The following is a 64,552-nucleotide window of genomic DNA, read 5'->3' as shown; positions in this document are numbered from 1 at the left end:
GGATCTATGTACATGGACAGCGAGATCTCTCTGCTCATCCACACTACCAAGAATCTTACCATTAGTCCAGTACTCTGTCTTCCTGTTATTCCTTCCAAAATGAATCACCTCACACTTTTCTGCATTAAACTCCATTTGCCACCTCTCAGCCAGCGCTGCAGCTTATCTATGTCTCTCTGTAACTTCTAACATCCTTCCGCACTGTCCACAACTCCACTGACTTTAGTGTCATCTGCAAATTTACTCACCAATCCTTCTACGCCCTCCTCCAGGTCATTTATAAAAATGACAAACAGCAGTGGCCCCAAAACAGATCCTTGTGGTACACTACTAGTAACTGGACTCCAGTCTGAACATTTCCCATCAACCTTGTCTTCCAGCTAGCCAATTTCTGATCCAAACTGCTAAATCACCCTGAATCCCATGCCTCCGTATTTTCTGCAGTAGCCTACCGTGGGGAACCTTATCAAACGCTTTACTGAAATCCATATACACCACATCAACTGCTTTACCCTCATCCACCTGTTTGATCACCTTCTCAAAGAACTCAATAAGGTTTGTGAGGCACAACCTACCCTTCACAAAATCGTGTTGACTATCTCTAATCAAATTATTCCTTTCCAGATGATTATACATCCTATCTCTTATAAACCTTTCCAAGACTTCACCCACAACAGAAGTAAGGCTCACTGGTCAATAGTTACCAGGGTTGTCTCTACACCCCTTCTTGAACAAGAGGACAACATTTGCTATAGGCCGGCATAATCCCTCACTCTACTGCTGGGAACACACAAAGCAAGTGTGGAGTACAAGGAAAGTAGAAAGAAACTTAAGCAAGGAGTCTGGAGGGCTAAAAGGGGTCACAAAAAGTCATTGGCCAGCAGGATTAAGGAAAATCCCAAGTCTTCTTAATTTTAATAATCTTCATTGTCACAAGTAGGCTTATATTAACACTGCAATGAAGTTACTGTGAAAAGCCTCTAGCCGCCACATTCCAATGCCTGAGGGAGAATTCAGAATGTCCAAATTACATAACATCATGCCTTTAGGGACTTGTGGGAGGAAACCGGAGCATCCGGAGGAAACCCACGCAGACACAGAGAGAAATTGCAGACTCTCCAGAGTGTCCCAAGCCCGGAATCGAACCTGGGACCCTGGCGCTGTGAAGCCATAGTGCTAACCACTATGCTACCGTGCTGCCCATATATAAAGAGCAAGGGGTTAGCCAGGGAGAAGGTTGACCCACTCCAGGACAGGGGAGGGAATCTGTGTGGAGCCAGAGGAAATGGACAAGGTATTAAATGAGTACTTTGCATCAGTGCTCACCAAAGAGAAGAACTTGGTGGATGATGAGTCTGGGGAAGGGTGTGTAAATAGTTTGCGTCATGCTAAGATTAAAAAGGAGGTACTGAGGGTCTTGAAAAATATGATGGTCGACACATCCCCAGGGCCTAATGGGCTATATCCCAGAATACTGTGAGGCAAGGGAGGAAATTGCCGGGGCCTTGAGATAAATCTTTGTATCCTTACTAGCTACAGGGGAGGTCCAGAGGATTGGAGAATAGCCAATGTTGTTCCTTTGTTTAAGATGGGTAGCAAAGATAATCCATGTAATTACAGGCCGGTGAGCCTTACATCAGTGGTAGGGAAATTATTGGAGGGGATTCTTTGAGACACAATTTACTCCCACTTGGAAATAAGTGGACATATTAGTGAGAGGCAACATGGTTTTGTGAAGCGGAAGTCGTGTCTCACGAACTTAGCGAGTTTTCGAGGAAGTGACAAAGATGATTGATGAGGGTAGGGCAGTGGATGTTGTCTACATGGACCTCAGTAAGGGCTTTGACAAGGTAGGTCCCTCATGGCAGACTGGTACAGAAGATGAAGTTGCACAGGATCAGAGTTGAGCTGACAAGATGGATACAGAAATGGCCGGTACAGCAATTGAACCCGTGCTGCTGGCCTTGTTCTACATTACAAACCAGCTGTCTAGCCCACTGAGCTAAACCTGCCCTAATCTTTTATTGTCACAAGTATGATGTTATTGTGAAAAGCCCCTCGTCGCCAAAGTCCGGCGCCTTTTCGGGTAAGTCGGTACTGGAATTGAACCCACGCTGCTGCTGGCCTTGTTCTGCATTACAAACCTGCTGTCTAGTCCACTGAGCTAGACCAGCTCATAAACCCTGGTGTCCTGGCAAATATTTATCTCTCAATCAACATTGCCAAAATCCGATCATCTGCTCATTGCCACATTGCTGTGTGTGGCAACTTGCTTTGTTGAAATTGGCTGCTGCATTTCCGACAGCAGTGATCACACTTCAGAAGCTCTTTGGGACATGTTGTGGTAATGAAAGGCACTACAGGACTGAAAGTTTTAAATTGAAGATTAATGCTTTCTGATCCTAAATTTATTTCAGCGATCCCCAACTTCCCATTTAATAAATTTGCTTTGGTTTGGACAAGAATTGTTTTTTTTAAATTTAGAGTACCCAATTCATTTTTTCCAATTAAGGGGCAATTTAGCGTGGCCAATCCACCTACGCTGCACAACTTTGGGTTGTGGGGGTGAAACCCACGCAAACACAGGGTGAATGTGCAAACTCCACATGGACAGTGACCCAGAGCCGGGATCGAACCTGGGACCTCAGCACCGTGAGGCAGTGCTAACCACTGTGCCGCCTTTGGAGAAGAATTTTAACCAATTAAAGAAAAGGCAGAATTCTCTGGATAGTCAATTAAAAGTTTATTACAAGAAAAAGTTTACTGAACAACTTGAAGACAGTAACGTTCGCAACTTCAAGGCGGTGATCAGTCTGTAGAAGCGTAACCCTCCCTGGGTTCATCTTTGACAGTAATTTCCTTGGAACTCGGCCTCAAGTCTTCAGTACTTGGCCAGCAAGGAAGACCTTCGGAACATCGACCTTTATCCCCAAAGTGACCATTACCTCATGTCAGAGTTGGGCCTGTTGTAACATGACCATTGGTCAATTGGGCACTAGTTTAATTTACTTGAATCTCCAATTCCTGACCCCACCTTAGACAGGAATACAATTGAACTGTTTCATACAGTTCCTTTATCTGATTCTGTACAATTCCTTTTTCATACAGTTTCAAATGTTGAGGCTAATCAGGGCTGGAAGGAGACACCAATAGTTGTGGGGGTGAAACCCACGCAGACATGGGGAGAATGACAGAGACCCAGGGCCGGGATTCGAACCCGGGTCCTCAGCGCCGTAGTCCCAGTGCTAACCACTGCGTCGCTGTGCTGCCTGCCCTGGGTGTAATTGAGAACAGAAACAATAACAGCAGAATCCAATCCCTGTAATCAGTTGTGAACTTGTTGGTGTCTCAGAAAGTGCAATGAATTACAAAATCCCTTTGCACATTGAGGGCAGGCGAATGGCCTCTCCCCAGGATGAACTCCCTGGTGTGACTGCAGACGGCATACCCGAGTGAATCGCACAAATCGTCATAAACGGGTGTGAGATAATTGGGATTATGGAGACACGGCTGCAGGGTGACCAGGGATAGGAACTGAATATATTCAGTATTTAGGAAGGACAGACAAAAAGGAAGAGCAGTGGAGTGGCAGTGCTGGTTCAAGAGGAAATTAATCATGGCGCTGAGGTCCCAGGTTCGATCCCAGCTCTGGGTCACTGTCCGTGTGGAGTTTGCACATCCTCCCCATGTTTGCGTGGGCTTCGCCCCCACAACCCAAAGATGTGCAGGGTAGGTGGATTGGCCACGCTAAACTGCCTCTTAATTCAGAAAAAAATGAATTGGGTACTCTAAATTAAAACAAAAAATGAATTAGGAGAAGGGAATGTGCAACAAAACCTGGGTATCCTCGTACACCAGTAACTGAAGGTAAGCAGGCAGCTACAGCAGGTGGTAAAGGAGGCAAATGGTATGCTAGCCTTCATTGCGAGCGGATTAGAGTACAGAAGCGGGGATAGATAGTTTTTAAGAATAAAGGGATTAAGGGTTATGGTGTTCGGGCCGGAAAGTGGAGCTGAGTCCACAAAAGACCAGCCATGATCTCATTGAATGGCGGAGCAGGCTCGAGGGGCCAGATGGCCTACTCCTGCTCCTAGTTCTTATGTTCTTATATCTTGCTGTCATTATACAGGGCCTTGGCGAGGCCATACCTGGAATATTGTGTGCAGTTTTGATTTCTGTATCTGAGGAAGGATGTTCTTGCTCTAGAGGGAGTGCAGCAAAGGTTTTCCAAGCCGATTCCTGGGATGGTGGGACTGACATATGAGAGCTGAATCAGTTAGGTTTATTATATTCATTGGAGTTCAGAAGAATGAGGGGGGAGATCTCATAGAAACCTATAAAATTCTAATAGGACTTGACAGGGTAGATGTGGGAAAGACTTTCCCGATGGTGGGAATGTACGGAACCAGAGGTCGCAGTCTGAGGATACGGTGTTGATCATTTAGACAGAGATAAGGAGTAATTTCTTCAACCAGAGAGTGGTGAGCCTGTGGAATTTCTTACCACAGGAAATAGTTGAGGCCAATACATTCTATGTTTTCAAGAAGCAGTTAGATATAGCATTTAGGGTGTAGGGGATCAAAGGATATGGAGGAGAAAGCGGGATTAGGCTATTGAGTTAGATGATAAGCCATGATCATAATGACTGGCAGAGCAGGTGCTAAGGGCAAAATGGTCTCTTCCTGCTCCTACTTTCTATGTTTCTATGTAATCCCTTCTCACACTAAGAGCAGGTGAATGGCCTCTCCCCAGTGTGAACTCGCTGGTGTGTCTGCAGTCTGGATAACCGAGTGAATCCTTTCCCACAGAGGGAGCAGGTGAATGGCTTCTCCCCAGTGTGAACTCGCTGATGTTTCCGCAGGGTGGATGCATCAATGAATCCCTTCCCACACTGAGAGCAGGTGAATGGCCTCTCCCCAGTGTGAACTCGCTGGTGTGTCTGCAGGCTGGATAACCAAATGAATCCCTTGCCACACTGAGAGCAGGTGAATGGTCTCTCCCCAGTGTGAATCCGCTGATGTTTCCGCAGGGCGGATGAATCACTGAACCCCTTCCCACACTGACAGCAGGTGAATGGTCTCTCCCCGGTGTGAATTCGCTGATGTGTCTGCAGATTGAATAACCCTGTGAATCCCTTCCCACATTGAGGGCAGGTGAACGGCCTCTCCCCAGTGTGAACTCGCTGATGTGACTGCAGATTGGATAACCCTGTGAATCCCTTCCCACACTGAGGGCAGGTGAATGGCCTCTCCCCAGTATGAGCTTGCTGGTGTCTCTGCAGACTGGATAACCAAGTGAATCCCTTCTCACACTGAGAGCAGGTGAATGGTGTCTCTCCAGTGTGAATTCGCTCGTGCTTCCGTAGGGTGGATAACTGAGTGAATCCCTTCTCACACTCAGAGCAGATGAATGGCCTCTCCCCAGTGTGATTGCGTTGATGAATCTCCAGCTCAGATGGGAATCTGTATTCTTTCCCACAGTCCCCACATTTCCACGGTTTCTCCATGTTTTGGGTCTCCTCGTGTCTCTCCAGATTGGAAAATCAGTGGAAGCCTTGTCTCCACACAGAACTTTGTGCACGGTCTCTCCTCACTGTGAATGGTGTGATGTTGTTTCACGCTGTGTATCTGGTTGAAGCTCTTTCCACAATCAGTTCACTGGAACACTCTCACTCGGGTGTGTGTTGTGTGCGTCTGGGTGCTTTTCCAGTCACACTCACGTTAAAAATCTTTTGAAGCCGACAGATTGGATGAACATTTCTCCTTCTCGCCGATGATATTCAGAGCCCGATGATATTCAGGTCAGAAGGAATCGAGTGAGTTTGTCACATCGAGATGTGATGTTTGAGATTTCTGTCTATAATTCCTCCTCTTCCAATAACCTTTAAAAATGATTTACAAAAGTCATCAGTGAGCACAGGATAGAAATTCAGAACAGACAATTCTCGTTCCTATGGAACTTGATTTTCTCTCTCGTTCTCCAAAAGCTGTAAATCTCCATCCCACACACTGTCCCTCCATTCTGACTCTGCTGTATCTAATATTCACCCTCCCAATTCTCCGGAAGGTGCTGACTCATGTTGACTGACAGATCCAAGCTCAGCTCACTGCTTCCTCACCAGAACGCAGAGATTAGAATGGGAGCAAGAGTAGGCCATTCGGCCCACCGAATCTGCTCAACCATTCAATGCGATCCTTGGCCGATCTACTTCAGCACCATTTTCCCACACGATCCCCATATCCCTCGATATCTTCAGTATCTAGAAACCCGTCAATATTTGTCTTGAACATACCAGATGACTGAGGCTCCACATTCCTGTGGGGTAGAGAATTTCAAAGCTTCACCACATCCTTGAGTGAAGAGATCTCTCATCTCAGCTTTCTCTCTATTTTCCTCCCTGTTCCCCATAACCCTTAACTCCATTGTCAATAGAATATCTGTCAAACTTGTGCTTCAATATATTCAATGACCCCCAGATACAACTGGTCCCTGTGGAAGAGAAATCCAAAGACTAACAACCCTCTGAAGGAAGAGATGACTGGAAATCTATAACGTAGCTACAGTCTGATATTACAACACGAGATATAATTAAACATTTACTTTATTACAGAACCGTAAATAATATATCTAATTTGTACCATGTAACAACACTAGACATATCTCTGTCCATTATTCATTTAATTGCCCTGAAATGTCAGTCATCTCCTGGGGAATCCACCCCTTTCATTGTGAACGTTAGGAAAGAGACAATCCTTTTTTGAAATAAATTGAGTAACCAATTATTGTTTTTCCAATTATGGTGCAATTTTGCATGGCCAATCTACCTACCCTGCACATCTTTGGGTTGTGGGGGTGAGACCCACGCAGACATGGGGCGAATGTGCGAACTCCACAAGGACAGTGACCCGAGGCCTAGATCAAAGCCGGGTCCTCGGTGCTGTGAGGCAGCAGTGCTAACCACTGTGCCACCAGAAACCATTCTTTTAGTCAGACAAATAAATGTACCAACCTGTTAAGGAGATGGGTGGGAGGAGTTGGATACACTTTGTGGAGCCGTGAACCTTCATGTATTTTTTTCCCCAATTAAGTGTCAATCTAACCTCGGCTAACCACTGAGCCACCGTGCCTGCCCCTAATGATGACTTTTATAAACTCCTTTTACAGGGTATTACAAGGGGAGGATTTACAGATGGAAACTCAAATCGAACTTCACTTCAAGATTTAACAGAGTTGGGTAGCACGGTGACCTAGTGGTTCGCACAGCTACCTCACGGGGCAGGTCCCCGGTTCGATCCCGGCTCTGGGTCACTGTCCGTGTGGAGTTTGCACATTCTCCCCGTGTCTGCGTGAGTTTCGCCCCCACAACCCAAAAATGTGCAGAGTCGGTGGAATGGCCCTTAATTGGAAAAAATAAATTGGGCACTCTAAATTTTAAAAAATTGTTTTTGTAAAGGTTTAACAGAGTCACTCCATTCATCAGGACCTGAATATCATTGGCCTGTGAATGTGGAAGAAGAAATGTTTGTCTGCTCTGTCTGAAGGAAAAGGTTTTCAAGATTAGCGTGACTGAAAAAAAACCGATACACACTCGACTCGAGTGAGTGTTCCAGTGAACTGACTGTGGAAAGAGCTTTAACCAGTTACACAGTCTGAAAAAACATCACACCATTCACAGTGGGGAGAGATCATACACATGCTCTCTGTGGGGACAGACATAAACTGATTGTCAAATTTGAAGAGGGACCAGGACACCAGCAGCATCCTGAAACCATGGAAATGTGGGGACTGTGGGAAGGCATTCAGATCCCCATGAGAGCTGGAGATTCATCACCGTAGTCACACCGGCGACAGAGCACTCACCTGTTCTGAGTGTGGGAAGGGATTCACTCAGTTATCCGAGTGAGGATTTTCCAGGATTTGGGAGCCGAGCTAGTGAGGAAGCGAGCGGCCTTTAATAAAGGTTCAGCTGCTCCATGTAAGAAAGGAGTTTGATTCGGGGTGGTATACCCGGCAAAGCTGCGGGTTACAAATTAGTCCAAAGACTTCCATTTCGAGACACCAGAGGAGGCGAACATGGTAAAGCATGGACTGGGGTCCAATTATCTCTGTTGGACAAGATCTATGTTTCCTGTGGGGTGGGATGGGTGTTGTATCCTCTGTATAGTTTTGACATTTTCTGATAAAATCTGTTTTTCTGTTTGGGGTGAAGGGAGATTTTCTTTATGAAGCACAATGTAGACATATAGGGGGTGGGGAGGGAGATGGGTTAGCTATCTGAGGACTAAAGAACTGTTTTTGTTTTACTCTGAGAGTGTATGGGTGCATATATGGCGCCCACCTTGGGGGTTCTTGGCCTGCACATTTTGAAGATTTACTGGATAGTCCCTCATGGCTGATTGTGTGATTGGGGGGGGGGGGAACCCCTGATTCAGCTGGTCATCTCGAACGTAAGGGGATTGAGTGGACCAGTGAAGAGGTGGAGGGCTTTCGCTCACCTAAAGAATCAAAATGTTGGTGTGGTGTTCTTGCAGGAGACTCACTTGCGGGTTAGAGATCAGACCAGACTGTGGAGGGGTGAGCCAAGTGTTTCACTCGGGCTTTGACAAAGGGTTCGAGGTGCTGCAATTCTTTTTTAAAATAAATTTAGAATACCCAATTCATTTTTTCAAATTAAGGGGCAATTTAGCATGGCCAATTCACCTACCCTGCACATCTTTGGGTTGTGGGGGTGAAACTCATGCAAACACGGGGAGAATGTGCAAACCCCACACAGGCAGTGACCCAGGGCCGGGATCGAACCTGGGACCTCGGCGCCGTGATGCAGCAGTGCTACCCAGGGCACCACTGTGCTTCCCGTCAGGTGCTGCAATTCTAATCGATAAACAGGTCCCTCTTTTGGTCACTAACATCATTGTGGACACTAATGGGAGATATGTGGTGGTCACTATGTCGTTGGGTGCTGGTGAATGGCAAGCCCCTAACTGGGACGGTGTGTCATTTGAAAAAAAATTGTTGGGATCCATCCCAGACCTGGATACACAACAATTGATTCTTGGAGCAAACATCAATTGCATACTGGATCCTAAAATGGACTGGTCCAAGCCCATTCAACTGCTACAAAAACAGGAAAAAGGAATGAAACCGGACAGATCACAGGGCAGTGACCCGGGCACCGGAAATGACAACGGTGAACCCAGCAAAAGATAAAGAAAAGCTGTTCATTAGCAGATTGTAAAAGGATTATGGGGCACAGATTTAAGATTGGGTACAAGATCTACATGGGAGATGTTACACAGTGAGTGATAATGATCTGAATTCAATGCTTACACACAAAGGTCGATAATCTCCAGGTCCTGATAAATCGTATGTTGCTGTCAGAATTTGAAGTGAGGATTGGTTGTAAGTTTCTGGTCTGCGAATCCCTTTCTAAGTCTCTGTGAAAGAAGTTTACAAAGGCATCACTGTCAGTCCAGAAATACAATTCAGGAAAGATAAATATTTCTCCCGGTTTGTATTTGCTGTGTGTAAATCCTCCCCGACTAGCCCCCTTTAAAGGAGTTTCCAAAATTAATCACTGTCAGTCCAGGACAGAAATTCACAACATTCTCCACTCCTGTTCCCTGGTCCAGGATGACCGCTGATGCGCCCCCTCTGCACACAGTCCCTCTTGTCATCAGCAGTCCCTTGATTTGAGGGTGTTGTCTACTCAGGGTTGGGAGTTTCTGCCCTGGGTCTCCATGTGGCTGAACAGAGCCGCAGAGCTTTGGACACATGGGACAGGATGTCCAATGAATCTTGTATTTACAGTGCAGAAGGAGGCCATTCGGCCCATCGAGTCTGCACCGGTCCTTGGAAAGAGCACCCCATTTCAAGCCACACTTCCAATCGATCCCCTCAACCCAGTAACCCCAACCAAACCCTTTTGACACGAAGGTCAATTTAGCATGGCCACTCCACCTAACCTGCACACTTTGGACTGTGGGAGGAAACCGGAGCACCCGGAGGAAACCCACGCAGACAGCGAAATCTGGAGCAGGATTGGCTTCCTTTTCTTTCCATCGCTGCCACCGCTTTGCCCCATCAATAAGACATTGAGACTCAAGGACTCATCCAGTTTAATGGACAAGTTGTCTCCATTCTGAACAATGGGGAACAAGCTCCTCCCACTCATTGAAACATCGCCCCTACAAAGATGACAAACGCGCATGCGCCCTGATGCACATCCAATAAAGATGACGGCCATTAACCCGAGCCGAACATGAGGAGCTGCAGCTCCGCTCGGTACAAACTGGGTACCGGAAACTCTTTTCCTTTTTTAAAAAAAAACTTTTTATTGGCATTTCTCATATTTATAAACAACCGTGAACTCTCTTCCGAAGTTTGCGGCTTACAACAGCTTTACACGACGTTTCAGCCCACCCCCACGATCTCTCGCTCCCTCCATATTGTTAATCGCCTCTCACGATTTCGGATCTGAAGACACAGCCCTCCTGCATCTCCATTACCCACACAGCGCATGCTTCAATCACAGCGGGCCCCACCCCTCATTCATTCCGATTGGTTGGAGGACTAGCCGCTCTCGGTCGGTCCTCCAATCCTGCCCCTCCACCTCCTATTGGTCTGGAGCTGCCGTCAATCACCCAGGCATTATGACGGTTACAGATGGTGAGAGCGGCCACAGGCTCAGACTGTGCGCTGATTGTCCAATAATAACAGTGAGAGTCTCAGTAGGACAATTAGACAATAATAGTGGAGATGGGGCCCAGAGGATAAACAGCAAAGGATTCACTCACTTTGAGTGTAACAAACACTGTCTGTTCCAATAATAAGAGTCAGGCTGCAGTGTGTGAGTGAACACATCATTGGATCCAATGTAGAATCATAGAATCCCCCCAGTGCAGAAGGAGGCCATTCGGCCCATCGAGTCCATAGCAACCCTCTGAAAGAGCACCCTACCTTGGCAAATTCCCCACCCTTTCCCCGTAACACCTCCCAGGGACAATTTAGCACAGCCAATCCACCTAATCTGCACATTCTTGGACTGTGGGAGGAAACCAGAGCACCCGGAAAGGAAATCTACGCAGACGCAGGAAAACTCCGCAGAGACAGTGACCCAAGGTCGGAATTAATCATAGAATCTACAGTGCAGAAGGAGACCATTCGGCCCATTAAGTCTGTACCTGCGTTACCTGATCTGGCCAACTCACTGAAATGTGGTTAATTCTGAATTGCCCAGCAAGCCACTCAGTTTAAGGACAATTAGGAATGGGCAACCAAGCTGGTTTGCCCGTGACACTCACATCCCATAAAAAAGAGAAAATAAAAGGGCTGTTGCCTGTGCCGGTTTCAAAGCAATCAGTACTGGCCCTTCACTCCTGGTTTACATCATTGATTTGAAAGTAAATGTAGGAACATGAATAAGAAGTTTACATGTGACACAAAAATGATTAAACATTGGTGATAGTGAGGAAGAAAGCTGGAGGGAAAACAAGGCAAAGGATTACATGATAAATGGCAGGACAGGACTAGTTAGGCCAGAGCTAGATTCCTGTACAGGAAGATTGCACTAGAGAAAGTACAGAGGGGATTTACGAACATCAGCCAGAAATTGACAATGTTTGCTCTGAGGAAAGTTTGGATAAACTGGGGCTGTTTTCTTTGCAACAGAAAGGACTGAGGGGAGACCAAAATGAAATTGTGAAAAGCAGCCTGGCTAGCTCAGTCGGCAGAGCATGGGAGTCTTAATCCCAGGACCGTGGGTTCAAGACCCACGTTGGGCGCTTCAGCTTCTGTAATCTGAGAACATAGAGCTGGACTGTTTTATGGGCGGCACGGTAGCACAGTGGTTAGCACTGCTGCTTCACAGCACCAGGGTCCCAGGGTTCAATTCCCACTTGGGACACTGTCTGCGTAGAGTCAACAGGTTCTCCCAGTGTCTGTATGGGTTTCCTCCCACATGTCCCGAAAGACATGCTTGTTAGGTGAATTGGACATTCCGAATTCTCCCTCTGCGTACCCGAATAGGTGCCTGAATGTGATTACGGGGATTTTCACAGTAACTTCATTGCAGTGTTAATGTAAGCCTACTTGTGACAATAGTAAAGATTATTCTAAATGTATAAAATTCTGGCGTTTCATGGTGGCACAGTGGTTGTGCGCCTGCGTGTTGGGGACACGGATTCGATCCTGGCCCTGGGTCACAGTCTGTAAGGAGTTTGCACATTCTCCCGTTTTCTGTGTGGGTTTCACCCCCACAACCCAAATATGTGCACGTTAGATGGCTTGGCAAAATTAAATTGCCCCTTAATTGGAGAAAAATATAAATTTATATATTTTTTAAATTCAGAGGGATTTAAATAGATTGGAAAGGAGGGTCCTATTCCCTTTGGTTGAGGGATACATATAAAAGGGGGCAGAGATTTAGGGAAGGACTAGGAGGTTTAGAGGGTGGTGAGGATCTGTGACATGCTGCCTGAAATGATGGCAGAAACCCTCATAACATTTAAAAAGTATTCAGATAGACATTCGAATTGATGTAACTTAAAAAGCTACAGACCACAATCTGGAAATTGGGATTCGGCTGAATACCTACTTTGTAGCCACGATGAGCTGAATGAAATGCAACAGAAACAACAAACTTTAACAAAATCCCGGATAGTAACTCTCACTACGAACAAGGTCAGCAGTTTGCCCAGTTTAACTGCCAAGTATGCTAATGCGGTAATTTTGAAATGTATCTGCATACATAAGAGTACAACAGCAAATTATTTAACTTCCCCAATGTGATCGGTGTAATTAGTCTCAAATTTAACCCGGAATGGTCATTTACATTTTCCCAGTCACTCTGATATCTGAAATCTTTGCCCTCAGACAGAACAGACAAACCATTTTACCGCCCAATGATTTTCAGGTCCTGATAAATCGAGTAACTCAGTCAGAGGATGATGTGATGTTTGGTTTGACGTTCCCATCACTAAATCCTCGTATTTCGAAAGGAGTTTCCAAAGGAATTTCACAAGATTCTCTCTTCCGGCTTCCGGTTCAACGACGGCCGCACATGCGCCCTGCTGCACCTGAGAAAGATGGCGGCCGCGCAGGTGTCCTGCTGCATATCGCCTCCTAAACAGATGACAGCCGTTAACAGAGGCCAATCAGGGAGAAAGACACCGAGGCGGCCGCCCCATTCGGTGCAAACACCGAACTGTATCAAAGGTGCCGGAACCAATTTATCACCCTGAGAAACGTAATGGAATAATGGCGGCTAAGACTACCCGGAATGCCAGGCGCGGATGAATACGCCCTATCTCCATCACAGGAGGCGCAGGCGTCCGATTGTCCCGCCCCCGGAAGTCGCCTCTCTGTACGGAGCATGCGCGGTGCTGCTCCTGGCTGAGCGTAGCCGCAGTGAGAGTGAATGCGGCTCCCAGAGGCTGAATGAGAGCCTCCGCGAGCGGGGACAATGGGGAGAACCCAAACCCCCCAATAAGACCCATTGATTTTAGTGTCAGTCTGCAGACAGGAGCTGGAGAACTGAACCCAGGCAGAGGAGGACATAGAACATTACAGCGCAGTACAGGTCCTACGGCCCTCGATGTTGCGCCGACCTGTGAAACCACTCTAAAGCCCATCTATACTATTTGGCTATCTTCCATATGTCGATCCAATGACCATTTGAATGCCCTTAGTGTTCGCGAGTCCAGTACTGTTGCAGGCAGGGCATTCCACACCCTTACTACTCTCTGAGTAAAGAACATCTGTCTTATATCTATCTCCCCTCAATTTAAAGCTATGTCCCCTCGTGCTAGACATCACCATCCGAGGAAAAAGGCTCTCACTGTCCACCCTATCCAATCATCTGATCATCTTGTATGCCTCAATTAAGTCACCTCTTGACCTTCTCTCTAACGAAAACAGCCTCAAGTCCCTCAGCCTTTCCTCATAAGATCTTCCCTCCATACCAGGCAACATTCTGGTAAATCTCCTCTGCACCCTTTCCAATGCTTCCACATCCTTCCTATAATGCAGCGACCAGAATTGCCCGCAAGACTCCAAATGCGGCCGCACCAGAGTTTTGTACAGCTGCAACATGACCTCATGGCTCCGAAACTCAATCCCTCTCCCAATAAACGCTAACACACCGTATGCCTTCTTACCAACCCTCTCAACCTAGGTGGCAACTTTCAGGGATCTATGTACATGGACACCGCGATCTCTCTGCTCATCCACACTGCCAAGAATCTTACCATTAACCCAGTACTCTGTCTTCCTGTTATTCCTTCCAAAATGAATCACCTCACACTTTTCTGCATTAAACTCCATTTCCCACCTCTCAGCCCAGCGCTGCAGCTTATCTATGTCCCTCTGTAACTTGTAACATCCTTCCGCACTGTCCACAACTCCACCGACTTTAGTGTCATCTGCAAATTTACTCACCCATCCTTCTACGCCCTCCTCCAGGTCATTTATAAAAATGACAAACAGCAGTGGCCCCAAAGCAGATCCTTGTGGTACACCACTAGTAACTGGACTCCAGTCTGAACATTTCCCATCAACCACCACTCTTTGACTTCTTCCAGCTAGCCAATTTCTGATCCAAACTGCTAAATCACCCTGAATCCCATGCCTCCGTATTTTCTGCAGTAGCCTACCGTGGGGAACCTTATCAAATGCTTTACTGAAATCCATATACACCACATCAAATGCTTTACCCTCATCCACCTGTTTGGTCACCTTCTCAAAGAACTCAATAAGGTTTGTGAGGCACGACCTACTCTTCACCAAACCGTGTTGACTATCTCTAATCAATTTATTCCTTTCCAGATGATTATACATCCTATCTCTTATAAACCTTTCCAAGATTTTGCCCACAACAGAAGTAAGGCTCACTGGTCTATAATTACCGGGTTTGTCTCTACTCCCCTTCTTGAACAAAGGGACAACATTTGCTATCCTCCAGTCTTCTGGCACTATTCCTGTAGACAAAGATGACTTAAAGATCAAAGCCAAAGGCTCAGCAATCTCCTCCCTAGCTTCCCAGAGAATCCTAGGATAAATCCCATCCGGCCCAGGGGACTTATCTATTTTCACACTTTCCAGAATTGCTAACACCTCCTCCTTATGAACCTCAAGCCCTTCTAGTCGAGTAGCCTGAATCTCAGTATTCTCCTCGACAACATTGTCTTTTTCCTGTGAGAATACCGATGAAAAAATTTAATTTAGCACCTCTCCTATCTCCTCGGACTCCAAGCACAACTTCCCACGACTGGCCTTGACTGGCCCTACTCTTACCCTAGTCATTCGTTTATTCCTGACATATCTATAAAAGGTTTTAGGGTTATCCTTGATCCTACCTGCCAAAGACTTCTCATGTCCCCTCCTGGCTCTTCTTAGCTCTCTCTTTAGGTCCTTTCTAGCTAACTTGTAACTCTCGAGCGCCCTAACTGAACCTTCATGTCTCATCTTTACATAAGCCTCCTTCTTCCTCTTGACAAGTGTTTTGACTGAGTTAGTAAACCATGGTTCCCTTGCTCGACCACTTCCTCCCTGCCTGACAGGTACATACTTATCAAGGACACGCAGTAGCTGTTCCTTGAACAAGCTCCACATTTCCATTGTGCCCATCCCCTGAGAGTTTTCCTCTCCATCCGATGCATCCTAAGTCATGCCTCATTGCATCATAATTGCCTTTCCCCCAGATATAACTCTTGCCCTGCAGTATATACCTATCCCTTTCCATCACTAAAGTAAACGTAATCGAATTGTGGTCACTATCACCAAAGTGCTCATCTACCTCCAAATCTAACACCTGTCCTGGTTCATTACCCAGTACCAAATCCAATATGGCCTCACCTCTCGTTGGCCTATCTACATACTGTGTCAGGAAACCCTCCTGCACACATTGGACAAAAACGGACCCATCTAATGTACTCGAACTATAGCGTTTCCAGTCAATATTTGGAAAGTTAAAGTCCCCCATAACAACTACCCTGTTGCTTTCGCTCCTATCGAGAATCATCTTTGCAATCCTTTCCTCTACATCTCTGGAACTTTTCGGAGGCCTAGAGAAAACCCCTAACAGGGTAACCTCTCCTTTCCTGTTTCTAACCTCAGCCCATACTACCTCAGTAGACGAGTCCTCATCAAACGTCCTTTCTGCCACCGTAATACTGTCCTTGACTAACAGTGCCACCCCTCCACCTCTGTTACCACCTTCCCTGAGCTTACTGAAATATCTAAACCCCGGCACCTGCAACAACCATTCCTGTCCCTGCTCTATCCATGTCTCCGAAATGGCCACAACATCGAAGTCCCAGGTACCAACCCATGCTGCAAGTTCACCCACCTTATGCCGGATACTCCTGGCATTGAAGAAGACACACTTTAAACCACCTTCCTGCCTGCCGGTACACTCCTGCAACTTTGAAACCTTACTCATGACCTCACTACTCTCAACCTCCTGTATACTGGAGCTACAATTCAGGTTCCCAAGCCCCTGCTGAACTAGTTGAAACCCTCCCGAAGGGCATTAGCAAATCCCCCCCCCCCAGGATATTGGTACCCCTCTGGTCCAGGTGTAGACCATCCCATTTGTAGAGGTCCTACCGACCCCAGAATGAGCCCCAATTATCCAGAAATCTGAAACCCTCCATCCTGCACCATCCCTGTAGCCACGTGTTCAACTCCTCTCTCCCCCTATTCCTCGTCTCGCTATCAAGTGGCACGGGTAACAACCCAGAGATAATAACTCTGTTTGTCCTAGATCTAAGTTTCCACCCTAGCTCCCTGAATTCCTGCCTTACATCCCCATCCCTTTTCCTACCTATGTCGTTGGTACCTATGTGGACCACGAATTGGGGCTGCTCCCCCTCCCCCTTAAGGATCCCGAAAACACGATCCGAGACATCACGCACCCTGGCACCTGGGAGGCAACACACCAACCGCGAGTCTCTCTCGTTCCCACTGAATCCCCTATCTATCCCCCTAACTATGGAGTCTCCAATGACTAATGCTCTACTCCTCTCCCCCCTTCCCTTCTGAGCAACAGAGACAGACTCTGTGCCAGAGACCTGTACCCCATGGCTTACCCCTGGTAAGTCCCCCCCCCCACCAACAGTATCCAAAGCGGTATACTTGTTACTAAGGGGAACGACCACAGGGGTTCCCTGTACTGACTGCTTCCTCCCAGCCCCTTTCACCATCACCCATCTATCTTTATTCTTCGGAGTAACTACATCCCTGAAGCTTCTATCGATGATGACCTCTGCCTCCAGAATGATCCGAAGTTCATCAAGCTCGATCTCCATATCTCTAACGCGGTTCCTGAGGAGCTGGAGATGGGTGCACTTCCCACAGATGAAATCAGCACGGACACTGTCGGCGTCCCTCACCTCAAACATTCTGCAGGAGGAACATTGTACTACCTTCACTGTCATCCCCTCCAGAAAAAAAAAAGAAAAAGAATGAAAGAGCTTACTTCTTATTCACTCCCCTTCTCAGCAGGCACTCACTCAGCAACCTCTGCGCCCCGCACGATAACACCTGAGGGAAAATAAAAGAAAAACTACTTACCAGTCACCAGCCAATCCTTTACCTGCAGGATGTGACGTCACGGTTCAACTGCTTTCTACTTCTACCTCGACTAGAGGTAGAAGTCTTGATCTTTACAGCGGTTGCTTTTTTTTTTGTTAGAAAAGAGGGTAGGGAGGGAAACACTGAAGAAGTCTTTCAGGTTTAAGTGTCACTTGACAACAACTCCTCCACAGATCACCTTCAAGTTAGGGTGAGGGAGGCAGAAAACTGGGAGTGGAGGAAATAAATGGTGCAGATGGTGAGATGGGTTTGGATTTCAGCCCAGGGAGGAGGGAGAGTGTGTGGGACGGGGATTTACAGCTTTGGGGGAACAAGAGAGGGAAAAATGTTCCAGATAAACTAGAATTGTCTGTTCAGAATTTCTACCCTGGATTGACAGTGATGACTTTTGTAAACTCCTTTTACAGGATATTCGAAGTGGAGGATTGGCCGACAGAAAATTCAAACCAAACATCACATCGAAATCTGACAGTCACTCAATTCATTAAGAGCTCAATATCTTCAGTCTTTGAATTTGGAAGGAGAAGTGTGACTGCAAAAGCACCGAGACCCACCCCCAATGAGAGTTTTCCAGTCCGCTGACTGTGGAGAGAGTTTTAACCAGTTACACAGCCTCAAAAAAAGTATTACATCATTCACTGCAGGGAGAAATTAAACACTTGTTTGTGTGTGGACAAAACTTCAACCGGGAGAGACAGAAAGACCCCTCACCATGGAGAAACTGTGGAAATGTGCGGACTGTGGGAAGGGATTCAGTTACCCATCACAACTGGAAGTTCATCGTCGCAGTCACACTGGGGAGAGACCGTTCATCTGCTCCATTTGTGGGAAGGGATTCACCCATTCATACAAACGTCTGACACACCAGCGAGTTAACACTGAGGAAAGGTCATTCACCTGCCCTGTTTGTGGGAAGGGATTCACCAACTTGTTCATACTGATAAGAGACCATTTATATGTCCTGACTGTGAGAAGAGTTTTAAATGTAAAAACGATCTGCTGACACATCAACGTATTGATACTGGGGAGAGACCGTTCTCCTGCTCCCTGTGTGGGAAAGGATTCATTCAGTCATCCCACCTGCAGACACATCAACTTGTTCACTCTGATAACAAATGTTTTAACTGTCCTGACTGTGAGAAGAGCTTTAAAAGCAAAAAGAATTTACTAACACACCAATCTGCTCACACTGGGGAGAGACCATTCACCTGCTCTGTGTATGGGAAAGAATTCAGCTGTCCACATGCCCTACTGAACCACAAGAGAATTCACACTGGGGAGAGACCATTCACTTGCTCTGACTGTGGGAAAGGATTCATTAATTCATCCAACCTTCTGATACACCAGCAACTTCATACAGGGGATAGACCGTTCACCTGCTCTGAATGTGGGAAGGGATTCACACGTTCATACAACCTTCTGACACATCAGCAGGTTCACAGTGAGGAGAGGCCGTTCACTTGCTCAGTGTGTGGGAAGGGATTCACTCGTTCATCCAACCTATTGAATCACCAGAGAGTTCATACTGGGGAAAGCCCATTCACCTGCTCTGTGTGTGGAAAGGGGTTTACTCACTCATCCCACCTGCTAACACACCAGCGAGTTCACAAGCGACTACAAGGTTTAGATTATACCCTGATTGATGCTGTTAATCATGTCCAGGACTGAATAATGTTCACTCTGACTGTCTTAATCTGCTGATGATGTTTATTATTCTGAATAAATGTGTTTGAAACGTTGTTACAGACTTTTGTCTTTCCCACCTGAGTGCTGAACATCACCTGTCTGGAGCTCAGAAAGGACAATCTGGGGGAGGATCACATGGCAGGAACAAAACTTCAGCCTCGACACAGTCTTTCAGGGTCACACTGAGAGGGACAAATGACACTTTGGTCTTTCTCATCTCTCTTCACTGTCAGCAAAATACCCGTGTGGGTTAACCCTGAGGCGTGTAAGAAATGTGTCCCAATCACTCTCTTCCATATCTCAGGGCTCCTAGACACAGTCCAGAAGCACCTTTACAACTGTGTTTAGAGTCAGGAAGAACAATGGTGAATGCTGGAAACGTGCTGTCAAATCTGAGATTGGTGTAAAACTGGGATGTTCCTGATTGAATGTAAAGCAGCTGGTTTATGTTTCCAGACTGAAAATGTGTTTGTGTGACAGTCACAATGAATTGAATAGAAACCTACTTCAAATAGATTGGTTGAAGTCTGCATTAAAATAGCAGCTGGAGCAGCTCACGGGACCCTGGTAACTGCTGGGACAATTAGACAACAGTTTGATTCCCAGATAAAGAAGGAGCTGCGGCTTGTGTCCAAGGATTCCCAGTTTTCATAGAATCATAGAATTTACAGTGCAGAAGGAGGGCATTCAGCCCATCGAGTCTGCATCGACTCTTGGAAAGAGCACCCGACTTAAGCCCACACCTCTACCCCATCCCCGTAACCCAGCAACCCCAGTGCACCTTTTTGGACACTGAGGGCAATTTAAGGTTAGGCCAATCAACCTAACCTGCACATCTTTGGACTTGTATGCTTCCCACATTCTGCCCTTTTAAATGAGTCTCACTCCTACCAGCCTTTAACAATCATAAACATACCAGAGAAAAGGGCAAAGCTGTTTCTGCCCCTTTAACTGGGAGCTGAACAGTGTCAGAGCCCCGACTGTCCCTTTAAGAATGAGTGATGTGTTCAGCTGAAGATTCCTGTTGGCTGTTTTCTGAGTGGTCTCCTTATTCTGATCATTCTCAGTGATCCTCGTGTCATCTCTGTTCTTTCTCAGATTCTCACTTAACCTCTCTCCGCGCTCACACTCACTCATTTCACATACCTCCCACCTCTCTCTATCTTTCTCCATGACACTCACTCCTTTAACCTTTCTATTTCAGAGAGCACCTAAACTTACTTAATTTCTCTCTCTGAAGAAGCACCGAACACACTGAACCTCTCCTCCAACATCTCATTTATGGAGACTCAATCCTTTCTCTCTCTATCTCCCACTTTCTCTCTCTCTGATTGGCCCTGACTAACTTTAAAACTCCTATTTTCTAATAACCCTCTTTGAGGAAAATTTAATTTTGTATAATGTCCCCTCATTTCTCCCAGTAATAATCCTCAGTCCATTTTCCTGTTCAGTGAATATGTTAAAAATCTAAATAACCTCCTATTTTAATGTTTAACATCAGAATGGAGGTGAATGTAATGCTGAGACTGGCAGCAATATGTGTGGGTGTTCTTGATACGGTCAGTGAGTTCACCCTCAAAGGCAGGAAGACTGTTCACGGTGATAACATGAAACTGACGCCTGCTGTTTCATTCTCAGGAAACACAACTTCCTGTTTCTCTGCTGCTGGTTCCAAACCGCACACCTCGCTTCTGAGCAGAAAATAAATCCAGGGACCACAATCTGGTGAGAACATCTGTCAGTGCAGCCTACATCTGTCCACAGAGTCAGGGCAGAGTCACACAGATCACGTTGTGGTGTCATTTACAAATGAGCCGGTTATTTCTGTTCAGAGTCTCCATTCCCGGACAGAAGCGGCTGTGACTGTGAATCAGTCACTGAGTTTCCTCTGCTCTCTGTAGCTGGGAACTGATAACCTGCTCCCTTATATTTTATATCATTCTTTCCGTGTTACTTGTTTCCTCTATTTCTCAGCTTTAATCTCTCGCCACCTCATCGTTCTGTTTTTTAAAATCTCAGTTCTTCTCTCAGTCTTTCTTTCTCCTTTCCTCTATATTTCTCTCCTATTCCTTTGTAATTGAGGTGTTCAAAATCATGAAGTGTTTGTGATAGGTTGAAGGAGGAAAAAGAGGGAGAGAACCAGTAAATGTTGGAAAATCTCAGCAGTTCTGGCAGCATCGGTACTGACAGAAACAGAGTTAACGTTTCAAGTCCTTGTGACTCAGAGCAGGAGAAACAGGGATTGTCCCTCTGAGATCAGGGAAAGTGAAGGAGAGATTTAATAGAGGTGTTTAAAATGAGGAAGGATTTGTGATAGTATCGATGGGGAGAAACTGTTTCCCAAGAGGGTTTGTAACCAGAGGACACAGAGATTTAAGATATTTGACAACAGAACCCAAGGGGGTGATGAGGAGAATTGTTTTTACACAGTGATGTGATGTGATCTGGAATTGACACTGACAGGCTGCTGGAAGCAGATTTACAGTAACTTTCAAAGGGAGTACACTTGTAGAGTGTAAATTGGCAGTGTTATCGTGAATCAGATGAATTCGACAGTTCACTCATAGAATCTCTACAGTGCAAAAGGAGGCCATTCGGCCCATTGAGTTTGCACTATACCGAGGCCCAATCCCCCATCCTATCCCTGTAACCACACCTAACCCACACATTTTTGGACACTGAGGGGAAGTTGATCATGGCCAATCTACCTAAGCTGCAAATCTTTGAATGTTGGTAGGAAACCCATGCAGACACTGGGAGAAAGTGCAAACTCCACACAGACAGTCACCCAAGGCCAGAATTGAACCAGGGTCCATGGTGCTGTGAGGTAGCAATGATGCCCTTTGCGACAGTCTGAATTTTCCTCTCCTGATGTTTTAACATTTGATCTTTTCAATCACAATGTGTCTCAAAGAGAAGATTGAAACTTTGGTTTTAGCTGTCAGATATATTTCCTGTGTGACTGAGTAAATCGAGAACCACTGGAATGATTTCAGTTCCTCGACAGATGCACCTCAGATACCAGGAATCTCTGGAGTTCCCCATGTCCTCATTGCTCTCACCTTGGGTAGAACAGCTCTGAATCAGGTGGAGTCAGTCACATTTGCCTCTGTCATGATGTTTCCATTCCTATTTTATCACACGTCTCCCAGTGACACTGACTATAACACAGAAACATCAAATTATCATTGCTATCTTGCATCTTGTGGACCAGGACCAGTGGCCCTGACTTCAGTTGTAATGAAGTGCTTAGAGAGGTTGATCATGAAGCGCATCACCTCCATACTCCCAGAATGCCTTGATCCACTGCAATTCGCATACCGCTGCAACCGGTCCACATCAGACACCATTACCCTGGCCCTACACTCATCCCTAGAGCATCTCGAAAACAAGGACTCCTACATTAGACTCCTATTTATTGACTACAGCTCCGACTTCAACACCATAATCCCAGCCAAGCTCATATCAAAGCTCCAAAACCTAGGACTTGGCTCCCCACTCTGCAACTGGATCCTCGATTTTATGACCAACAGACCACAATCAGGAAGAATGAACAACAACACCTCCTCCACAATAGTCTTCAACACTGGCGCCCCGCAAGGCTGCATACTTAGCCCCCTACTCTACTCCCTGTACACACACGACTGCGTGGCAAAACTTGGTTCCAACTCCACCTACAAGTTTGCTGACGATACGACCATAGTGGGCCGGATCTCGAATAACGATGAGTCCGAATACAGGAGGGAGATAGAGAACCTAGTGGAGTGGTGTAGCGACAACAATCTCTCCCTCAATGCCAGCAAAACTAAAGAGCTGGTAATTGACTTCAGGAAGCAAAGTCCTGTACACAACCCTGTCAGCATGAACAGGGCCGAGGTGGAGATGGTTAGCAGTTTCAAATTCCTAGGGGCGCACATCTCCAAAAATCTGTCCTGGTCCACCCACGTCGACGCTACCACCAAGAAAGCACAACAGCGCCTATACTTCCTCAGGAAACTAAGGAAATTCGGCATGTCCACATTGACTCTTACCAACTTTTACAGATGCACCATAGAAAGCATCCTATCGGGTTGCATCACAGCCTGGTATGGCAACTGCTCGGCCCAGGACCGCAAGAAACTTCAGAGAGTCGTGAACACCGCCCAGTCCATCACACAAACCTGCCTCCCATCCATTCACTCCATCTACACCTCACGCTGCCTGGGGAAAGCGGGCAGTATAATCAAAGATCCCTCCCACCCGGCTTACTCACTCTTACAACTTCTTCCATCGGGCAGGAGATACAGAAGTCTGAGAACATGCACAAACAGACACAAAAACAGCTTCTTCCCCACTGTTACCAGACTCCTAAATGACCCTCTAATGGTCTGACTTCATTAGCACTACACCCTGTATGCTTCATCCGATACCAGTGCTTATGTAGTTACATTGTATATGTTGCGTTGCCCTATTATGTATTTTCTTTTATTCCCTTTTCTTCTCATGTACTTAATGATCTGTTGAGCTGCTCGCAGAAAAATACTTTTCCCTGTACCTCGGTACACGTGACAATAAACAAATCCAATCCAATCCAATCCAATCTTGCCCTCCTATTATTGTCTAATGATAACAGTGACAGAGTAACACACACCAGAATTAGAATGACAGGCAGGTTATTGTCTAATAATAACAGCAACAGAGTAACACACACCAGCATTGGAATAAGGCATTCCCGTACCAGCCTCCCCGAACAGGTGCCGGAATGTGGCGACTAGGGGCTTTTCACAGTAACTGCATTTGAAGCCTGCTTGTGACAATAAGCGATTTTCATTTCAGGCAGGTTATTGTCTAATAATAACAGTGACAGAGTTATTATCTGGGACCCTGGATCTGGGAAGCAACAGTGCTACCCACTGTGCTACCATGCTGCCCTAGATTGGCCCAGATAGGGTGATATTTCATAGGGTCGGTGCAGATTCGATGGGCCGAACGGCCTCCTTCTGCACTGTACGGAGTCTTATGATTCTACATTGGATCCAATGATATGTTCACACACACTGTAGTCTGACTTATTACTGGAAAGATACTGTGTTTGTCACTCTCAAGGTGAGTGAATCCTTTGCTGTTTCTCCTCTGGGCCCATCTCCACTATTATTGTCTGATTGTCTCACTGAGACTCTCACTGTTATTATTGGACAATCAGCGAGTCAGCCTGAGCCTGTGGCCACTCTCACCATCTGGAACCGTCACAATGCCTGGGTGATTGACGGCAGCTCCGAACCAATAGGAAGAGGCAGGGCGGGACTGGAGGACGACCGGGAACGGCTGGTCCTCCAACCAATAGGAGTGAATGAGGGGCGGGGCCCGCTGTCATTGAAGCATGCGCAGTGTGGGTAATGGCGACGGAGAAGAGCTGTGTCTTCAAATCCGAAATTGGTAAGGGGCGTTGAACAAAATGGAGGGAGCGAGAGATCGCGGGAATGGGCGGAAACATTGTGTAAAGCTGTTATAAACTGCAATCGTCGGAAAAGAGCTTCCGGGACCCAGTTTGTACCGAACGGGGTTGCAGCTTCTCATGTTCTGCTCGGTTTAACGGCCGCCATTTTTATTGGATGTGCATCAGGGCGCATGCGCGTTTGTCATCTTTGTCGGGGGCGATGTTTCAATGAGTGAATGAAATGAAAATCGCTTATTGTCACAAGTAGGCTTCAAATGAAGTTACTGCGAAAAGCCCCTAATCGCCACATTCCGGTACCTGTCCGGGGAGGCTGGTACGGGAATTGAACCGTGCTGCTGGCCTGCCTGGGTCTGCTTTCAAACCAGCGATTTAGCCCTGTGCTAAACCAGCCCCTGGGAGGAGCTTGTTCCCCATTGTTCAGAATGGAGACAGCTTGTCCATCAAACTGAATCTCACTGTCTTATTGATGATGGAAAGAAAAGGAAGCAAATCCTGCTCTCCGGATTTCACTGTTTTATTAGACATTCTGTCCCATGTGTCCAAAGCTCAGTGGCTCTGTTCAGCCACATGAAGACCCAGGGTAGAAATCCACAACCCTGAGTAGACGTCACCCACAAATTGAGGGACTGCTGATGACAACGAGGGTCAGAGTCAGTGTGCAGCGGGGGGCATGAGCGGTCATCCTGGACCAGGGAGCAGGTGGGGAGAATGTAGTGAATTTCTATCCTGGACTGACAGTGATTAATTTTGGAAACTCCTTTTACAGGGCATGACATAGAACATAGAATTTACAGTGCAGAAGGAGGCCATTCGGCACATCGAGTCTGCACCGGCTCTTGGAAAGAGCACCCTACCCAAGGTCCACACCTCCACCCTCTCCCCAGAACCCAGTAACCCCACCCAACACAAAGGGCAATTTTGGACACTGTGGGCAATTTAGCATGGCCAATCCACCTAACCCGCACATCTTTGGACTGTGGGAGGAAACCGGAGCACCCGGAGGAAACCCACGCACACATGGGTTGAACGTGCAGACTCCGCACAGACAGTGACCCAAGCTGGGAATCGAACCTGGGACCCTAGAGCTGTGAAGCAGTTGTGCTATCCACAATGCTACCGTGCTGTCACATGAAGTAGTGGTAGCATTAGTAGGGGAGGATTTACACACAGCAAATTCAAACCAGGAGAATTTTTTATCTTTCCTGAATTTCATTTCTGGACTGACAGTGATACCTTTGTAAGCTTCTTTCACAGGGGCTTAGAAAAGGATTCGCAGATAGGGAACTCACAACCAATCCTCACATCAAATTCTGAGAGAACCATTCGGGTATCAGGATCTGGAGATTATCGACCTTTTTTCCTTTGTTTGTAAGCATTGAGTTCCATATCATTATCACTCACTGTATAAAATGTCTACTTCCTATCTCGCCTGTTGCTCTTTGTCACAATCTTAAATCTGTGTCACGTAATCCTTTTACAATCTACTGATGGGAACAGTTTTTAAAAACCTTTTGCTGGGTTTGCCGTTGTCATTTCTGGTGCCTGGGTCGATGCCGGGTGTTCTGTCTGGTTTCATTCCTTTTTCATGTTTTTGTTGTGGTTGAATCAGCTTGGACCAGTCCATTTAGGATCCAGAGCACAATTGAAGTCTCCTCCAAGAATCAATTGATCTGTATCCAGGTCTGGGATGGATTCTAACAATTTTTTTTACAAGTGTTTCTCTGAGATCCCCTCATTAAAAAGAAAGATAGAGAAGCAGAATTGGGCCATTCAGCCCATCGAGTTTGCTCTGCCATTCGATCATGGCTGATATGTTTCTCATCCCCATTCATCTTGTATTGTAGCTCTCTTGAAATGAATGCGAACATTGCATTTGCCTTTCTAACTGCCAACTTTCCTTTATTTGTTCTTGGGATGTGGGTGTTGCCTTGGCCCAATGTTACTAATCGTAATCAGTTCACAACGCATAATATATATCAAAAATATCCATTTCTATCCAGGTTTATTACCCAACATGTGTAGCAGCTGAGAATGTGCTCGATCCACATGACAGAAGCTCCTCGCACATGCACAGAGTCCGGCTGTGACTGGAGCATGCGGCGTTCGGGCTGTGATCGGCGCATGCGCAGTTCAGGTTGTCGTTGATGGTGTGAGGAGCGGGAAAGAAACAATTGAGCGACTTTCAGGATTGGAGCCGGTGGTGTCCGGGAGCAGTAGAAGCTGCGGAGTGAGCCGGGAGGCTTCATAAATACCCCGTGGGGGCTTCAACTCCCGAGCAAAATGTTAACGGTCCCGTCTTAAACAGCACCGAACAGAGTGAGAGCTGAGCGGTGACAGGCCGGGTTTACCGGCCGCCATCTTTACAGAGTACAATGCGCCGCAGGGTAGGGGCTGGTTCAGCACAGTGGGCTAAGACAGTTGGCTTGTAATGTAGAACAAGACCAGCAGCACGGGTTCAATTCCCGTTCCAGCCTCCCCGAACAGGCGCCGGAATGTGGTGACTAGGGGCTTTTCACAGTAACTTCATTGATGCCTACTTGTGACAATACGTGATTATTATTATTATGTACTGCGAGTCTGGACCGGATGCCAACTCTCCCGGATTGACTGACTGGAGTCTCCGGGATTTTATTTTAATAATTTGTGGGAGTCACTGGCTGGGCCAACATTTATTGCCCATCCCTAATTTCCCTTAAACCGAGTGGCTTGCTCGGCCATCTCGGAGGGCATTTAAAGAGTCGACCATATTGCTGTGGTTTGGAATCGTGTCGGCCAGGCCAGGTAAGGATGGCATTTTTTTTCCTATTCATTCACAGGATGTGGGTGTCGCTGGCTGGGCCAGCATTCACTGCCCATCCCTAATTGCCCTTGAACTGAGAGCATCTCAGAGAGCATTTTAAGGGTCAACCAGCTGACTGTGGATCTGGAATCACATGTGGGCCAGACCAGGTAAGGATAGAAGATTTCCTTCACTGAAGGACATCAGTGAACGAGATGGGTCTTTGCAACAATCGACAATGGTTTCATAGTCATCAGTAGACTTTCAATGAATTCAAATTTTACCTTCTGTATTGGTGAGATTCATACCTGGGTGTCTGGAAAACCATTGGGACAGTCAAAAATATTTTTGTGACACTGGAACATGATTAGGACAGTAAAAATATTAAATTTTGGTCTCTGGAAAATCATTAGGACAGTAAAAAGGATTTTTAAACATTTCTCTTCAGCGGATATAAAAATATTGAAAATGGGATGAAAGTTGTTTGGCTGACAGTCAAGCACTGTCCTTTTTTTAAATAAATTTTGAGTGCCCAATTCATTTTTTCCAATTAAGGGGCAATATAGCATGGCCAATCCACCTAACCTGCACATCTTTGGGTTGTGGGGGTGAAACCCACGCAAACACGGGGAGAACGTGCAAACTCCACACGGACAGTGACCCAGAGCCGGGATCGAACCATGAGACAGCAGTGTGAACCACTGCACCACTGTGCTGCCCAAGTCAAACACTGTCCTGTAAGGTAATGAGTTCTTTTGCTTCCCAATTGGCCGAGGAAGGCAGTGTGTCACATGGATGGATTTGTTAACAGATTGAAGGCTGGAGGATGGGGGCAGGTCATGTGATCAAACCTCCAGAAATACATTTAATCAAAGTTGACGAGGAGGGAATGTTGTGAAGTTCTATCCTAAACTGACAGTGAGTTTTCTGTAAATTTACAGAATACTGGAAGTGGAGGTTTAACAGACGGGAAACACAAACCAAACGTCACATCACGATCTGACCGAGTCACTCGATTCACCAGAAACTGAATTTCAGCAGCATCTGGGTGTGGAAGGTAAAAGGTTTGTCTGTTCTGTCTGTGAGGGAAGATTTCAGGTCTCAGTGTGACTGGAAAAGCCCCGAGATTCACAAACCCTGGTGAGACCAAACCTGGAGAACTGTGTTCAGTTCTGGGCAACAAACCTGAGGAAGGATAGAATGTCCTCGGAGGGAGTTTCGCACAGATTTACCGGAGTGATATCTGAACCCCCCAGGGTTAAATTACAAAACTAGATTACACAAAAGAGTCAGAGACATGATGGCACAGAGAATGGCATTCGGTCCATTGAGTCCATGCTAGCTCTCTGGGGCAATCCAGTCGATCCCATTCTCCTGCTCTATCCCTGTATCCTCGCAGGTTTATTTCCCTCAGATGTCTATCCAATTTCCTTTTGAAATCAAATCATTCATTGTGTCTATTTTCAAACTCCCTCATAGGCAGCAAGTTTCAGGTCATTGCCGCTCGCTGTGTAAAAACATACATCTCATATCACCTCATATCTCCTGTACCTTTTACATAAAAACTAGGAACAGGCCACGCGGCCCCCCGAGACTGCTACCCCTGATGACCTTTCACCCCCTTGCTCACCAAGAATCTATCCAGCTCTGTCTTAAAAATATTCAAGGACTCTGCTTCTGCTGCCTTTTAAGGACGTGAGTTCCAAAGTCTTACAGCCCTCAAGAGAATAAAAAATCCTCATCTCCATCTGAAATGGGTGACCCCTTATTTTGAAACAGTGATGCCCTCGTTCTAGATTCTCCCACAAGAGGAAACATCCTGACACATCCACCCTGTCAAGACCCCTCAGCATCTTATATAGTTCAATCCAGGTTTTACCCAAAACTTTAAATCTGTGTCCGGCTGCTTGTATGACCAGTAAATGGAAACAGAGTTTCTTTGTCCACCTGATGGAAATCTGGCATAATCTTGTGTACCTGAATCAAATCTCACCTCAACCTCCTTTGCTGGAGCCATTCTGGTAAATCTCCTCTGCACCTTCTCCAAGAACCTTCACATGCTTCCTGAAGAGTGGTGACCAGAGCTTCATAAAGATTCATAGAATAGAATTAGAGCCATAGAATTCCTACGGTGCAGAAGGGGGCCATTCGGCCCATCAGGTCGGCACTGATTCTCTGAATGGGCACCCTGCCTAGGCCCACAGTCCTACCCTGTCCGTGTAACCCCATAGCCCCACCTAACCTGCACATCCCTGGACACTAAGGGGCAATCTATCATGGCCAAACCACCAAACTTTCACTTCTTTAGACTGTTGGAGGAAACCTGAGCACCGGCTGGAAACCCACGGAGACACGGGGAGAAAGTGCAAACTCCACACAGACAGTCACCAAGGCCAGAATAAAACCCAGGTCCCGAGCGCTGTGAGGCAGCAGTGCTAACCACCGTGCCACCAGAAGTATAGTTTTGGTGTCAGTATTACTGTTTATGAAGCTCAAGGTCGAATTTGCTTCGCCATCTATTCTCTTTAGTATGACTTGTAGATATTCAAAATCCCTCTTCACCTCTTTCTCTCTCCTCCCAAAGAGGTCAGTTGGGTTTTTGTGACAATCCAGCAGTTTTCATGGTCACTTTTCTCCAGTGTCGGCCCCACAAATGACCAGATTCATTCAGCTCAATTTCACAACCTGCCTTTGTGTTTTTCTGGGTTTTCTCTCACTCCCTATTTTCTGTTTTAAATCAGTTTCGCAGGGTGTTCGAAGGGGCGGCTTCAAAGTCCAAAAACTCAAGCCAACCATCACATCAGGATCTGACAGAGTCCTCAATTTATCATATCCTGAATATCAGCGGATTTGGAACATGGACGGAAAAAGCATCGTTCACAGTGGGGAGAAGCCGTACACGTGTTGTGTGAGTGGAGGAGGATTCGCTCGATCATCAGGCCTCACAATCCACAAATCCAGTCACACTGAGGAGAAACCGTGGAAATGTGCGGACTGTGGGAAAGGATTCACTTCCCCATCCCAGCTGGAAATTCATCGACGCAGTCACACTGGGGAGAGACCATTCCCCTGCTCCAAATGTGGGAAGGGATTCACTCAGTCATCCACTCTGTCCGCGCACCAGCGGGTTCACACTGGGGAGAGACCATTCACCTGCTCCAAGTGTGGGAAGGATTCACTAAGTCATCCGCCCTGCTTAGTCACCAGCGAATTCACACTGGGGAGAGGCCATTCACCTGCTCAGAGTGTGGGAAAGGATTTACTATTTCAGCCCACTTGCTGAGACACCAGCGAGTTCACACTGATGAGAGACCGTGTCAATGCCCAGACTGTGGGAAGTGCTTTAAAAGTTCTGGGGATCTGATGAGCCATCAACGTGTTCACACTGACAAGAGACCGTTCAGGTGCTCTCACTGCGGGACTGGGTTCAGATGATCATGTGACCTCATTGTACATCAGCGAATTCACACTGAGGAGAGGCCATTCACCTGCGCCGAGTGTGGGAAGGGATTCACTCAGTCATCCAACTTGTCCACACACCAAGAATTCACACTGGGGAGAGACCTTTCGCCTGCGCCGAGTGTGGGAAAGGATTCACTCAGTCATCCGCTCTGTCCACACACCAGCGAGTTCACACTGGGGAGAGACCATTCACCTGCTCCAAGTGTGGGAAGGGATTCACTCAGTCATTCGCCCTGTCCACACACCAGCGAGTTCACACTGGGGTGAGACCGTTCACCTGCTCAGAGTGTGGGAAGGGATTCACCACTTCACCCAACCTGCTGAGACACCAACGAGGCCACAAGTAACCACAGTGATTGGATTTTGCTGTTCCTCACATTCAGGACTGAACCATATTCATTTGGGTCTCTTTCTGCTGGTAACAATTCCAGCCCATTTACAGGGGCTAATATTCTGGCTTCCGGTAATAAATTGACTTCCGGTGGCATTCGCGAGTGGAGCGCCTGCGATGAGGAGAAGCTCCTGTTGGTCCACGATATCGCGGTCTTTTTCGGGGGGCTCCCCGCTGTTTAAAATAAAATTAAACTTCTCCGGGGTCGGCCCTGCCTCCCTCGCCCAAGCGTCAAAGCTCCGTTTCAGGGAGCCGGAGGGTTGGAAGGGTGAGGGGGGCGGGGGGGGGGGGGGGGGGGGAGAGAGACTGGTCCCGGCGGGTTCGGCGGAGCGGCTGCACGTGGAGGAGGAGCGGGACAACCTGAAAGCCGGACCTGAAAATTTGAAAGGAGCAGCGGGGGCGGAGCCAAACGGAGGCCGAGGCGGCAGGCCCAAAGCCAGGGCGTGATGTAGGTGAGATGTCCCACATCGGATGTCCCGCCTAGAATGTGGTAAGAAGACTGAAGCCCGGTCCCAGGGAAATTCTGGAGGAATACAAAAAACAAGAGAAAGATGTTTTCAAGAAATTTGGTGAAAAAAACATTTTCTCCCTTTTTTTTGAAGGAAGAAAATGTTTTTGTTTTTTCTATTAAAAAAAAAAAGAAAGGATTGAAGAAGGTGGAAAAAAAAGGAAAAAATAATAAGCCGTTAAAGGATGCGAAAAGCAGCGTTGAGAAAGGTTGGAAACACGGGCTCGGCATTGAATGAGAAGACGAGCAAAAGTGCTGACAAGATGGCGGATGCCGGACCGCGTGGTGGGTCAGCACTACTTACGGTGGAGAAGATGACCGAGGTGATGGTGGTGGAGCTGGAAAAGCAGTTTGTGAGGCACATGGAGGCGTTGAGGAAGGAAACGGTGGTCGCATTGAAGTCATTGGTGGAGGAGGCAATCGCCCTGGTGAGGATAGCTGTGGCAAAGACACCGGCCGAGGTGAGAGAGCAGGGCGAGAAGATGAAGGAAGTGGAGGAGGCCGTGTCGCAGCACATCGACCAGCTCACCTCGATGGGGGACGAGCTGCGGAGGGTAGTGGAGGTCAACAAAGGACTCCGAGCAAAGCTTGAGGACTTGGAGAACCGCTCGAGACGGCACAATCTGAGAATTGTGGGCTTGCCCGAAGGGACAGAGGGTGCAAGGCCAACAGAGTACTTCGCTAAGAAGCTGGCGGAGTTGATGGGGGTGGGTGAGAACCCTCCCGGTACGAGCTGGACCGAGCTCATCGGTCATTAAGGCCGAAGCCCAAAGTGAATGAGCCGCCAAGAGCAGTAATTATCTGCTTCCATAAGTACTGCATGAAGGAGAAGGTGTTAAGCTGGGCGAAGGAGAAGCGCAAGGTGCAGTGGGATGCTGCTGGAGTTCGGATCTACCAGGACTTGACGGTGGAGTTGGCAAAAAGACAAGCGGCGTTCTGGCGAGTGACAGCGGCACTGTAAAAAAAGGGGGTGCGAAGCTGAGGGTGACGTATGATGCCAAAGACTTTTATTTCGAGACAGCGGAGGCAGCTGAGGCATTCGTGCGGGCAGAAGGCTTGGGACAGACGTGAGGAGCGGAGCTGGAAGAGGGACTGGGCTGTGATTGGGGAGCTGGAAAATGTATCAATGCTATAACTTTCTTTTTACTGACGTGTATTGTAATTTAATTCTCTTCACATTGTTCCAGAGTTCAGGTTATTGGTTGGGTTGATTGGCATTCTGTGTTGCGACGGTTATATCTTAGTTTAGTGAATTGTATGGGTTGGATTGTTGTTCTTGCTTTTTCTTTCTCTGGGACTGGGTAGGAGGGGACGGTATTTCTTGGCGGGGAGCCACTCGCGCTAGCTAATTAAAGTCAGCTAGTGAACGGAGGTGAGGTGCGAGGAGGGCTGCCGACATTGGAGCCTGGTTAGCAGGTTTCGATGGGCCTACGAGGCAAGCGAAGGGGGGATAGTGGGGCGGGGGGGGGGGGGGGGGGAGGGGGTTGATGCTGACAGATGTTTTTTCAAGAGGAAATGTTGGGGGGATTTGGGAGGGGGGGAAGGGGTTTGATGTTAATGGATAGGGGCGGGTCAGGCTCAAGGGGCAGGACCCGGTGGTATGATGATGGTGGATAAGCAGGGTGGGGTGGAGTGAGAGACCCCCCAGTTGGGATAGTCATATGGAATGTGAGGGGGTTAGAAGGTCCGGTCAAGAGGTCAAGGGTGCTTGCGCATCTTAAAAGTTTGAAAGCAATGTAAAAGATGTAGCAATGCTGCAGAAGACTCACTTGAGGGTGAAGGAGCAGGTGAGACTTAAAAAGGGCTGGGTTAGTCAGGTGTTTCACTCTGGATTTGATGGAAGGGCTCGAGGGGTAGCGGTGCTGGTCAGCAAAAGAGTACGCTTCCAGATGGAGAAGGTGGTGGCAGATCAGGGGGGTAGAGTTGTGATTGTGACAGGGACACTGGAGAGGAGGTTTGTGGTGCTGTTCAGTGTATATGGCCCCAATTGGGACGATGTGGGATTCGCAAAGAAGGTGCTTGGGGCCATCCCCGACTTGGACACACACAAACTGTTGGTGGGGGGGACTGGAACTTGGTGCAGGAGCCTAGGTTGGACAGGTCACAGCCGCGCTTGCTGGTCCCATCAGGGGGGGTGGGGGGGCAAAGGCGCTGGCTGGGCTAATGGTGGAAATGGGAGGGGTGGACCCTTGGAGGTTTCTGCACCCGAGGGAATGGGAGTACTCGTTTTTCTCAGCAGTCCATAAGGTCTCGCAGATCGACTTTTTCGTGGTGGGAAAGGCTTTGCTAGCTGGGGTAAGGGGTTGGAATACTCGACAATTGCAGTGTCAGATCACGCTCCACATTGGATGAATATGGTACTGGAGAAGGGGGCAGCGCAGAGACCGGGGTGGAAATTAGATGTGGGACTTCTGGGGAACGAAGTGTTCTGTGACAAAATTGAAAAGGTAATTAAGGAATATGTAAGTTTCAACTGTCCGGGTGAGGTGTCGAAGGCAGTTGTCTGGGAGGCTCTAAAGGCGATGGTGAGGGGGGAGGTGATTTTGTTTAAGGCCAGGGTGGACAAAGAGGAGATGTTGGAGCGGCAGAGGGTAATAGATGAGATGTTGGAGGTAGATAGGAGTTATGCCGAAGATGGGGACTAAGCAAAGCTGGAAAAGAGGAAGGAACTACAGGCGAGCTTTGACCAACTATCTACCAGGAAGGTGGTGCGCCAGCTGAGACGAGCAAGGGATGCAGTTTACGAACATATGTTAGCAGGTCAGCTCCGGAGAGAAGCAGCGGCAAGGGAAATAGTTCAAGTGAGGGTTAGGGCGGGGAAGTTGGTGGTAGCTCTGCAACTGATTAACAAGGTTTTTGAGGAATTTTATGAGGGGTTGTCCAGGTCAGAGCCACCTGGGGGAGACCGTGAGATGCAGGAATTTCTAGATGGGTTGGAGTACCCGAGGTTAGGGGAGGGGGACAGGACTACATGAGAGGGAGTGATAGTGGAGCAGGAGATAAAGGATGCGATTGGGAGGATGCAGTCGGGGAAGGTGGCAGGGCCGGATGGGTTTCCGATGGAATATTATAAAAAATTTAAGGATAGGCTGGTACCCCTGATGGTGGGGATGTTTGAAGAGGCGAGAGGGAAGGGGGTGTTGCCACAAAACCTTGTGGCTGGCATCGATTTCACTGTTGCTAAAAAAAGATAAGGATCCGATGGAGTGTGGGTCGTATAGGCTCGTATCGCTTCTGAATGTGGATGCAAAAGTATTGGCGAAGGTACTGGCAGGTAGGCTGGGGGAGTGCCTCTCGAAGGTGATATGTGAAGATCAGACGGGGCTCGTGATAGGGAAGCAGCTCTTTTCAAACGTTAGAAGTGTATTGAACGTCGTTATGGTACCGGCAGAGGGGAAGGAAACAGAGGTGGTTGTGGCATTGGACGCTGAGAAAGTGTTTGACCAAGTAGAATGGGGGTACTTGATGGCAGTTCTGCACCGATTTGGAATTGGACCAAAATTTGTGGACTGGGTAAAGCTACTATATAAGGAACCGAGGGCGAGTGTCCGCACAAACAACATCAGCTCGAGATACTTTTCTCTCCACCGTGGGACTAGGCAGGGATGTCCTATGTCCCCCCTGCTGTTTGCACTTGCGATTGAGCCGTTGGTCATCACATTAAGAGGTTTGGGGGTACGGAAAGGAATAGTGCGGGGGGTGGGGTGAATAGAGCATAGGGTGTCCTTATATGCCGATGACTTGCTGTTACATGTGTCGGAACCGAGTGTGTCAATAGGGAGAATATTGGAGCTGCTTCGGGGGTTTGGGTCTTTCTCGTGGTCTAAACTAAATCGAGACAAGAGTGAGTATTTTGTGGTGTCTTGGCGGTGGGTGGGGGCCGGTGTGTCGGGGCTGCCATTCCGTAGGGCAGGGACTCACTTTAGATACCTGGGGGTGCAGGTTGCCCGGGAGTGGGGGGGAGGGGGGCTCCGCAGGTACAACATTTCTATTTGGTGGGGAGAGTGAAAGCTGATCTGGCAAGGTGGGATGGTCTCTCTGTCACTGGCGGGTTGGGTACAGCCGGTTAAAATGAACGTATTGCAGCGATTTCTGTTTATTTTCCAATGCCTGCCGATTTTCCTACCAAAGGCTTTTTTCAGAGAGATTGAGGGAAGGATTACTTCATTTATAATGGAGGGAAGGTGGCCAGAGTTAGAAAGGTGCTTCTACAGAGGGGAAGGCAGGCGGGGGGTTTGGGCCTTCCGAACCTGATGTATTACTACTGGGCAGCGAATGTGGAGGAGGTGCGGAGCTGGGTCAGAGGGATTGATTCCCAGTGGGTCAGAATGGAGGAGAGTTTGTGCAGGGGGACGGGATTGAAAGCAATAGCAACAGCGCCGCTCCCGGTAGCTCCGGGAAAATACTCCGGGAGTCCGGTAATAATAGCTTCATTGTAAATCTGGAGGCAGTTTTGCCAACACTTCGGGTTGGGGCACGGTCAAGGGAAATGCCGATTCCGGGGAACCACAGATTTGAGCCAGCGAAGTGGGATGGAAATTTTCAGAAATGGGAGGAGAAGGGGATTAAGACGCTAAAAGATTTGTTTCTTAGGAGTCGGTTTGCAGGATTGAAGGAGCTGGAAGCGAAGTATGGGCTGGAGCAGGGGGAAATGTTTAAATACATGCAGGTTCGAGATTTTGCCAGAAAGGAGATACAGAGCCTCCAGGTGGAGCTGGCCTCCACATTGCTGGAGGAGGTAGTGTCAGCGATGTAAGGAGCTATTTTGGAAGAGGAGAAGGCACCACTGGAAGGGATCAAAGCAAAGTGGGAGGAAGAGTTGGGAGAGGATATGGAGGAGGGGTTCTGGTGTGAGGTGCTCCGGAGAGTGAATGCCTCCACCTCGTGCACGAGGTTGGGGCTGATGCAGCTGAAGGTGGTATACAGAGCACACCTCACAAGGGCGATTCTTTGAAGGAGTAGAAGATGTGTGGGAACGTTGTGGAGGAGATGTGGAGGGGGATCACATTCATATGTTTTGGCCATGTCCAAAGCTAGAGGATTACTGGAAGGAGGTTTTTAGGATAATTTCTAAAATGGTGCACGTGAAACTGGACCCGGGTCCCCGGGAGGCCATATTCGGGGTGACGGACCAGCCAGGGTTGCAAACGGGTGCGGAGGCAGATGTTGTAGCCTTCGCCTTGTTGATCGCCCAAAGGCGGATCCTGATAGGTTGGAGAGCAACCATTCCACCCTGTGCCTTGGCGTGGTGGGGAGACCTGTTGGAATTCTTGACTCTTGAGAAGGTTCAGTTTGAACTGAGGGAAAGGATGGAGGGGTTCTACAATTCATGGGCATTATTCATTATGCACTTTCAAGAACTGGATAACATCGAACATTAGTTGGGGCGGGTTGGGGGGAGGGGGCTGTGTGTTAATGGTGACTATGGGTGATCCCTCATTCCTTTTTGTCATTTGTTTGTGTGAACATGGTTTGGTGGGAGGATGGGATTGTTGTTATTGATATGGGGATTTACATATTTGTTACTGATTATTGTTTATTGGTGGGTGTGAATTTGGGAGAAAATGTGAAAAAGGAGGAGAATAAAAACAAATATGTATAAAAAAAAAAAACAGTGCCAGTTACTGTGAAAACCCCCGAGTCGCCACATTCCGGTGCCTGTTTGGGTACACAGAGGGAGAATTCAGAAAGTCCATATTACCTAACCGCACGTTTCGGGACTTGTGGGAGGAAACCGGAGCACCCGGAGGAAAACCGACGCAGACACAGGGAGAACGTGCAGACTCCACACAGACAGTGACCCAAGCTGGGAATCGAACCTGGGACCCTGGAGCTGTGAAGCAACAGTGCTATCCACTGTGCTACCATGCCGCCCATCCCACCCAGCGACAATGCACTGTTTTATCCAGACCCAAGAGTAGATTCAAGATGTCACGTTCGGCACAAGGATACTAGATATTACAGACTGTAAGATCCACAAACTCTGCCAAGATGGCTGCAACTTAACATGTTATTGTGGATAAACTGTGGGTAATATTCGATTCTGTGACCAATATTTAGTTAAACACGGACCTGAATAAGGAAACTTTGCAGCCACCTGTGAAGTTTAAATGTCTCGTTGTGTCAGGATGAACCAGCATTTCAGGAGCGTGAAATCTCTGGACTGTTGGTCTCCAAGTGCCGTATTGAACACAGGAGAATGAGCTCGAATTGGGGCAGAGATAAGTGTGAGTGAGCATCGTAAACTGCTATTGTATCGGGGTGTTCTGGGTCTGAGTTTTAACCCTGCAGTTAATTGTCAGGGATACAGTATAATAAACCCTGAACAAAGCAAATGTGTGTGTGAGAAGCATCTGAAGCACCAGGAACCTGCTGAACCAGCAGAGCTGAATGTTTTCCAGTGCAGCCACAGAACTGTACTTATTCCAGCTTCCAAGTCCACCTGAGAACCAACCTCCTGGCGATTCATCTACAGAAAGCTTCAGAGCCTCGTGAGAATTATTCGTTTCTAAAAATGCTTCACTCCAACTAAAGGATTAGTTCAAGAAGAAGACAACAGACCTGCAGCGATATAAAGATTACAGTCTACATTCCATTTCCATCATTACAGCTTCAACTTGATCTGTACCTAATTTCTGTGTATGTGTCAGTCAGTGTGAAAGAGATGAGGAGCTGAGATGTTCAAACATCCAGGGAAATAGTGTGATAATAAATAAACTTTATTCCTTTAAAAATCACCAGTCAGTCTGCTGCTGAAATGTATTTTAAATAAAGAAATATCACACTGAGGGTAAGAAAATATCACATAAACATCCTGATAATGAACTGGAAAGGACCACTAAATGTAATCAAACGCTGTATAACCCCCATCAGGTAGCTAGATAGAGGCTGCAGCCTCTCACACTGAATGTCTACGTGATCCATAGGCACCTCCAGGCCACAAACATCAGCTTCAGCCTGGGAGTGGGTGAAACATTTAAAAAACCTGTTGCCGTTTAATTGTTCGCCGGGCACTAGGACCCGGCTGGGAACAGAAACCTTCAGGCCCCGCCCACTAGCTTGAGCATCACCAAGACGCCAGCGCATGCGCCCTGCTTCCCCAAGATGGCGGCTGTGAACCTGGTCCCGGGACAGAGCTGACCGGCGGTGATGTGACCTGAGGATCACCACACCTCAGGCAAGGGGCCAGGTTGGGAAGGCGGTGCCTTCAGGAATAACTGGGAAGGTGATGTTTGGTCAGTTGCTGCAGTCTGTGTAGTGAAGGTGCTGTCACAGTGGTGTGAGGTCAGGAAGTACAGGATTATCACCCAGCAATGATCAATTAAGGGGAATGTAAATTCAGCTCAGGCTGCTTTCAGATTGGAAAGGAGCTAAGGTGTGTCCTCAGAGCTGGTGAATGTTGGGGCTTTGGCACTTTCTCTATAAATTCATTCCCTCCCTCCCTCTACCACCTCTATCTTTAAAGTCGTAGAATTTTACAGCACGGAAAGGGCCCCTTCGGCCAATTCACAATAATCTTTATTATTGTCACAAGAAGGCTTACATTAACACTGCAATGAAGTTACTATTAAAATCCCTGAGTTGCCACACTCCGACACCAGTTCGGATGCACTGAGGAATAATTCAGAATGTCCAATTCACCTAAGAAGCTCGTCTTTCGGTACTTGTGGGAGGAAACCCACGCAGACATGGGCAGAATGTGCAGACTCCGCACAGACAGTGACCCAAGCCAGGAATCGAACCCAGGTCACTGGTGCTGTGAAGCAGCAGTGCTAACCACTATACTACTGTGCCGCCCATAAGATTATTAGATTACTAGGTCTGCATGAATTGTGTCCTAGGATGCTGTGGGAGGCCAGGGAGGAGATTTCAGGGGCTCTGACCCAAACTTTTAATTTCTGGCCACGAGGGGAGTTGCCAGGTGACTTGAGAACAGCTAATGTGGTCCTATTATTTAAGAAAGGTTGTTGAGATAAGCCAGGGAACTGCAGTCCAGTGAGTCTTACATCAGTGGTAGGGAAACTATTGGAGAACGTTCTGATGGACTCTATTTCCACTTGGAGAGGTTTGATCAGGAATAGTCAGCATGACTTTGTCAGAGGGAGGTCATGCCTAACAAATTTGATTGCATTTTTTGAGCATGTGACCAGGTGTGGAGATGGGGGTTGTGCAGTTGATGTAGTTTACATGGATTTCAATAAAGCTTTGGAAAAGATCCCACATGGAAGACTTGCGGATAACTCAAAGATTGGCCAGATGGTTAACAGTGAGGTTGAGTGTCTTGGGTTACAGAAAGATATCGACGGAATGGGCAGAAAAGTGGCAAATGGAACTGGAACCCTAAAAAGTGAGGTGACACACTTTGGAAGGGGTAATGTGACAAGGAAGTATTCAATGAACAGCATGACACTGGGAAGTTCTGAGCAACAAAGGGACCTTGGTGTGTTTGTCCAGAGATCTCTGAACGTGGAAGGGCAGGTTAATAGGTTGGTGAAAAAGACATATGGGACATTACTGTTCGCATTTCTGGTTGCTACATTATAAGAACTAGAACTAGAAGCAGGAGTAGGCCATCTGGCCCCTCGAGCCTGCTCCACCATTCAATGAGATCATGGCTGATCTTTCATGGACTCCGCTCCACTTTCCGGCCCGAACACCATAACCCTTAATCCCTTTATTCTTCAAAAAACTATCTATCTTTATCTTAAAAGCATTTAATGAAGGAGCCTCTACTGCTCCACTGGGTAAGGAATTCCATAGACTCACAACCCTTTGGGTGAAGAAGTTCCTCCTAAACTCAGTCCTAAATCTACTTCCCCTTATTTTGAGGCTATGCCCCCTAGTTCTGCTTTCACCCGCCAGTGGAAACAACCTGCCCGCATCCATCCTATCTATTCCCTTCATAATTTTATATGTTTCTATAAGAGCCCCCCTCATCCTTCTAAATTCCAACGAGTACAGTCCCAGTCTACTCAACCTCTCCTCGTAATCCAACCCCTTCAGCTCTGGGATTAACCTAGTGAATCTCCTCTGCACACCCTCCAGTGCCAGTGCGTCCTTTCTCAAGTAAGGAGACCAAAACTGAACACAATACTCCAGGTGTGGCCTCACTAACACCTTATACAATTGCAGCATCACCTCCCTAGTCTTAAACTCCATCCGTCTAGCAATGAAGGACAAAATTCCATTTGCCTTCTTAATCACCTGTTACACCTGTAAACCAACTTTTTGCGACTCATGCACTAGCACGCCCAGGTCTCTCTGCACAGCAGCATGTTTTAATATTTTATCATTTAAATAATAATCCCTTTTGCTGTTATTCCTACCAAAATGGATAACCTCACATTTGTCAACATTGTATTCCATCTGCCAGACCCTAGCCCATTCACTTAGCCTATCCAAATCCCTATACAGACTTCCGGTATCCTCTGCACTTTTTGCTTTCCCACTTATCTTAGTGTCGTCTGCAAACTTGGACACATTGCCCTTGGTCCCCAACTCCAAATCATCTATGTAAATTGTGAACAGTTGTGGGCCCAACACTGATCCCTGAGGGACACCACTAGCTACTGATTGCCAACCAGAGAAACACCCATAATCCCCACTCTTTGCTTTCTATTAATTAACCAATCCTCTATCCATGCTACTACTTTCCCTTTAATGCCATGCATCTTTATCTTATGCAGCAAACGTTTGTGTGGCACCTTGTTAAAGGCTTTCTGGAAATCCAGATATACCACATCCATTGGCTCCCCGTTATCTACCGCACTGGTAATGTCCTCAAAAAATTCCACTAAATTAGTTAGGCACGACCTGCCCTTTATGAACCCATGCTGCGTCTGCCCAATGGGACAATTATAGGAAGGATATGATTGGAGACGGTGCAGAGGAGATTCACCAGGATGTTGCACGGGATGGAACATTTATGAAGAGAGGTAAGATAGAACAAACAAAGAACAAAGAAAGTTACAGCACAGGAACAGGCCCTTCGTCCTTCTCAAACCTGCACTGACCATGCTGCCCGTCTAATCTAAAACTTTCTACTCTTCTGGGGTCCCCCATCCTATTCATCTATTTGTCAAGGCATCCCTTAAATGCCACTTATACCTGCTTCCACCACCACCTCTGGCAGTGAGTTCCAGGCACGCACTACCCTCTGTGTAAAAGAATTTCCCTCGTACATCTCCTCTAAACTTTGCCCCTCTCACCTGAAACCTGTGTCTCCAAGTAATTGACTCTTCCACCCTGGAAAAATGTTTCTGACCATCCTCTCTGTCCATGCCCCTCATAATTTTGTCGACTTCTGTCAGGTCACCCCTCAACCTCCGTCGTTCCAGTGAGATCAAACCAAGTTTAGACCATAAGACATAGGAGTGGAAGTAAGGCCAGTCGGCCCATCGAGTCCACTCCACCATTCAGTCATGGCTGATTTCAACTCCGTTGACCCGCTCTCTCTCCATAGCCCTTAATTCCTCGAGAAATCAAGAATTTATCAACTTCTGTCTTAAAGACACTCAACGTCCCGGCCTCCACTGCCCTCTGTGGCAATGAATTCCATATACCCACCACTCTCTGGCTGAAGAAATTTTCTCCAACTTTCTGAAAGAAAGTTTCTCCAACCTCTCCGCACAGCTAATGCCCTCCATACAAGGCAACATCCTGGTAAATCTTTTCTGTACTCTCTCCAAAGCCTCCACGTCCTTCTGTTAGTGTGGCGACCAGAATTGAACACTATATTCCAAGTGTGGCCTAACTAAGGTTCTGTAAAGCTGCAACATGACTTTTCAATTTTTAAACTCAATGCCCCGGCTGATGAAGGCAAGCATGCCGTATGACTTCTTGACTACCTTCTCCACTTACGATGCCATACTCTTAATGGTTCTGCCATTTGCTATATATTTCCCCACTGTATTAGACCTTCCAGAATGCATTACCTCACATTTGGCTGGATTAAACTCCATCTGCCATCTCTCTGCCCAAGTCTCTGACCGATTTCTATCCTGCTGCATCCTCAGATGGTCTACATCACTATCCGCAATTCCACTAACCTTTGTGTTGTCTGCAAACTTACCAATCAAACCAGTTACATTTTCCTCCAAATCACTTATATATACTACAAACAGCACAGGTCACAGCAGTGATCCCCACGAAACACCACTAGTCACAGCCTTCCACTGCTACCCTCAGTCTTCTATGACCGAGCCAATTCTGTAACTATCTTACCAGTTCAGCTCTGATCCTGTGTGACTTCACCTTCTGTACCAGTCTGCCAAGGGGCTTACTAACTTCATCAATCATCTTCATCACTTCCTCAAAAAACTCTATCAAGTTAGTGAGACACTACCTCCTCTTCACAAAACCGTGCTGCCTATCACTAATACGTCCACTTGCTTCGAAATGGCAGCAAATCCTGTCTCGAAGAATCCTCTCCAATAATTTCCCTACCACTGACGTAAAGTTCACCGGCTTGTAATTTTCTGGATTATCCTGCATTTTCCTTTTAATTTTCTGGTTTATCCTCAGGCTTGGGTTGTTTTCATTGGAGCCGAGAAGGGGGCCGGTCTGTGTGTATGTGTGTGTGTGTGTGTGTGTGTGGGGGGGGGGGGGGGGTTGTGGGGTGGGGGTGGGGGGGTTGTGGGGGAGGGGGTTGTGGGTGTGGGGGAGGGGGGGGCGTTGGGGGGGTTGGGGGGTTGATCGAGGTGTACAAGATTATTAGGGGCTTGGACAGGGTGGAAAGGGAGCAGCTGTTCCCCTCAGTTGACGATCAGTCACGAGGGACACAAGTTCAAGATGAGGGGAGAAGGTTTAGGGGGGTTTTGAGGAAAAATCTTGTTACCCAGAGGGTGGTGACGGTTTGGAACCCACTGCCTGGGAGGGTGGTAGAAGCGGGTTGCCTCACATCCTTTAAACACTTGGCACGTCATAACATTCAAGGCTATGGACCAAGTGCCGGCAAATGGGAATAGGTAGGTCAGGTGCTTTTCACGTGTCGGTGGCCATTCAGACTCAATGGGCCGAAGGGCCTCTTCACTGTTGCTGATGATACAAAGTTCGGTGGCATCGCAGACAGACTAGATGATGGCATAAAATTGCAAGAAGATATTGACAGACTCGGTGAATGGGCAAATTTGTGGCAAATGGAATTCAAAGTAAACAAGTGTGAGGTTATACATTTTGGACCAAAAAAGAATGGAACAGAGCACTTTCTAAATGGAAAGAGGTTCGGTCCAGTGGATGTCCAAGCTGCAAACCATTCCTCCAGATCCTTGCCCTTCATGGATTTAATGAAGGCCAAGGCAATAGTTGGATTATTGAAAGACTTGACGGAGTTGTTGGATACCATTTTTCGGGTTGCAGGATAAAGCATAACGTAATTCACTCCCCACAGCCTTGAGCTGCCTTTGACCTTCATCAAAGTCTCAAAGCTACGTTTGTGTTGCTGCCGAAAAGTCCTGAATACTCCCTCCCTCCTGGGGCCAGGTGCCATCTCACCGTACCCGTCTCCAGGACCTTCTTTCAAGTTGTGTAAGCGAATGATTACAGGCTTGGGATGAAAACTATCCCTCAGCCTCAGAGACAGGATACGATGAACCCTTTCTAATTTGGAACACTCAGGCTTCAAATCCAGCTGAGAAAACGTGGCAGTCGGTCCTTAAAGAACCTAACGGGAGCCTTACCCTCCACACTAAATGGACAGAAAATAACAGAATTTATGTGTGGCATGGTAGCACAGTGGTTAGAACAGTTGCTTCACAGCACCAGGATCCCAGGTTCGATTCCCGGCTTGGGTCACTATCTGTGCGGAGTCTGCACATTCTCTCCTGGCTGCGTGGGTTTACTCCGGGCTCTCCAGTTTCCTCCCACAGTCCAAAGATGTGCAGGTTAGGTGGATTGGCCGTGATAAATTGCCCTTAGTGTCCAAATAAAAGGTTAGGTGGGGATACTGGGTTCCAGGGATGGGGTGGATGTATGGGCTTGGCTGGGGTGCTGTTTCCAAGGTGCAGACTTGATGGGCCAAGTGGCCTTCTACATTGTAAATGCTATGATGACCATCTGACAGGCCAACGACCCGGATGTTTTTTCTCCGCCTCCGTCGAGGAGGCATCTTGCTGAACGTGCAGGATTCTCTCCTCCGGATCATCGAGCTTCTTCATGGTGTTTTGCAGCTGGGCCTCATGAGCTCACAGATATTGAGTCAGCACACTGAGCCTCTGGTCAGTCACACGAATAATGTCGGCAGTCATAATTTTCGCCGCCTCCCAGAGCCCTGGAGAGCGCGGGATCGAGAGACATCCTGAGGGTCAGGCCGCCATGTTGAATAGGCGGCTCCATTCCCGCTGAATCCACCTGCGCTGTTTCATCAAGGCATTTCTTCACTTTCTTTTTAGAAAATATTTTATTGAGACATTTATAATTTTAACATTTAAATATTTATACTGTGGAGTGAGAATGGAGTCATCTTTCATGTATAAATATTTCCCACTTTCTCTGTCTGTTAGCTTTGACAAAGAGTCATCTGGACTTCAAATGTTAACTCTTTTCTCTCCCTACAGATACTGCCAGACCTGCTCAGATTTTCCAGCATTTTTTCTTTGGTTGCAGCTCATATTTGTTGTGACCTCCTGGACAGGAAGATGTGAGCATGGATCTGTCAATCAGCCTGATTCAGCATCTTCAGGAGAATAGGGAGGGTGAATAGCGCCGTAGTGTGGCGACTAGGGGATTTTCACAGTAACTTTGTTGCAGTGTTAATGTAAGCCGACTTCTGACACTAATGAAGATTATTATTATTAGATACAGCAGAATAGGAATTGAGGGCGAGAGGCAGCATGGTGGCACAGTGGTTAGCACTGCTGCCTCACAGTGCCAAGGTCCCAGGTTCGATCCCGGCTCTGGGTCACTGTCCATGTGGAGTTTGCACATTCTCCCTGTGTTTGTGTGGTTTTTGCCCCCACAACCCAAAGATGTGCAGGTTAGTTGGATTGACCATGCTAAATTGCCCCCCAAAATTGAAAAAAATGAATTGGGTACTTGAAATTTTTTTTAAAAAGAGAATGGAGGGAGTGTGTGGGATGAAGATTTGCAGCTTTCGGGGAATAAGACAGAGGAAAAAATATGACATAGAAACTAGAATTGTCTGTTCTGAGTTTCTATCCTGTACTGACAGTGATGAATTTTGTAAATTATTTTTACAGGTTATTAGACGAGGAGGAATTACAGCCAGAAATCTCAAACATCACGTCTCAATCTGATAGTCACTCCCTTCCTTGGAACCAGAATATCCTCAGACTATGAATGTGGAATGAAAAATCTTTGCCCAAACTGTCAACTAAAGATTTCAAACGTCTGTGTGACTGGAACAGCACCGAGACCCACAGAACACACACCCAAATGAGAGTGTTCCAGTGAACTGACTGTGGAAACATCAGTGTGACTGGAAAAGCACCGAGACCCACACAACACACACCCGAGTGAGAGTGTTCCAGTGAACTGACTGTGGAAGGAGCTTTAACCAGTTACACTGCCTGAAAAACACCACAATATTCAGAGCGGGGAGGGACCGGACCCGTGTTGATCTGAGGCTTCAACAGATTGTCCAACCTGGAGAGACGTGAGGGGACCCAAACCATGGAGAAACCGTGGAAATGTGGGGACTGTGGGAAGGGATACAGATTCCCATATGAGCTGGAGACTCATCGACGCAGTCACACTGGGGAGAGGCCGTTCACCTGCTCAAAGTGTGAGAAAGGATTTACCAAGTTATCCAACTTGCAGACACACCAGCGAGTTCACACTGCGGAGAGGCCGTTCACCTGCTCAAAGTGTGAGAAAGGATTTACCAAGTTATCCAACTTGCAGACACACCAGCGGGTTCACACTGGGCAGAGGCCATTCACCTGCTCTCAGTGTGGGAAAGGATTTTGTAATTTGTCCCACCTATTGAGACACCAGCGAATTCACACCGGGGAGAGGCCATTTACTTGCTCCCAATGTGGGAAAGGGTTCCGTGATTCGTCCCACCTATTGAGCCACCAGCAAGGTCACACTGAGGAGAGACCATTTAATTGCTCTCAGTGTGGGAAAGGATTTACTCAATTATCTCACCTGCGGATACACCAGCGAGTTCACACTGGGGAGAGGCCATTCACCTGCTCTCAGTGTGGGAAGGGATTCACTCAGTTATCCAACCTGCAGACACACCAACAAATTCACACTGGGGAGAGACCGTTTACATGCTCTCAGTGTGGGAAGGGATTCACTCCTTTATCCACCCTGCGGAGACATCAGCGAGTTCACACTGGGGAGAGGCCATTCGCCTGCTCTCAGTGTGGGAAAGGATTTGCTCAATTATCCAACCTGAGGAGACACCAGCGAGTTCACACTGGGGAGAGGCCATCCACCTCTCAATGTGAGACGGGATTCCATGTTTAATCGCACCTGCTGTGACACCAACAATTTCACAATTGATTACAGGGGTTGGATTCTGCTGTTATTGTTTCTGCTCTACATCCAGGACTGCATTTTGTTCATTCTGACAGGTGGTCAGTGGGGATGGTCGGAGGGTTTCTTTCTGCTGGACAGGCCGGTCTCACCACTTTGCCTCCACTGGGCTGATTCTCTTTGAGCCTTGTTGCTAATACCTGGCTTCAAATTACACAAGGATCACAGAGTGAAAGAGTGTTTGGAAGTGTGAAGACATTTAGTTTCCATTTCTGTTTGGAACCCCCAAAGCATGCCACGTTGCCATGGAGATGGGCCCTGGTGGTTACATGGTTCTTTTGTCTAATTTATCAGGGTGTTCCTCACAGAGGAAAACTATCAGGGTGTGAGGGGCAAGTTGTCCAAGGTGGACTGGGCAACTGATTGGTACAGGGAATACCTAATGTTTAAGGAATTATTACATATTTATCAGGGGGTCTGTTAGCTCAGTTGGCTGGACAACTGTTTGTGATGCAGAGCATGGTCAACAGTGAGGATTTAACTCCCGTACTGGCTGAGTTTATTCAACCAGGTCCCTCACCTGAGGAGCGCTGACCCTCCGGTTAAATCACCTCCAGTCAGCTCTCTCTCTGTCAAAGGTGAGAGCAGCCTATGGTCCTCTGGGATTTTTGTGACTTTTATTTCACATGTACAACAAATTTAAGGAACAAAAATCCAACAGGAAACGTGATGTAACTGTGGCGAACAAGAAAAGTTAAAGATTCCATGGGATCCGTTAGAATTCAGCAAAGGAGGACCAAGAAACTGATGAGAGCAAACTGGTGAGACACATAAAAACCGACTGGAAAAGCTTCTCCAGGAATGGGAAAAGGAAAAGATTAGCAAAGATCAATGTGGGTCCATTCCAGGCAGAGACAGGGGAGTTTATAATGGGGAATGAGGAAATGGCAGAGAAACTAAACAATATGTGTCTGTCTTCACAGAGGAAGATACAGAAATTGTCCCCAAAACACCAAGAACCAAGGGACTGGCAGAGAACCAAGGGCAGCACGGTAGCATAGTGGTTAGCACAATTGCTTCACAGCTCCAGTGTCCCAGGTTCGATTCCAGCTTGGGTCACTGTCTGTGTGGAGTCTGCACATCCTCCCGGTGTGTGCGTGGGTTTCCTCCGGGTACTCCGGTTCCCTCCCGCAGTCCAAAGATGTGCAGGTTAGGTGGATTGGCTATGGTAAATTGCCCTTCGTGTCCAAAATTGCCCTTAGTGTTCTGTGGGGTTACTGGGTTATGGGGATAGGGTGGAGGTGTTGACCTTTGGTCGGGTGCTCTTTCCAAGAGCCGGTGCAGACTCGATGGGCCAAATGGCCTCCTCCTGCACTGTAAATTCTATGATTAGTATTGGTGAAAAAGTAGCACTGGAGAAATTAATGGGGTTGAAAGTGAATAAAACTCCAAAAGCTGATGATCCACAACCCAGAGTGTTGAATGAGGTGGCTGTAGAGATCTCTATTCCTCATTCTAAATTCTCCTGACTCTATCTGTAACAGATAAACCTTTGTTTGAGCCAAACGTTTGCTTTTTACGTAGCCACAGAAGAGTTTACAGTCCATTTTTATGTATTTTGCTAGTTCACATTCTATTCTATTCTCCCTTTGTTTCTCAGTGTCTTGGTTGAAGAACTGAAGTAAATCCTCGGGAATGAATCATCACTTTGGACAGGTTCTGAGACAATTAAATTTTGACTGCCAGGACAGAGTAACTATAATCGTGCAGTGTGATTTTAGATTGTGCAAAAGGGCAAAGTTCTAGTTTATAGTTTACTGTGTAGGTTTCCGAGTTAAAGTAGCTTCTAGTTTGTTTTTTTGTTGCATTAAAAGTCAGAAAACTGGAAGTCCCGTCGTGTGATCCTTTAATTTGTTGACTGGGAGCTTGAATTTTTATAAGAAGTTGCTGACCTTTATGGGGTCCTAATCCACAAGTTTTGTCTTCCTATTTGACCCTCGGGCACCTTTCTGTCTCTATTGCTCGTGTCAGTGACAGCCAGGTGATGGAGTTGAGGGCTGAATTTAGCTGAGAATAACGGGGCCTGTGTCCCAGTTGGGAAACTGCCATGGGCATCGCTAATAGAGACAGGAACGTGCTGGAGGACTGACTGGGAATTGCACATCCAACCAATCAGGGTTCAGGGGCGAGGATCACTGGGGCTGATGGTGATGTGACCCCAGGGTTCAGTGCCCACGTGTCCCAAGCTGGAAGTCACAGGAACAGGGTACAGAGGAGCCGAAGGGAAACCATTTGGGACAAGAACATTGTGAACATCCTGTTACTCTGGTTGTCTTTGATCCTCAAGTAATTTTCAGGGTTTTTTTTAAACCATGTTTCTGTTTCGTCAATAAACTTTTAACTGGATAATATTTGAATTTTTTGGACTTTTCCTGATTATTCACTTTTGGGAAAGTGGGTGAGAGGGGTTGACAGGCTCTTTAACAGAAAGTGAGTCCCTCTAAGGTAATTGGCAAAGGTGCCAGAGGGGTAGAGGAGATTTGATTTTTCTTTTGACAGTGTTTGAAAATGGGTTCAGGGAATCAATCGTGATTGACTAATTCATCAAGGTTCTCTGAGGAAGTAACAAGGGATGTCAATAAAGGGGAACCTGTAGATGTGCTTTATCTGGATTTCCAGAAGGTATTTCCCAAGGTGCCACATCAAAGGTTAAGACACAAAACTAGAGCTCATTGTGTGGGGACAACACATCAGCGTGGATAGAGGATTGGTTAGCGAGCAGGAAGTAGCCAGAAGGTATAAATGGGTCATTTCTGGGTTGGTAAGATGTGACAAGTGGAATGTCACCAAGATCAGTGCTGGGCTCCCAACCATTTACAATCTGTATGAATGTGTTGGATGACAGGATTGAATGTATGGCGGTTAAATTTTCTGATGCCTCAAAGACGGATAGGAAAGTAATTTGTGAAGTGGATTTAAGATCTCTGCAAAGGACTACAAATAGGTTAAGTGAGTGGGCAAAAACTGACAGATGGAGCCTAACTTTGGGAAATGTGGATTGTCCACATTTTCAGAAAGTGTTAAATAAAACAATATTATTTAAATGGAGAGAGATTGCAGAACTCTGCGATACAGAGGGATCGGGGTGCCCGATCCCAAGTTAATCTGCAGGTACAGCCAGTGATTAGGAAGATCGATGGAATATTATTGTTTATTGCAAAGGAAATCTAATATAAATGTAGGGATGTTGTGCTGCAGTTGTATCGAGTCAGAGAGGTTTACAGCATGAAAACAGGCCCTTCGGCCCAACTTGTCCATGCCGCCCAGTTTTTAAACTAGTCCCAATTGCCCGCATTTGGCCCATATCCCTCTACCCAGCTTTCCCACGTAACTGTCTAAATGCTTTTTAAAAGACAAAGTTGTACCCACCTCTACTACTGCCTCTGGCAGCTCGTTCCAGACTCCCACCACCCTCTGTGTGAACAAAATGCCCCTCTGTACCCTTTTATATCTCTCTCCTCTCACATTAAACCTATGCCCTCTAGTTTTAGACTCCTCTACCTTTTGGAAAAGATGTTGACTATCTACCTTATCTGTGCCCCTCATTATTTTACAGACCTCGACAAGATCACCCCGAAGCCTCCTACACTCCAGGGGAAAAAGTCCTAGTCTATCCAGCCTCCCATAACTCAAACCATCAAGTCCTGGTCGCATCCAAGTAAATCTTTTCTGCGCTCTTTCCAGTTTAATAATATCCTTTCTATAATAGGACCAGAACTGTACACAGTGCTCCAAATGTGGCCATACCAATGTCTTGTACAAGTTCAGCAAGACGTACCAACTCCTGCATTCAATGTTCTGACCAATGTAACCAAGTATGCCGAATGCCTTCTTCACCACCCTGTCCACCTGTGACTCCACTTTCAAGGAGCTATGAATCTGTACTCCGAGATCTTTGTTCTATAACTTTCCCCAACTCCTTACTACTAACTGAGTAGGTCCTGCCCCAATCTACCAAAATGCATCACCTCACGTTTAGCTAAATTAAACTCCATCTGCCATTCATCGGCCCACTGACCCAATTGATCAAGTTCCGTTGCAATCCTAGATAACCTTCTTCACTCTCACTATGCCATCAATCTTGGTGTCATCTGCAAACTTACTAACCATGTCTCCTGCATTCTCCTCCAAATTATTAATCTAAATAACAAATAATAGTGGACCCAGCACCGATTCCTGAGGCACACCGCTGGTCACAGGCCTCCAGTTTGAAAGACAACCCTCTACAACCACCTTTAGTCTTCTCTCGTCAAGCCAATTTTGTAACCAATTGGCTACCTCACCCTGGATCCCGTGAGATATAACCTTGTGCAACAACCTATCATGCGGTACCTTGACGAAAGCCTTGCTAAAGTCCATGTCAACAATGTCGACTGCTCTGCTCTCATCTACCTTCTTGGCTACCACTTTGAAAAACTCAATCAAATTTGTGAGACATGATTTTCCACTCACAATGCCATGCTGACTGTCCCTAATCAGTCCTTGCCTCTATAAATGCCTGTAGATCCTGTCTCTCAGAATACCTTCTGACAACTTACCCACCACAGACATTAGGTTCACCAGCCTGTAGTTCCCAGACTTTTCCCTCTGGCCTTTCTTAAACAAAGGCACAACATTTGCTACCCTCCAATCTTCAGGCACCTCACCTGTGGCTGTCGACGATTCAAATATCTCTGCTAGGGGACCCGCAATTTCCCCCCTAGTCTACCACAATGTCCTGGGATACATTTCATCAGTTTCCGGGGATTTATCTACCTGGATACGCTGAAAGCTTGATCTAACCCCATTCCCCCCCTCCACTTTGCAATCCCAAAACCAAATTTTAACAGTCCCAGCTCGCCATACCTTCCATTCTGTCTCTCCTAGCCTTGGCATCCAGGGATGGTTTTGCTAACCTGCCTGTGTATCTGCACCTGGCAGTGTTTGATGATAGAGTGTAACAGGAGCTTTACTCTGTATCTAACCCCGTGCTGTTCATGTCCTGGGAGTGTTTGATGGGGTCAGTGTATAAGGAGATTTCTTCTGAAGCTAACCCCATGCTGCACCTGGCCTGGGAGTGTTTGATGATGGAGTGCAACTGAAGCTTTACTCTGCATCTAACTCCGTGTTGTACCTGTCCTCGAGTGTTTGATGGTGACAGTGCAGAGGAGGATTTATGTTGTATCCAACCTTGTGCTATACCTATTGTGGGAGTGTTTGATGGGGACAGCATCAAGAGAGATTTACTCTGTATCTAACACCATTTTGTATCAGCCTTGGGGAGTGTTTCATGGGGCAATGTAGAGGGAGCTGTGCTGTAACTGATTGGAGAATGGTTCAGGCTGGCACTTGGTACTCAGATTTTCCAGTATAGACACCCTTCACTTTAACCCCCCCCCCCCCCCCCCCCCCACACACACACACACACAGGCCCAGAGGGACAGTGAGAATCCTGAACATTGTTGTACAGTCTGCTCAATATTTCATAGGGCCTTTTTCCAGTCCATAGAATCCCTTCATTCCAGGAGGCCATTCGGCCCATCAAGTCTGCAGCGACCCTCTAATACGGCACCCCACTCAGGACCACTCCTCCACCCTATCCCCGTAACCCCACCTAACCTTTGGACACTCAGGGGAAATCTTTTAGAATGGCCAATCCACCTAACCTGTGCATCTTTGGACTGTGGGAGGAAACTGGAGCACCCGGAAGGAACCCACGCAGACACGGGGAGGAAGTGCAAACTCTACACAGTCACCCAAGGCCGGAATCGAACCCCCTCCCTCTGATCTCCAGTCAGCCACTGTTCGAATGAAAAGAGCCCCAGTTTCTCAATCTCTTCTCCACCCTCTCCATGGCCTTGACATCCTTCCTGGTGTAAGGTCCCCAAAACCTGATCTAATATTCCAACTGCAGCCTCACCAATGATTTGTACAGATTTGCATGACCTCTGTCCTTTTGTATTCCACGCCCAGAATTATAAAACCTTGGATCCCATGTGTTTTTTAAACACTTTATCAACTTGTCCTCCCACATTTAAAAGTTTGTGTATCTGAAACTCTTTGGGAGATATTAACATAGCATGGCTGAAAGACATTGACATCCAATGTCTGATATAATGTGTGATATAGGAGAGAGAAGTTTAGTCTGAGTTAGAAACTCAAGCAGGCGCTTCACTGCAGATAGGTCACTGTAGAAACGCTGATAAGACATTCCTTCACTGCAGAAAGGTCACCGTGGAAACGCTGATAAGACATTCCATTCCACAGAATCGACTCATTGGAAACTCTAATCAGATTGGGGCGAGGACAGATTTTGTCTGTTATTAACCTGAACATAAACTTAAACCAGAATGCATAATGGTACAGATTAAATTCTAATGTGTGATGTTTATAGCTACAGTAATGGAATTATCAGAAATAATAGAATTAACAGGCAGGGTAGTTTAGGGAAAATGAGGAAATTACTGAAGAAACGTAACTGCTGGGAACCGAGAATGTGTCCTTGTAAATCACAGATTAGAGAAATTCCTGCTGTCTTTTCCTCACTTGCTGCATGAACTGTGTTCCATACTGGGCACCAAACCTCAGGAAAGATACATTGCACTTGGTAACTGTCCAGTACAGATTGACGATGATGAAGTGAGGCTGGTTAGCTGAGTGAATCCGTTCCCACACACAGAATATTAACGGTCACTCCTCAGTGTGAACAGGTCGATGAATCTCCAGGTCTGATTAAATCTATTCCACAATCCCCAGATTTCCAAAGCTTCTCCCAGCGAGACTACATATCGTTCGAAAGGTCAGACCATCAGCTAAAACGTCATCCACATTCCGAACACATGAACTGTTTCTCCCCCATTGAACAGGGTCTTTGAACAAAGAACAATACAGCACAGGAACTGGCCCTTCAGCCCTCCAAGCCTGTACCAGTCATGATGCCAACCTTTGCCAAAACCCTCAGCACTTCCTTGTGCCGTATCCCTCTATACCCATCCTATCCATGCGTTTGTCAAGATGCCTTTTGAACGCCGTTAATGTATCTGCTTCCACAACCTCCCCTGGCAATGCATTCCAGGCACTCACCACCCTCTACGTAAAATAACCTACCTTGCACATCTCCACTAACTTTGCCCCAGGGACCTTAAACCTATGCCCCTTGCTGACTGACCCCTCCACCCTGGGAAAGAGTGCCCGCCCATCCACTCTATCCATGCCCCTCATAACCTTGTCGACATCTATCAGGTCACCCCTCAACCTCCGTCTTTCTAAGGAAAACAGTCCGAGTCTATTCAGCCTCTCCACATCGCTAACACCCTCCAGACTCGGCAACATCCTGGTAAACCTCCTCTGCACCTTCTCCAAAGCCTCCACATCCTTCTGGTACTGTGGCGACCAGAATTATGGACAATATTCCAAATGTGGCCTTAACAAGGTTCTATACAACAGTAGCATGACTTGCCAGTTTTTATAGAGGGCAGCACGGTAGCGTTGTGAATAGCACAATTGCTTCACAGCTCCAGGGTCCCATGTTCGATTCCGGCTTGGGTCACTGTCTGTGCGGAGTCTGCACATCCTCCCCGTGTGTGCGTGAGTTTCCTCCGGGTGCTCCGGTTTCCTCCCACAGTCCAAAGATGTGCAGGTTAGGTGGATTGGCCATGATAAATTGCCCTTAGTGTCCAAAATTGCCCTTAGTGTTGGGTGGGGTTACTGGGTTATGGGGATAGGGTGCAGGTGTTGACCTTGGGTAAGGTGCTCTTTCCAAGAGCTGGTGCAGACTTGATGGGCCGAATGGCCTCCTTCTGCACTGTAAATTCTATGATAATCTATGATACTTGATGCCCCGTCCAATGAATCCAAGCATTCTGTATGCTTTCTTGAGTACCTTGTCCATTTGTGCTGCGAACCTCAAACATCTGTGCACATGCAACACACAGATCTCTCTGACTTTCTATATTCCCAGGAGTTTTGCCATTTACGGTATATTTCCCCTCACAATATAATAATATTCTCCTTAATGCTACTCCTCCACCACTTTTACATCCTTCTCTATCACTCCAGATGCATCCCTATCCTCCAACGTTCAGCTGCCAATCCGACCCTTCCTTTAAACATGTTTTTCTGTGATAGCCACAACATCGTAATTCCAAGTACCAATAAGTGCTCTAAGTTCATCTGCCTCCCCACTATACTTCTGGCGTGGAAACAAATACACTTCAAACCATTATGTTTGAGCAGACAGGATGATGTTGTTCTCTTATTTTTGTTCTCCAATTCCCCTTCAGTTATTACACCTTCTACGCTAGCGCTCTGTTTCCCAACCCCCTGCCATACTAGTTTAAATCCTCCCGAGTGACTCAAGCAAACTTCCCAGCCAGGATATTGGTGCCCCTCCAGTTGAGATGCAACACGTCCTTTTTGTACATTTCGAGGATGACATCTACTCAGAGTCATGTGTTTCTCTTGTAGTCTTTCTGTGATTGGAGAAGGTGTTTCTCGACCCGCAGATCTTTGGCAGAGATCCCTCTCTGCCACTCTCTGCCTCTTCATTGAGGCGTTGGAATTCAAATGTAATAATAATCTTTATTCTTGTCACACGTAGGCTTACATTATCACAGCAATGAAGTTACTGTGAAAATCCCCAAGTCGCCACCTGTTCGGGTGACTAATTCACCCAATGGGGAGAATGTGCAGAGTCTGCACAGACAGTGACCCAAGTGGCAATTGAACCCAGGACCCTGGGGCTCTGAAGCAACAGTGCTAACCACTGTGCTACCGTGCTGCCCTAATGATACAGTTTGAGGAGCACTTTGTCACGATAGTGACTGATTGGCAGCTATGAGACAGGAGCTGAGGAGCATAATGTGGGAACAATTGTTCTTGGGCAAATGCAGAACAGTAATGTGGTGGTTGGTTAAGGAGCACTTGCTGCGAGTGCTGAATAGTTTTGTCCCAGTGAGATGAGGAAGGAATGGTAAGGTGAAGGAGTCTTGGATGACAAGAGAAGTGGAGCTTCTAGTCAAGAGGAACAAGGAAGCTTACGTAAGGTTGAGGAAGCAAGGATCTAGCACAGCTTTAGAGGGTTACAAAGTAGCCAGGAAGCAACTCAAAAATGGACTGAGGCGAGCTAGAAGGGGGCATGAAAAAGCCCTGGCGGGAAGGATTAGGGAGAACCCCAAGGCGTTCTATACTTCTGTGAGAAGTGAGGATGATCAGAGTGAGAGTAGGGCCGATCAGGTCTAGTGGAGGGAACTTGTGCCTAGAGTCTGAGGAGATGGGGGAGGGCCTAAATGAATATATTGCTTTAGTATTCACGGGAGAGAGGGATCTTGTTGCTCATGAGAGCACTGTGAACCAGGTTAATAGACTCGAACAGGTTGACACTAAGAAGGAGAATGTGCTGGAAATTTTGAAAAGCATCAGGATAGATAAGCCCCCTGGGCCTGACGGAATATACCCAAGGTTACTACGGGAAGTGAGGGAGGAGATTGCTGCACCATTGGCAATGATCTTTGCGTTCTCGCACTCCACTGGATTGGTACCAGATGATTGGAGGGAGGCGAATGTTGTTCCCCTGTTCAAGAAAGGGAATAGGGAAATCCCTGGTAATTACAGACCCATCAGTCTTGCGTCTGTGGTGAGCAAATTATTGGAAAGGATTCTAAGAGATAGGATTTATGATTATTTAGAAAACCATCGTTTGATTAAAGATAGTCAGCATGGCTTTGATTGGTGCAGGTCATGCCTCACAAGCCTCATTGAATTCTTTGACGATGTGACGAGACACATTGATGAACGTCAGGCAGTGGATGTGGTGTAAATGGATTTCAGTAAGACATTTGATAAGGTTCCCCATGGTAGGCTCATTCAGAAAGTTAGGGGGCATGGGATACAGGGAAATTTGGCTGTCTGGATACAGAATTGGTTGGCCAATAGAAGACAGCGGGTGGTAGTGGATGAAAAGTATTCCGCCTGGTGGCCGGTGACAAGTGGTGTCCTGCAGGAATCTGTTCTGGGACCTCTGCTCTTTGTGTTTTTTTATAAATGACTTGGATGAGGAAGTGGAAAGGTGGGCTAGTACGTTTGCCGATGACACAAAGGTTGGGGGAGTTGTAGATAGTGTTGAGCGACTGGGCTGAGAAGTGGCAGATGGAGTTCACCCTTGATAAATGTGAAGTGATTCATTTTGGAAGATCGAATTTGAATGCTGAATACAGAGTTCAAAGGCAGGATTCTTGGAAGTGTGGAGGAATAGAGGGATCTTGGGGTCCACGGACATAGATCCCTCAAAGATGCCACCCAGGTTGATAGGGTTGTTAAGAAGGCATATGCTGTGTTGGCTTTCATTAACAGGGGGATTGAGTTTCAGAGCCGTGAGATTTTGCTGCAGCTTTATAAAACCCTAGTTAGACCACACTTGGAATATTGTGTCCAGTTCTGGTCGCCTCATTATAGGAAGGATGTGGATGCTTTGGAGAGGATACAGAGGATATTTATCAGGATGTTGCCTGGACTAGAGGGCATGTCTTATGAAGAAACGTTGAGGGAGCTAGGGCTTTTCTCACTGGAGTGAAGAAGGAAGAGAGGTGATTTGATAGAGGTGTACAAGGTGATGAGAGGCATGGATAGAGTGGATAGCCAAAGACTTTACCCCAGGGCGGAAATGTCATCAAGGGACATACTTTTAAGGTGATTGGAGGAAGATATCGGGGAGATGTCAGAGGTAGGTTCTTTACACAGAGAGTGGTGGGTGCGTGGAATGCACTGCCAGCAGAGGTGGTGGAGACAGAGTCATTGGGGACTTTTAAGCAACTCTTGGACAGCCATATGAACAGCAGTAAATTGAAGGGGTGTACGTTAGGTTGATCTTCGATTAGGATAAATGGTCGGCACAACATCGTGGGCCGAAGGGCCTGTACTGTGTTGTACTGTTCTATGTTCTAAACTCTTCCTAGTCATTACGGTCAATGCTTATTACATAAGTGGGGAGTGAACAGGAGTGGAGTAAATTCAGAGACAGGCAAGGCAGCACCCAGTTATTAGCCTTGACCATAACACCAGCTTTTTCAGCATTGTTTCTCCAGAGTTATTAAACCACTCGAAGGAAGGAAGCACAGGTTCGGGTGCAGCCTCAGTCACCAATAGTAATTATATATAAAGTCGAGGTCTTGAAATATGTGAAGGTATGATCAATAAGTTTGCAGATCAAAAATTGTTGGTGTGGTAACTAGCGAGGAGAAAAGCCTTAAATTACAGGATGATACAGATGGACTGGATATGGGCAGAACAGTGGCAAATGGAATTTAAGCAGGAAAAGTGGCAGCTCTTGTACAGAGTCAGTAGAGACATGGTATGCCGAGTGACATCTGGTCTGGATCATTCCATAAAACATTGAACATTCACTATCACGAGCAAGAGGGAAGAAGATAGAGGAATGACTGATTCTGGGATTGAACCCAACAAGAGTTGCATCTTCTCGGGAGGATAGAGGAAGGACCCATTGAGGAAGAAAACCTTAAATTCTGCATTCTTCCACAGGAGAGCAGCATTTAATCATTCTGAGAAATGGAGAATAGCAGAATACCCATTGACAATAATTTGTTTGATTATTTTTATCAACTGGTAACCAATTTACTGTTTGTGGTGTCAATGGTGCGGCTCTTATCCAACATTCCCTGCGGATGTGAATGTGCCCGATTCACTGCACAGGAACCCAGTGCGCAGACGCATTGCTGGGTGTATCGAGCATGCGCAATGTCACTTTGCTCGGAGGTCTGCGCGTGTTGGTGTCAGGCCCAGTTCCAAGGCCGCCATCTTTGTTTAGCGGAGCTGAGGGGCCACCTTGATGACGTAACAGATGCGGTGCTTCAGGATCCCGGTGACACTCGCTGTGATTGTTGGACAATCAGCGAGTCAGCTTGAGCCTGTGGCCGCTCTAACCATCTGAAACCGTCACAGTGCCCGGGTGATTGACGGCAGCTCCCGACCAATAGGAAGAGGAGGGGCGGGTCTGGCGGACTGAGAGGGCGGCTGGTCCTCCAAGTGAATAAAAGGCAGGACCCACTGTGATGAAAGCATGCGCAGTAGAAGGGCGCCTTCGTCAGAGCTGTTTTAACAGTATGGAGGAAAAGAGAGATCGCGGGGGTGGGCGGAAACGTTGCGAAAAACTGTTGTAAACCGCGGAAAAGAGTTTCCTGGACGCAGTTTGTACCGAGCGGAGCTGCAGCTCCTCATCAATGCCAACATTGAGGGCATTTAAACGTTTATTGGATAAACATATGGATGATAATGGCATAGTGTAGGTTAGATGGCTTTTGTTTTGGTGCAACATCGTGGGCCGAAGGGCCTGTACTGCGCTGTATTGTTCTATGTTCTATGCTCTATCTTCGGCTCTGATTAATGGCCGCCATCTTTATTGGATGTGCATCAGGGCGCATGCGCGTTTGGCATCTTTGTCAGGGCGTTGTTTCAATGAGTGGGAGGAGCTTATTCCCCATTGTTCAGAATGGAGACAACCTGTCCATCAAACTGCATTAGAACATAGAACATTACAGTGCAATACAGGCCCTTCGGCCCTCGATGTTGCGCCGACCTGTTAAACCACTCTAAAGCCCATCTACACTATTCCCTTATTGTCCATATGTCTATCCAATGACCATTTGAATGTCCTTAGTGTTGGCGAGTCCACTACTGTTGCATGCAGGGCATTCCACGCCCCTACCACTCTCTTGAGTAAAGAACCTACCTCTGACATCTGTCTTATATCTATCTCCCTTTAATTTAAAGGTATGTCCCCTCGTGTTAGACATCACCATCCGAGGAAAAAGGCTCTCACTGTCCACCCTACCCAATCCTCTGATCATCTTGTATGCCTCAATTAAGTCACCTCTTAACCTTCTCTCTAACGAAAACAGCCTCAGGTCCCTCAGCCTTTCCTCATAAGATCTTCCCTCCATACCAGGCAACATTCTGGTAAATCTCCTCTGCACCCTTTCCAATGCTTCCACTTCCTTCCTATAATGCGGCAACCAGAATTGCACGTAATACTCCAAATGCGGCCGCACCAGAGTGTTGTATAGCTGCAACATGACCTCATGGCTCCTAAACTCAATCCCTCTACCAATAAAAGCTAACACACCGTACGCCTTCTTAACAACCCTCTCAACCTGGGTGGCAACTTTCAGGAATCTATGTACATGGACACCAAGATCTCTCTGCTCATCCACACTGCCAAGAATCTTACCATTAGCCCAGTACTCTTCCTGTTATTCCTTTCAAAATGAATCACATCACCCTTTTCTGCATTAAACTCCATTTGCCACCTCTCAGCCCAGCGCTGCAGCTTATCTATGTCGCTCTGTAACTTGTAACATCCTTCCGCACTGTCCACAACTCCACTGACTTTAGTGTCATCTGCAAATTTACTCACCCATCCTTCTACGCCCTCCTCCAGGTCATTTATAAAAATGACAAACAGCAGTGGCCCCAAAACAGATCCTTGTGGTACACCACTAGTAACTGGACTCCAGTCTGAACATTTCCCATCAACCACCACCCTTTGTCTTCTTCCAGCTAGCCAATTTCTGATCCAAACTGCTAAATCACCCTGAATCCCATGCCTCCGTATTTTCTGCAGTAGCCTACTGTGGGGAACCTTATCAAACGCTTTACTGAAATCCATATATACCACATCAACTGCTTTACCCTCATCCACCTGTTTGGTCACCTTCTCAAAGAACTCTATAAGGTTTGTGAGGCACGACCTACCCTTCACAAAACCGTGTTGACTTTCTCTAATCAAATTATTCCATTCCAGATGATTATACATCCTTTCTCTTATAAACCTTTCCAAGATTTTTCCCACAACAGAAGTAAGGCTCACTGGTCTATAGTTACCGGGGTTATCTCTACTCCCCTTCTTGAACAAGGGGACAACATTTGCTATCCTCCAGTCTTCTGGCACTATTCCTGTAGACAAAGATGACTTAAAGATCAAAGCCAAAGGCTCAGCAATCTCCTCCCTAGCTTCCCAGAGAATCCTCGGATAAATCCCATCCGGCCCAGGGGACTTATCTATTTTCACACTTTCCAGAATTGCTAACACCACCTCCTTATGAACCTCAAGCCCTTCTAGTCTCGTAGCCTGAATCTCAGTATTCTCCTCGACAACATTGTCTTTTTCCTGTGTGAATACTGACAAAAAATATTCATTTCGCACCTCTCCTATCTCCTCGGACTCCACGCACAACTTCCCACTACTGTCCTTGACTGGCCCTACTCTTACCCTAGTCATTCTTTTATTCCTGACATATCTATAGAAAGTCCCAATATCTTGTTGGTGGGGCAGAGTGGAGGCAGAGAGAGAAAGGAAAGGAAGCCAAGCCTGCTCTCCGGATTTCACTGTCTTGTCAGACATTATGTCCCATGTGTCCAAAGCTCTGGGGCTCTGTTCAGTGACATGAGTTCCTTTGCTGGAACTTTTCTGGTAAATCTCCTCTGCACCTTCTACAAGAACCTTCACATTCTTCCTGAAGAGTGGTCACCAGAGCTTTATAAAGATTCAGAGAATAGAATTAGAACCATAGAATTCCTACAGTGCAGAAGGAGGCCATTCGGCCCATCCCGTCTGCACTGATTCTCTGAAAGGACACTTTGCCTAGGCCCACACTCCAACCCTGTCCCTGTAACCCCATAGCCCCACCTAACCTGCACATACTGGACACTGAGGGGCAATTTATCAAGGCCAATCCACCTAACTTTCACTTCTTTGGACTGTTGGAGGGAATCTGAGCACCGGGTGAAAACCCACGCAGACACGGGGGGGAAAGTGCAAACTCCTCACAGACAGTCATCAAGGTTGGAATTGAACCCGGGTCCCTGGTGCTGCGAGGCTGCAGTGCTAACCACCGTGCCACCAGAAGCATAGTTTTTGGTATCAATATTACTGTTTATGAAGCTCAACATCGAATTTGCTTTGCCAACTATCTCTTGATATGTCTTGTAAATATACAAAATCCCTCTTCACCTCTTTCTCTTCCCAAAGAGATCAGTCGGTTTTTACAACAATTGAGCAGTTTATATGGTCACTTTTTCCCCACAAATGACCACATTCATTCAGCTCAATTTCACAACCTGCCTTTGTGTTTCTGTGGGTTCTCTCTCACTCCCTATTTTCTGTTTTGAATCAGTTTCACAGGGTGTTCGAAGGGGAGGCTTCAAAGTCCAAAAACCCAAACCAAGCATCAGATCAGGATCTGACAGAGTCCTCAATTTATCATATCCTGAATATCAGCGGATTTTGAACATGGAAGGAAAAAGCATCGTTCACAGTGGGGAGAAACCATACACATGTTGTGTGTGTGGGCGAGGAGTCAGTCAATCATCAGGTCTCACAAACCACAAATGCAGTCAAACTGAGGAGAAACCGTGGAAATGTGCGGACTGTGGGAAAGGATTCAGTTCCCCATCCAAGCTAGAAACTCATCGACGCAGTCACACTGGGGAGAGACCATTCACCTGCTCAAAGTGTGGGAAGGGATTCACACAGTCTTTCGACCTGCGGAAACACCAGCGAGTTCACACTGGGGAAAGACCATTCACCTGCTCAAAGTGTGGGAAGAGATTCACTCAGTCATCCACTTTGTCCACACACCAGCGAATTCACACTGGGGAGAGACCATTCACCTGTTCAGAGTGTGGGAAAGGATTCAGTAAGCCATCCCACCTGCTGAGACACCAGCGAGTTCACACTGGGGAGAGACCATTCACCTGCTCCAAATGTGGGAAGGGATTCACTGAGTCATCCACTCTGTCCACACACCAGCGAGTTCACACTGATGAGAGACCATTCCAATGTCCAGGCTGCGGGAAGTGCTATAAAAGTTCTGGGGAACTGATGAGCCATCAACGTGTTCACACTGATGAGAAACCGTTCAGGTGCTCTCACTGCGGGACTGGGTTCAGGCAATCATCTAACCTCACTGTACATCAGCGGATTCACACTGGGGAGAGGCCATACACTTGCGCCAAGTGTGGGAAGGGATTCACTAAGTCATCTTCCCTGCTCAGTCACCAGCGAATTCACACTGGGGAGAGGCCATTCACCTGCTCCAAATGTGGGAAGGGATTCACTGAGTCATCCACTCTGTCCACACACCAGCGAGTTCACATTGATGAGAGACCATTCCAATGTCCAGACTGCGGGAAGTGCTATAAAAGTTCTGGGGAACTGATGAGCCATCAACGTGTTCACACTGATGAGAAACCGTTCAGGTGCTCTCACTGCGGGACTGGGTTCAGGCAATCATCTAACCTCACTGTACATCAGCGAATTCACACTGGGGAGAGGCCATACACTTGCGCCAAGTGTGGGAAGGGATTCACCACTTCATCCAACCTGCTGACACACCAGCGAGGCCACAAATAACTACAGCGATTGTATTTTGCTGTTCCTCACATTCAGGACTGAACCATGTTCATTTGGGTCTCTTTCTTCTGATAACAAACTCCAGCCCATTTACAGGGGCTAATATTCTGGCTAAAAGTCAAATAAATTAGATTTGTGTTAAATACGCAGTGTGTGGATACTTTTTAATATCTCTGACACAAGTTAGTTCCTTTTGAAGTACTCTCGCTCTTCCCCTGTCCCTTCCATCCTCACCTCCAACAAGAAGTGTGAGGAGCTTGTGGAGCTTCTTTGTGACTGAGATTGAGTAAACCCATATCTTTCTCTAGTTTCTCTCCCATCTCCCCTCATGCCCTCTGAGAGCTCATCTTCTCCATGAGACCCAGTTCCTACTCCATCGACCCTATTCCCACTAAGCTACTGATCAGCCAACTACCCTGTGTCCACAGATATTGTCAACATTTCTCTCTCTTCAGGTACTGTCCCTCTGTCCTTCAAATCTGCCATCATCACCCCCTCCACAATAAAACAAACCCTTGGCCCTGCCAGCCTTAAAAATTACTGCCCCGTCTTCAACCTCCCTGTCCTCTCCAAACTCTTTGAACATGTTGTCACCTCCCAACTCCTTGCTCATCTTTCCCAGAACTCCCATGTTTGAACCCCTTCAATCAGGTCTCTGCCCTGTCACAGTGAAATACAAGAGACAAACAGAATCTTACCCGGAGAGAAAGACAGACAATCCGGGAGCTTGGATCCTACACGGATATGTTCATAAGACCCAGAAGACAAGGGTAGCAGCACAGTCATTATCGAGAGAC

General features: G+C 47.0%; 1 protein-coding gene, 1 non-coding gene and 1 pseudogene across 8 annotated transcripts; all 3 read left to right on the top strand.

Moving 5' to 3' along the window:
* Nucleotides 1-11,707: 11,707 nt before the first annotated feature.
* trnak-cuu (transfer RNA lysine (anticodon CUU)) lies at nucleotides 11,708-11,780 on the top strand. The gene has a single exon. It is a non-coding gene; the product is annotated as a tRNA-Lys (tRNA).
* Nucleotides 11,781-13,145: 1,365 nt separating this feature from the next.
* LOC140421501 (uncharacterized) lies at nucleotides 13,146-19,329 on the top strand (annotated as a pseudogene).
* Nucleotides 19,330-24,621: 5,292 nt separating this feature from the next.
* On the top strand, nucleotides 24,622-63,900 carry LOC140421496 (uncharacterized). 7 transcript variants are annotated; one of them, XM_072506272.1, is made up of 5 exons: nucleotides 24,652-24,690; nucleotides 25,479-26,080; nucleotides 28,433-28,548; nucleotides 46,048-47,238; nucleotides 62,747-63,900. In XM_072506272.1, exons 4-5 carry the CDS (start codon nucleotides 46,481-46,483, stop codon nucleotides 63,753-63,755), a joined length of 1,767 nt encoding a protein of 588 aa, XP_072362373.1. In that variant the 5' UTR covers nucleotides 24,652-24,690; nucleotides 25,479-26,080; nucleotides 28,433-28,548; nucleotides 46,048-46,480; the 3' UTR covers nucleotides 63,756-63,900. The 7 variants fall into 7 exon arrangements, with proteins under 7 accessions (XP_072362368.1, XP_072362373.1, XP_072362369.1 ...); XM_072506267.1 differs by lacking the exons at nucleotides 25,479-26,080; nucleotides 62,747-63,900 and having other exon boundaries at nucleotides 24,622-24,690; nucleotides 46,048-49,710; XM_072506268.1 differs by lacking the exons at nucleotides 24,652-24,690; nucleotides 25,479-26,080; nucleotides 28,433-28,548; nucleotides 62,747-63,900 and adding an exon at nucleotides 38,984-39,077 and having other exon boundaries at nucleotides 46,048-49,710.
* The last annotated feature ends 652 nt before the right edge of the window (nucleotides 63,901-64,552 follow it).

The sequence above is a fragment of the Scyliorhinus torazame genome, chromosome 5, assembly GCF_047496885.1.
Source record: "Scyliorhinus torazame isolate Kashiwa2021f chromosome 5, sScyTor2.1, whole genome shotgun sequence".
NCBI lineage: Eukaryota > Metazoa > Chordata > Chondrichthyes > Carcharhiniformes > Scyliorhinidae > Scyliorhinus > Scyliorhinus torazame.
This window is presented reverse-complemented; position numbering and strand designations above follow the sequence as displayed.

Excerpts from the sequence above, each read along its gene's own strand:
- LOC140421496 (XM_072506272.1), top strand. The coding sequence starts at position 46,481 with ATGGAGAAACCGTGGAAATGTGGGGACTGTGGGAAGGGATACAGATTC. Across the intron at positions 47,239-62,746 it reads CACCAGCGAGTTCACACTGG|GGAGAAACCGTGGAAATGTG; the intron begins GGAGAGGCCATC and ends CAGTCAAACTGA.